Below are 72,089 nucleotides of genomic sequence, written 5' to 3' on the forward strand. Positions count from 1 at the left end.
TATTTATTTAAACAGGAATCATTACTACTTTTTAAATTAGAATTCAGTTAATTTGATGCATTCCACTTGATACATTATACACAGCATTGCTCTTTGTTGCTTTTTATTGAAGAAACCTGTCACGGTTGATTTTTTAAAAGATGCTCCAAATGAAAGGCACACACATGTACTCTCAAAACATGTCTTTCAAAATTGTGTCCTGGCCTCACCTTGCCGTGCCTGGGTTTCAGATGTAATAGTTCAAAGTATTTCCTGTTGAAATTACTTATGAAACAAGCTTCTATAGAAAATGTGGAGCACAAGCTCGTGTTTCTCCTGAGGCCTCTACGAGACATAACTGAAGTAACTGGAATCCAGGGCAGAACAGTGTCACTTGTCTTAATACAAAAGGAGGTTGCACCTCAACAAAGACACAGAAAATGTCAAATCCCTGCACTCTTGTATACTGTATATTGAACTCTGAGCCCTGGAGCTTTCGGGAATTTGTGTTTAAGAACATCTGAGACCTGTATTTCGACTATTTTTTCTATTTTACTAGTGGTAAATAGAACAAAAACACCAACAAAAGAGTGGTGAAGAAAATAACAGAATACCAAACTGCAATAATTCTGTAGTTAGACATTTGCTACTGAGAAAACTGTGTGGAAGTCTCATTCAAAGTAATGTCTTTTTAAGTAGTAACACTGTGCAGTACTTTATCAAAGCATTTGCAATGACACATAAGATACTGTATTTAAATATATGTTATATACAGTAATATGCAGTACATTGTGTTTGAAAATTTCTGTTAAGTACAGTATAAGGGCTAATTATATTGAATAGGGAGTAATACTCTATGAATATATTCTAGGTTATGAGGAATGTACTTTAATATGTAATCCTTGATGTAAAATATTAATTTTATTTCATTCACCTTCACGTCTGAAAACTGAAAATACAAATCAGTACAAAATCTCCAAATTTCCTATTTCCATATTTTTGAATGATTTGTGCAAAAAGTACTTGTTTACGGGAATGAAAATTCTCCTGGAGTTGCTTCTCCCATGAACGTTTGAGTACTTGTATCTCATTCAGACAATTGGAGTCCTACTGTACCTGTATATGCGTCATGGTAGGTGGGTTCACAGTTTTGTGAAGTTTTCATTGCAATCATTACCAGCTGTTTGCAGACAATATGCACTAAAGTTGCTGCATCACCACACGGCCTGCAGTTATATATTGCTTTAATCAATATAGGCTTGGTAAGCGATTGTAAGATTTTTGGCAAATTAGCACCAATCCTCTCTTTAGGTCTTCATTTCCCCCACATGATTCTGTGTCTTAATGAAGAGTAAAGCAGAGCTGTGGATTTAGTTCTCCTCTCGTGTGGCTGTACAAGGTGCCACAAGACACAAAGGCCAGCCCTCACGCTCTCCCTGGTGGTATAACTGCAGCACTCTACTGCAGCCCAGCTAATTAATTAAGAGAGAATTGCCAGCACAAAATGTAATCCAGTCAATAGTGCTACACAACTCAGAGGATTTGCTGTCTACATCCTTCTTGTTCCAAGGTCTGGAAATCTGCTTAAACTGTTCACAATGATAATAAGCTCATTGATTCTCTGCCCATAAAAATCCCTACTTATTGCTCCTTCAGTGAAAAATGTTATGCTGCATTCACTGAATTTAATTAACCAGACCTTAAAGACTTTCAGAAGGTCCGTGTGATTAAAAACACAGTTTTCTACTCTTATGAATCTCAATAAGACGAGGCTACAACAAGTACTGTACAACTGAAGGATTCACCTTGGAATTCAAGATTGCTTCTCTATACACCTGCAGTACCATTCTTTCAATCAGAAGGAAATCTCCTGAGGAAAATCCTGCGCTCTCCACTACACATGCTTACATCAAAGTTAGACTTCTTGTGAGGATTTCATTGACTTTCTAACATGGCAGGTTGTCTTTGAAGTCGTACTCACAAGTTGCAGTGCAGGATGTTGAGAGGTGGCCCATTTTCCTGTCTTTAGCTTCGAGTAGAAAAAGTATCCACAATATTAAATGCAAATTTAATTTCCCTTATCTGTTGCTTGAATTACAGAAAAGAAACAGTGGTGGAAATTGATGTCCTTTTCTATTGTTGTTAAAATGAATGGGTTTTGAAAAGATTGAAATATAGTCCTCACGAAAGTGAGGTAATAAAAAGAGGCCTTCTGTTGGGCATAAAAATTCTATATTTATATTGGGTGCGTTGTCTACAGGTGAGAGAGCAGATGATATTGAGGCCTTGTGTCCCCAAGTCAGAAGCATAAAGGCCTTTTTGTTTTGTGTTATGAGAGTAAAGAGTGTCAGCATTTCCAGCACCACAGTGGGGTGGAAAAATCGCCACAACTCAACAGCTGTCCTCAACAGAATTTTGGAGGACTATTGAATCAAGAAGCTAAGAATCAAAATATCAAGGAGATAATTACCGGAAAAATTAAACATAGTGTACAAAAATGAAAGAATGGGAATGATGGCATTCTTAAGAATGTATAGCTTCAGACAGGGAGTAGAAAGTCCTTCATTAGCTCTTGGGAAAACCAGTTTAAGCATGGCAGGAGAGTGTGGTGAATCACACTGTCCAAGGCACAACACTATGAATATTTCCCTCAGGGCCTACAGTATGTGTCAGAAAAGGTTATCAACTATTATTTGATTAAGCACTGACAGTATAAACCATAGAAGCAATAACACTCATTAAAATGAATAAATTGTATAGTAGACCTAACATACTGTAACTGGACAACATTCATAATCTATGCCGTTGTGATACATTTGACCATTTTTCTCCATATTGTTGAAGCAAAAAAATAGAACTGTTGTGTGTCACACAACCTGTCCTATTTTAAGAGGCTCTGATGGGCATCTTAATTTTTTTTTCGGAACTTGCAACATCGGGACAATTTGTTTGTTTTATTGTGTAAGTGTGAGCCTAGCCTCATGGCAAATGGAAGTAGAAATGACTTAATGAGACACTGGCCCTCTAAAAATCAGCTTCCCCAGAAGTTGGTTGTCTTGGTCCTTGACAGTCACAAAAGGACGATAGATTCAAATGATTATGTATACAGCTCGTCGGCAAAATAGATCATTTCTTATACAGAACACCTGACACCTCAAACAAAATATAACACAGGAGATTCTTTACTTTCCAAAGATCCTGGTGTTTCAGGGCTCTCTGTCTTAACTGCATTCACCCGAGGGAACACACTGACATCAGGGACAAACTGGCGACAGCAAAACCAAGGATGTCTGGGACACCAGTAAACCAGGTGTGAAGTTGCTAAGATCATCAGTAACTTCTTTAGGAGACAAGATATGTGACCTTTCTTCAAAAAGGCAAGATAAATAACAACAGTCTTTAGCTGATTCACAAGCTTGTTTCTGGCATGGTTCCCTGTTTCTCAGAAAAGCAAAAGGTTTCACACTGAGCAGCACTACAGTATATTGGCTGTTATCAAACAATAGTGAAATACATTCGAAACTTGTACAGTATGTATACCTTTTTTTAATTAAAACAAATTGGTAAATGAATTTATTCGAAAGTGAAATTCCCTGCCTAGGCTTTAACATGTATCTTATCAGTATCTCTGAGATGAATAGCAGAAGCTTTATAATGTTATGGGTGTAATCCTAATTGTGCAAGAGCGGTGTCTATGTCAAGGATTTCGAGGAATGCTGTTCCAGAAATACCCATTGGTTTGTGGGGGGATACATTCTGCAGCTCTGACAGCTTTTTCAAGTATTTATATCTGACAGTCAGCAGAAAAAGAAGACCGGACTTCGTAGCATTGCACAGCCTACTGTTCTTTTTAATTGACATCCGGAGTTTCTCCTCATTATATACTTTCCTGTTGTAATAAGTTTTTTTTTTAGGAGTTGTGTCCCAAGGCAGGCAATAAGCCTTTCAGAAGGTTTTTAAAACAGCCAAATAATGATCATTTGTGCGAATAAATTAGACCAAAATCAAAGCTAGAACTGCGCCAAGTTCTAGCGCCAAGGCGCAGTATAGATTATTCCCATCTTTCTGAAAGTGGGAGGCGCTTGGGGTGTTTTTTCAGCGTAGTAGACTTCCAAAATGTGTGCAGCAGCACAGCTAGAGCAGCCAGGCAAGGGATGACAGGCAGAGTTGGGCGCTACTAAACTCACTTCTTTGGGGGTGAAGTAAAAATCCGTTGTTTCACGTTTCATCTTTTCGGATGCACCTTGTAAAATCGCACTCTCGAGATCGATGAGCGACTCTTAACTGATATGCTACGCATCGTTCCGGAATTCGTGCAAGGAGACATACAACTTGAAACGAGTTAAAATCCGATTTTTTCCCCTTGCCGTCAGTGGGTGAAGTGTTCCTTCCTCCAATTCCACATGTTGTATTGTGCGGGGAAGCTGTTTGCCAGTAGATATGTGGCACTACAAGCAAGCGACTTGGTCTGCTAGGAATTTATAAAGTGTTCTTTTTCTCAAAAGGAAAATTCATCAGTACAAAACTTAACTGCTTTACATGGATTTTGCAGTATTATGCAAAAGTAGGATTTGCTAATTACTAAAAGGTAAGTTCTCTTTTAATGACCGTTGTTTTTATAGCATTTTTTTCGGTAGTGTGTGAACTAGTATGTTTGCTTTTTAGAGGAGGATACTGTATATGGTATTTTTTTTCCAGTTAGCTTGTTTTTGACAAGTTCTAACCGTGTGCTCCCTGTTTCGGAATTCTGTATTACTTCGTACAGCAGCCCGCACTTATCTTTAGAGACCTGCATTCGGGAAATAGCTCAATTTAAATCAAGCATAAAAACCGTCAAGTTTTCACGCAGCTATGTAGTATCTTAGTTTAAATTCCATTCATTTGTAATAGAATGGGTTGGGTAAAATACAAATGTCACTGGATTGAAAGTTGACTAAATGGACCGAAAATTGATGCTTTTATATATTATTTTCTTTGAATATCGAAGTTCAAAATGCCTAAGGCGCTTTATGCATTAATGCATTTGCTGCAGAACCAGATGGATTGTTTTCCTTCTAAACATTGTAAGAAGTCATTTAGTCAATTTTATTTGATGTTTATATTTCTATATGTAAAATCATTAGTTGTCTACACTTGGACCTTGAACTAGTATAAAATAGATCATCTCGGTTTACATCATTCACTCATTATTTTAGAATAACCTACGTAGTAGATTACTGGAATAAATTATGGTATAATAACCACTTAATATGTTTGACGAAATTATAGTGTGTTTGTCATTAGTTTTTTGGCTTGAGTTTCAGGATCAAAAGCGAAGCAGGAAATTATGTAACTTTTGGATACATTTTACCTTCATCTGTAAGCTTAACGGATGTGTGATGTATTTCTTCATTGTAAATAATTCGAAGGACATTTCCAAAAGGTTGTGTCTGTGTCTTGGTGTTTGTAAGAATTTGATTGTTATTACTGAGAAAATGTGCAGAAGCTCTTCCTAGCTTGTAAAAGTTATTTTCATCTCGAGTCCAAATGTCTTTTATCACACGTTTGTTTTGAACAGTGACCCACATGGTTTGTGGTCATGTTTGTAACATCTTTTGCGTTTTTACATTGTATTTTTGAAGTATAGCAAGAACTTGAAGTCCTTACACCAGAGATCATATACAGTAGCCGCCCCCATCTAATTATTTCAGTAATGACAGCAGTCTAAGCACACCATCAGGAAATTTGTGGCTGCTTTCTGGAAACGGGTTTTTAGTTAAGAAGAACAGACCTAACAGATAGTAGTTTTTTTAGGATATAGTCAGCGATTAGTTTTTGTTCTAATTAAAACTACTAAATGTACGTAATCACTGTAGTGAGACCGTGGCTATGTATTGTCACAGTATTAACTATTTTTACATCGTTAAAATCAAAAGGCAGTATTCGTGCTCTCGCATAGCTTTCAAGTTATTGCAGGTGTCACTTCAATTACTGGTACTTCGGCACAGTTTATTATTTCTGTCATTTTTAGGTGGCCAAGAGACGTATTTGCTGGAATTCTTGTTTCTTTTCAGATTGTTGTTATAGATTTTTTCTTGCAATGGAAAAGTTTAAATTACCAATATCTAAATTCAATTCCCAGGGAAATACGCTAAAATCTCACTCTGAGGTTGTTTACTGGAAAGATTTGGAAAAGGGAAATGTTTTCAAATATTAGGAAGGTTTTGAATGAAGGTGGGTTATTTTTCGATAACGACGATGTAATTAAAGGACAGTGTGGCTGCAAACTACGGTAAGAGTCCTTAATTGGAAGCTGAAATCGTTTTATGTTCTAACTGTAATATGAATCAGCATGGGGTGTGTTCTTTGTCTTTATTGTCACCTGTTCAAGTGAGGTATTGAATAGGTCACGCATTGGTACCGTCATGCCCTGTTAATTAGTTAGAATCTAAAAGTGTCTTCATACAATTTCAAAGTAACTCAGTGGACCTTATAGGAGTCTTTAATCTGGTAAACTGTGCTTATTATCAGAATTAACGTATTGTACATCTACAATATACTATTGTGCAATCACAATTTGTGGTTCAACAGAAATCTTGTTTGTTCTGTCTACAATCGCAGTGAGAGTTTTTGTGTGCCATCATCTGGAAAGTTTTATAAATGTCTAAAACAATATTTTTTTAGTCCACTAGATGATAACTCCTTGTTATTTTAAGTGGTGAGTTCATTTCAGGTGTATTTAGTTAACGTATCTAAATAGTTTCCATACTCAATGTAGTAATCCAGAGTCTAGAATGATCAAAGCCTTATGCGGTTAAAGAGAAATGCATGTTATGGACGAATTAAAGGAAGGACAGGGTTTGTTACTGTGAATTAAGAGTAACAGTACAGCATTGATCTGTGTAAACTGGTTAAATATTGTCATTTCATATGCTGTTCATATGCTGTTATTGAAACTGAATGTGTTTCCTCTGCAAAATCAGGCCTGCAGACAAGTGAGTTTGGGATAGCTCCAGTCCAGTTAGCCTTATGTGCTGTCCTTTGTTTTGTACTTGCTGTAGTCAAGGTATATTTCACAACTGTCCATCATAGACTCAAACTTTTGGCCTGCTGCTTGGTGGTACTTCTGTCAGAAGCAAAAAAGGAAGATGACATAAAAACATAATTATTAAAGAAACTGTATTGATGTTTATGATTTGGTAAATGTGTTTTTTAATCTATCATTCTTGTTTCTATTGAAAGGTAAAAATTTAGTTATACAGTCCATGGCTTCTCTCCTTCCTTTCTGCCACGGAGTACAGTTTAGGGGATTAGTCATTGGTGTTGGAGAAACTGCAAGTGGCTTCAGTATTCAGGAATGCTAGACATTTCCTCTCTGTGGTTTCTTTTTCTTCGAATATTTTACCAACATCATGATCTTATGTTTTGCGAAGGGGGGGCAGGTTCCATCTGGGAGATGGGATGATGTTTTCATTTTCCAGTAGTTATGTTGTCTTCTACATTAAATGTTTGTCTGGAGGAAGGGAACATTCTTTTCTGAGTTTGGCTCATAAATGTTGGAGGTAGAAATGTTTATTAATCTGCTCTGGGGTTTTTGAATGTTTTAATTTAGATTTGTACCATTCTCTGGAAATATTAACATCTTACCCTTCCGCCTGGTAATTCCTGTCCATCCAATTTGATTGCTTATTCAAGTGCCTGTTATCTCATTAAAATCTATTACCACTCTTAAAACAAGGTTTTCTTCTTTCTGTCATTCGACAACTCTCCAGTTTGCATAGTCTAACATGAGTTATATTGTAGATAACCTGTATCTACATTTGCTTTTCCAAATTTCTACTATCTCATTATGACATCTCCAGTGTGTTCTTCTGAATCAGGAATTGCCTGTTTCCTGTTTTACACTGCAGTCTCTTCACTGTGACTAATGCATACCAATGTTAATACTGTATGTATGAAAACTGTGCGTTTCAGTTTTCAATATTAATAATCTGCTAGTGGATGTTGTTTCGCCTTGTCAAGTAGTCATCTGTTTCCGTAAGGTTTTGAGGTTAGATGATTGCGTTGTGTAATTTAAATCAACCCTCTCATTTTGGGGGAAATATTTCTTTTTAAGAGTTTGATCAAATAAACTTGCTTCCATTCACTCACTGATGGTTTTCTTAAAAATTGCTGAGCTGAGATATTTTCCTTAGGAGCAGGATACACAAACGCATTGTACTGTAAAAACCTTGCTGTCTTTTTTTGGTGTTTCGCATTTGTGGAATTTATTGGAAGAAGTGATTTGAGGAGAAATTACTTTCAGACTTCAGGAAATAGATGCACGTGGCAGTTGACAGCAGGTTTAGTGCAGGTCTCTTGTTCGGCTTCAGTTGTAAAAAAATGACTCCAGCCAGTTCTCTGTGCAGTATGGGATTAGGTTTTGCTGCAGTACAGGCATAAACCATGATCTATTACACATTGGAGATGGATGTGAATCATATGATTTATAAAACATACACATTTTTCACACTGATTTTTTTTCTTGGGTCACTTGTCAGAACAATTAATAACGTAAAAGCAGAACGGCATTGTGCTTTCTTATCCCTACTCTGTGAAGGTGTATTCCCTGAAGTCCCTCTGGGATTGTTAGTTCAGGTATCCTTGGAGTAATTTAAAAGAAGCAAGCACTCTTTTATTTGACCTTTTTTACAAGTCCCCCTAACTATCTGGAGGTGTGTTCTGTGATCAAGTGAGCCACGCTATCCTGTGCCACCTCTGAAACGTGCCCTCAGGACCAGATTATAAGAAATTCTTCTGTGGCTGAGAGTAAATTCCAGCCCTCTTTTCCAGACTCTTCTGACCTAGGGTCATTTCAGTTCTGCCTGTTCTTTTTTGTGTGCCTTTTTTAAAGCATTCCATCAACACAGTCAGTCTCCCATTTTCTGGAACTGGCCAGTGTGCACCTTTACTGATAGGGATCATTGTTGGCCTCAGGCTGACCTTTCATGGCAAAATTACAGCATTTGTCCGTGCTTCACAGATTTGCATATCAATCTGGGACAATTGACATTTTCTGATCAAGAGTACTGTCCCACCACCTGGCTTCACAGGATGAGCTTGTCAGTAGTTCATGTTTATGGCATTAACTGTTCTTCAAGTACAGTAGATGGCAAGTTCATCAATTAAAAACTAAAAATGAAAAACCTTTCATTGGATGGTTTCTTTAACATTTCCTTTTGTGTGAGTTAGAGTGAGATGAGGAGTTTACCACATAATGGTGACTTACATCTCCAAAGTGCACATTTAAGATGAAATTAGCTATTCTGTAGGACTCTTGACCTGTAAAATGGCAAAAAGAATCTTGCGACGTCATACATAAGCAAGTGTGCTAATCCCGTCTCTTAATGGGGAGGTATTTGTGCCTCTTGTGTTTTGTTCACACCTGAAGTTACAGTATGTACAGTAGTTAATTTCTTCTGTTCCATGTTATAGTACCTTCAGCTTGTACTGTATAGTAACTACTCAAATGAAGACCACTATTAATACTGATATATTTGAAACACTGCCCTTGAAACATTTTCTAACAATTAAAACACTGCTCTTAAATAGCAGATATGTTATTACAGTTGTTTTTGGCATACTTGTAGTGAAAAATAGCTTATCTCTTACGCCACTTTGTCACCTGTATCAGTGACTACAGATCTCCTAGTCCTATGTCGGTAGAAGGAATGACAGCTGCCAGCCATATACCGTAGTTGTCAAATTGTATTCTTAGTTTACATCGTAGTTAAATTCTTAGTAACTATTTGTGAAATACACAGTCAAGGATAAAAAGTTAGAAAGTGCTATCGCGTTCTCCGATTTTACAGTTCACACAGGCTGGTGCTCGGATTAATTAGCCAGCAGCCATATCACCCTGCAACTCACAACTGGCAACCCACTGAAGCTCAGCAGGTGTGAGCCTGGTCAGTACCTGGATGGGAGGCCTCCTGGGAAAAACTAAGGTTGCTGCTGGAAGAGGTGTTAGTGGGGCCAGCAGGGGGCGCTCACCCTGTGGTCCATGTGGGTCCTAATGCCCCAGTATAGTGACAGGGACACTATACTGTAAACAGGCGCTGTTCTTCGGATGAGACGTAAAACCGAGGTCCTGACTCTCTGTGGTCATTAAAAATCCCAGGGCGTTTCTCGAAAAGAGTAGGGGTGTAACCCCGACGTCCTGGCCAAATTTCCCATTGGCCCTTACCAATCATGGCCTCCTAATAATCCCCATCTATGAATTGGCTTCATTACTCTGCTCTCCTCCCCACTGATAGCTGATGTGTGGTGAGCGTTCTGGCGCACTATGGCTGCCGTCGCATCATCCAGGTGGATGCTACACATTGGTGGTGGTGGAGGGCAGTCCCCATTACCTGTAAAGCGCTTTGAGTGGAGTGTCCAGAAAAGCGCTATATAAGTGTAAGCAATTATTATTATTATTATTAATAATTAAATCATTTGCAGAGCTGTGGCAGTGCAATCTGAAACTGTTGTATTTCGGGCTTCAGAATCTTTGCTTCACTAATGCAGATCAACAGAGAGTCACAGCTGTTTATCCTCTGTTTACGGAGTTGTGCTTGGAACACATAAGATTTCCTTTTTATTCTTTCTGTCAGAAAAAGGTGAGCAGTGACAATAAACACTCTTCATTCTAATGCACTAGGATAGGAGCCCAGTCTCTAAAATGATTTTGTAATTTCACAAACATGAGTAACTGTCTGTGATATAATCTTACCATGTTACCAGACCTATTTTTTCCAGCCTGACACAGAGGTAGGAACACCCTCTGGTTTCAGCCAATGCCTGTCCTTGTTGTTTGCTTTTCAGTACTGATTCAGGTATGTCTAACTTATGCACCCTAAAACAGTTCAGTGGATCAGTAAAACAAACTCTGCTTTTGCCTGATGCTGGAACTGTGGAGAAAGGAAGGTAGAAATGGAGAATTACTATTAATGTCCACTCCTGTTGAACTGGTTTGGTTCTAAAACGACTGAGTTTGGAAAGTGTGCTAACTTACTCATGCATTGAGAGACAGGAATGCACCGCTGAAGTTTGCATTGCACAAGGGTGAAACTATGTGACTAACTGGTGCGTGTTATGCTGAGACATGTCTGGAAGATTTGTCAGTTTAGGTGTGTAGTATTACTTGTTTTCCTTCAGAATCTTACTTCAATTGCTAATGTTAGTAATATTATATTTGACCTTTCCAGGGAGGCCAGGAATATCAGATCATACAGATAGACTCAAATTTGTCTCAGACAGAAATCAGTGTTTAATTGTCTTTCAGGAAATATTTTGAATTGGGTAACGTTTTACAATAAAATGTTCAGTTTTGCCGCAACAGATGTCTGCAATTGGTTTGTGAGGAGAATGGTTTTTGTTTTCACAAAAGGAACCTGTCACTAATCAAACAGTTAAATATCACAGTTTATTTTTTCTTGGCTTCAGTTTATTTCAGTTTATTTCAGTGTTACAGTGTTGTAATTACAGTAAATGCCGTGGACTGCTAAAAATACAAGAAAGTATAAATGAAAGGATGTCACTCAACCCATCTTACTCTTTCAGTTTTTAGCTGAAAGTGCTAATTGATCCAAGGGTTTCATCCTGCCAATTCTCTAAAGAAACCAGGATATCTGCTTCAACGCCATGGCATGGTAGCTTGTTCCATATTCCCACCTTTTACCAAAATGCCTGCTGGTCTGAGTTTTAAATGCACCTCCCTGTAGTTTCTGTAGTTTCCACATGTGATCTCTGGATCTTGTTTCACTGTTAATTCCAAAGAAGTCCACAGGTTTGAGCTGTCAGTGCTTTTTCATGGCTTTGAATGCTCGTCAGACGTACTTGAATACTTTTGAAATTGGATGATGTTTTGATGTCAGACCATTAAAAACGATAATTGCTTTTTTTGTGTTTACACTGCAAAGTCTGCTGCAAAGACCATTTCATAGTTTAAAAATACAGACTAAGATAATTGAAAGTTTTGAAACATTCCCTTTCTCTAACCGACAACATTAACTGTCTCACTCGAGTTGATTTGTACCTCCATCAGAAATGAAAATTGCTCCCAGATTTCACTACAATACTTTGCTGACACAACCACACATATATACATTGACTACTTTTAATTTTAGTGGAATAAAACACCAATCAATTTTTCCCATTCTCAAGCCTCTACGGTTACCACCACTAGCAGTTAAAGTATGTTGTATTTTCCATGCTACTAAATCCCATATACTGTGTATTTTGGGGGGAATTACTTCGAGTGTATGTAAATGAGGGAAACAGAAGGCGGTACTATCAAAAGGCCCTGACAGATTCACAGTAATCCTGCTCAGAATGCAAAGTATCAGTTTTACTGAAAATATTACCAAATGAGGATAGTGTTTGCTTTGGCATTCTAGCCAAGATTATACAATTTCACAATGAGTATTGTATTTAATGATGCTAAGTACAGTGCAGTTCTATGCCATGCTTTACAGAAAATTAACAATAAAGTACTGTTACAAATGCTATTAAAAAACAGTTAAAATGAAACTACTGCAGGTCTCTTACAAAACGCTTGCTTAACAAAAAGACAAGCTTAATTGGTAAACTTAGTTTAATGCCTGCTATTGTTGTCAACTTACATCTCCTCCTAGTAAGTTAAATGAATTTTGTAAAGTTGTGTTGAAATTTAGGTGCTTCACATTTAGGAAACAGACTGATTTCTGGTTCCAGTTGTAACTCAAGCAGTGTATCATTTTTCTGCCTATAATTTAATTTCAGCTTTATTGAACACATTAGTATGTACAGTACCTTTAGATTAAAGTGATAGTCACATTTGTCCTTACATTACTGTGCTTACATTAAATTACTAGTTTATTGTATGAAATACAGTAAAATATTAATTTACCAAGTTTTCTTTACTAAACACAGGATTTGTTGAACTTAGTTCAGCAGCACAGTTACTGTAGTCTTCCTAGTCATTGATTTTGAGTGGTATAGCCAGGAATCTAACCTGCCATTGTCTAGCTGTAGAAGTCACCATTTAAGAATGTGTATTTTCTTTCTAAAAGTGTATTCAAAAGCATTAGTCAGAAGGTAAGAGTGTATATCAATGTTAAGCAGCTAAACATATAGCAAATGGTAGTAAGAATATGTTTTCTAATCCACAAGCTGTCTTCCAGGAGCATACAATCTGTTTGTATACATGTATTATTTTCCACTACTGCTACATAGAATGGATCCTGCTATGCTGTTTTGGAGAAGCTGAGATTTGTAGAATCATTTATACTCGGCATTTAGTACACATATTCCACAGCTGTTATAAAGCACACAATTAGATGTAGATACAGGTCTTCTGCTTTTATTAGCCTGGCTGTTCCTATGTCATATGATGCTGGGTAATACAGTACATGCAGTTCACACTGGTTTAATAGAATGTATTTTATTACAGTTTTTGTGTTAAGATCTATATTTGTTATGTCTAGGTTTGGTGCTGCTACATTAATGCTTGTTCTAGAATTCTAAACTTTGTTTAAACTTTGTATGTTTTTGGTTCCAGTAGGCAAGATAAACCTGTATTTCTGATTATTTCTATTTCTTTCCACATTTGATAAAATACTTTAGCATTAGGGATTTTAGGATCAAGGAGGAGCACTTAGCATTAAGAGAGTTCAATGTGTTAACCAGCATAATCAAGGTTCCATTTTTTGTGATTAAACCCAATTTTACAACAGCCTTTCCATCACCAATTTTAAGCTAAGCACCTATTACAGTATTTGATCATCTAAAATCTTTTAAATTAGCTGTTATACCTGTATGACATTTACAGAACTTCATGCTGTTGAAGTTGTACTACATGCTCTTTTTGATGAAAATTTTCCCCTTTGATGTTTCCCTTATTACTATATCATCCTTTGAAAATGTGTGTACAGCACATTTATCCTTCTTAAAGTTTTCTAGTGTCCTGTACCTACCCGTACATGGCATGTTACTGTTTACTTCCTAAATGCTAATATTTATTTCTTAAATTGAAAGAAAATCTTCTCTGTCATTGAGATCTGGACAGTACTTGATATATGCTTAAAACGTATCCATGTTGCTCTGACAGAGGAAAAGTGTTCAGCCCCCGATTGCTAGTGAAAATACTTTTCAGGAAATGACGGGAGAAATATTTATTATTTCGTCTACGATCTGAATTAACAGCTGTACTGTTTATTCCCTCACAAAAAAACTGGTGACGAGAGTTATTGTCAAGTGAAGTTATCTTCTCGTTTGGCTTCCATTAAAAGAAAGAGGTGTAAGAGAACAAATCCTGCCCTTTATGGTCTGGTCTGTGGCACCGTGAAAGATGGTAGCCCATCATGGAAGATGTACAGTATGTTTGTAGCTGTGTCAGTAGCATGCAGATGAAGAATACCTGTTTTTGCTCTGCTGGTTAGCTTTGTTGTGAAGGGCAGAATGTGAGGTGTGAGTCTGGGCTGTGTCAGAGCGGCCCTACTGGAGCACAGCCCAGGCCTGGGGTCCAGATGGCCATGACAGGGTAAGGCTTCGACGACAGGCCTGAACTGGCTGTTTGGCTGGAGGTCTTTGGTAACACTGTCAGGGTTAGAGAAGAATCTTATTAAGCCACCGTGTCATTGAGAGGTAGTAGGAATCCCATCATCACCTCTAAACTACGGCTAACAGCTTGACCATCTTTTGCCTACAAGCAGAACAGTGCATTTAGCAGGTCCCTTTAAGCAGCTGAATAAAAAACAAGAAATGCAAAGCTAGCACTGCCAAAGATATGGGCAATTCATTAGGGTGCCCTTTTTATGATGCATCTTATGCTAATGTTTTAACAATATGCTGTGCCACAACAGCTGTATGGTGTTCTGCATCAATCTTGCAGTATAAAGCTCAGCTAAATATTTTTAACAGCAGTTCATTTAAGTATTGCATTTTCAGCTGGTGAAGTGTTTCACTTCCTGCGTTACTGACAAAAAGCTCATTTTCACTGGGACTTGTTTAATCTAAAGTGTCATTTAAATATTTTGTCTGTCTTTCTCTTTCAGTGGAATGATTATGTTTTCATTGGGTTGGTATTCTTTGCAGAAGTTTTATATTGGGTTTTAAACATAGTTACCACTGCAATTTGTTCATTTAATTTGAACTTCTAGGGCAATGGAATTCTCATAACATTTGTTTCCTTTTGTTTTCATGGTCTGCTGAATGCAATGTTGTTGTCTTTTCTAAAAACCTAGAGAAAATGACATGGCGTAATGCATACAGTATCTCAATTTAATTTCACACCTCTCAATAAAGGGACTGAAGCTCTGAATATTCTTGTCAGTCCAACTCTGAGAAATACTATTAAATTCCCATCCAAGGCATTCCTAGTGAAGGCACCGATTTCCTGAAGGCTTTTTACGGTCGTGTTGGTAATCTATGTGTTTGTAAAGCTCTGATAGGAACCGCTTTCCTGATTGATTCTAGCTTTTGGCCACGAGATGGACGATGGAGTTGGGAATCCCCAGCTAAATGCTTGCAATGGTTTTATCCTCCCTGCAATGTTACCCACCTGCCATTAACCAGGATGAGCAAGAGCACTTAAATCAAGCAGGAACAGTCATTGTGAAACAGGCAGTCAGTTCGTCTCTCAGCCCCCTGGGGAATTTGGCATAGGACAACAACCTTAAAGGAATGCACCTGGAACCTGAGCCTAAAACAGGCCTCTGTCACACTTAATCTCTTCTCCTTGTCCAGCGCTGTGACCTGGGACTGTTTGTCACTGTTGGAATCTAACAAAGTGTGCACAGGCTGGACAGGGTAATGGGGACTTCACTGTGCCATGAGAATCTTTCTTTTGTGCTGGGTGTGTATTTGAATATTGATCACTTCAGCCTTCTTATCTCAAATTGTACAAGCCTGGCAGGAATTATTTTTTCGTGAAGGTTTTGAGGCTTACAGGAAGCCAGAGTCTTATGCATTTGCACACTCATTAAATCTGTAATAAATTGTAAGCATTTTTAAATTAATAAATGTAACTCCCTGCCCCCTTCCTGTCCATGTTGGTGAAGCCTATTTTCTTCTTAGACTTTGAATAAAGGTCTAATTTGCATGTTGTTAAACAGTCACTGTACTTTCTGCCTAGGGTATTGCCTTGGTGCTGAACACTGTTAATATCTAACACCTGTAAAATATCCAGGGTTATTCAAATATTAGACCATGCAAACTGTTAAATTTAAACCACTTTAAAACCTCTTGTAAAATTGCTTCCAACGATTTGAATTTTCTAATTGTTTTATTCATCTTAGTGAGAGGAGTACAACAGGATTTCCACTGTACCTTACTTCTGTACTATTGAATGCAAGGTTTATTATGATCATATCTGCTCAATTTTAATAATTTTCATGTGAAGTGCTAATCAATGAGAAGCTTGTAGAATTCCAGTATGTTCCCAAAATAGAAATCTCAGGTTCACAAAAAGTGTGAATTATAAAAAGTTCTCCTAATTGTATTTTAAGCCTGAATGGAGTCAAAGTTTAATTCCAGTCTTTCATGTTTCACGTTTTAAACATTCTGATAATAAGAACATGTTAGTATTGATATACTGTATACTATATATATGAGAAGATGTTAGTATTTTAAATGTTCAGAAACATCCAACACAAAGCCAGATGCCAAGTGTTCATTAGCCTAAATTATGAATTTCTGGCAGATGTCTCAGATTTTAAAATTTTAGATTCTTTCCCTTAGGTCCTCAGTCCAGTCCTCTCAGAGGGACCTGTCTTAAGAGTGTGTTATTGATTTTTGTGTCCTGTGATTTTTTTAGAAGTTTTATTTAAACCTTAATCATTGATGTTAGCAGAACAAACAGTGGATCTTAAATGAAGAAATTTATAGAGGAGTCTGTTGTTGAATAACTTGAGCACATATTGTGGCTGTGTTACCATTACCTGCAGACAGTATGTCACTTGTGTATGAGCACTTACTCGCTCATACACAAGTGACATTTTATTGTGTAAAATATGACCTTCAAATATGAGAACGCTGCTTATTGCCAAGATGGTGCTTTTGCTGTGTTTCCAAAGTAGCCGAGGCTTCTAGCGCATGGCCCTACAACAATGAAATAACTCCCTTTTGCCATATGGTGTGCATTGATCAGCCATTTGCAATGATGAAATTACTGAAATGAGATGAAAGCTCATTTTTTGGTTTTTAGATTAAATTGTCCTAATCTTGAGACAATCTTGTGAAATGTGCAGTATTTATTCTTGGTTGATGGTTGGTTTACTTGTCAGGAAGCCCTTTAAATGATTTGCTGTGATATACTGTCTAGCACATTAATGAAATTTGGAAAATTAAACGACGGAGCAAAACTCGGACTTTCCCATTCACTAAGAAATTCCAGATTATTGGCTTTCTCACTCCTGTGATTTTTTTATTTGGTGCCAGTGTTTCTGGAGCTGATGTCTGAAGTTGCAAGATAAATGCATCGTACCACATTTGCTCTTCAGGTGCACAGGGAAACTAATGGGACTGGACCAATCTGTCACACTCTTGACAGAGGGACTTGAGCTTCACGTTATCCCTTCCTATGACCCTGCTGTCTGATTTTGGTCAATGATAAGCAGCCTGTATCTCACTGGCCATATCAGGCCCCTGTAGGACCCCTTATAAAGGAGTATAAAATAAGAATAAAATATGCACTTCAGATAATTCTAGAGATGCTTTTAAAAAGGTTCACTCATACTGTATTAAGGAGTGAATAGAATGTGAATGCTCATTGTTTTAGCAAATTCCAGTGAAATACTTTTTTGGCAAAGGGGGGGGCATTGGTTGTGTCATTGTCATTATGGCAACTTTAGGGTCAAGGTCTACAAGAGTTGCCCATCACTGACCTGTTATTAGATACTCTCCTGTGTATCTCTACTTGTCTCAGACATAAGTATTGAGCTGTTTTTTTTATTTCTATAATTATGAAATCATGAAATTGAGGATGGAGAATATGGGTAAGTGGCATGCAAAGCAAACACCTGAAATGGGTTGTACAGCGTTTTTTTTTCTTTTGATTGTTGCAGTTTCTTGCTCTTTTTTAAAATGGTTGAATTTAGTTGTTGCTTTCTAAATGCAAAACAATCTTTATAAAAAAGCAATGACCCATCACAGTTTAATGTTTTAAAGATTTAGAAGGGAGGACAAATTCCCTTCAAGGCCTGTTGTTTAAGTTGTTTAAATGTTGGATATGAGGTTATTCAGTGAAAGTATAAGCAAATAACAAATGGCTTTGAATGATGTTAAATAGTTAAATGTTAACCTCCATGAGCCTTTCGTATGTATAAGTATGTATAATGTGTACAAGCAACACACCATGTGCTTGTGAGCCCTAATATCTAATGTGCTTTTTAAAAAAAGATTTCTCTAGTATCAAACTGTGGATACAGTTGCAAAGCCTTTTCCCAAGCACTTTTGTTACATTTGAGACATTCAAGTGTCATTCAAAAACTGTGTTCTGCAGGTTGCGCAAAATCTAAAATTGTTGTTTGGTTCTGTTACAAAAATAAGGCAGATAAACATTTTTTGGTGTGGTTTCCTTTTGCTAGCCTGTTGCTGTTTTTTCACTATGGTGAAAGAGTTGTTCAACCAATCAGGTTCCAAAAACCCACAACTCTAGGCTGAACAAGTAAAAGGCTGCTTTGTGCCAGTTGCTCATTGAAATCAAGTGTGTGATTAAGAGCCTCTAACACTCTGAAAGGTGCTTGTTATCTTTGTAGTGCTCCTCCGGTGCCCATAGAAGCAAATTGATTAAACAGCTCAGTACAACGACTTTTCTGAATGTGCTTTACATCAGAAGGTATTAGAAGGTACAAGGTATTGGCATAGGGCTATACTGGAGAAATGTTTTGGATAACATTTGTTTAAAAAGCTGTATATTGTTAAAATTGATTTACATATAAATCTACATATTTACATATAAAAAGATGTAGCAGTGTCATGAAATACAGTATTTGTATGAGGTTGAAAGCAAATGTTTTACAATGAAATCTTCTGTGACACCTAAAATAACAGTAAATGAGACAAAATACATTTTTCAATGCATAAGAATAAGCAGTGTTTGGTAATATTTCAGTCCCAATGTAGAATATTAAGTAGAGAATATATGTAAGAGATATATTGGTTTTGGGGGGATCAGAAACAATCTTCTGAACACAGAAGAGCAGTATAAATACAGCAATCACTTCCTTGATTTATCTGTCAGAGGAGGATGTTGAATTAACATTTAGACTTTCAACAGGCAGTGAGTTATGAGTGTCAAATTGATATTCAAGAACCTGTGCCCAACTCTACCTGCATTTGAGCTTATACTTTATATATCTTCGAATCTGAATATATCTGTACATGGTTTAAATTATAGTGATAATGCACATGGAAGACGCGTATCTAATCTTATTTCTCCATCCACTTTTTAAAAGTGAAAAGGGTAGGTATTCGAATATGTACAGGCATAGGTACAGGAAATGCTTCGCTTTCTGGCACTGCAGCCCGCGGGTGTTGAAGGCTTTGTTTTAAAGACACCCTTGTGAACGTGAGAGTTAAAAAAAAGCCCCACCTGAGATTGATTAACGCTTTGTAAGGTATCAATGTGAAGTTTTGCATTTTAAAAAAAGCTCGGTGGTTGTTTTTTTTTGTTTTGGCCTCCCAATTTGAAATAGCCAATGATGTTTATTCTCAGCTCATCTCCGAACCCTGTGAGCGCACACGGGAGAAGAGGAAGTTTAAGCGGACTGCCAGTCCACTGCTCTTTAAGGAGTGGCTCAGTAAAAAGACCGAGTCTTGCAGTCACTCTCATAATTGAGATATTCATTTGAATTCTAAATAACTTTATTAAGATTCATTCAGTGCTGTTGCTTTCAATTAATTTGGTAGTATTTTGTATACACTAGACAACAGCAGTCAATAGCTGTTATGAACCATGTTTATCCTTAGTAATTGAATGCTAGTTTAATGATTGCTCTGCATCTGGTCCTAGCACCAACAGGAAGCAATATGAAAGTTAACCTAATATCTGTTAAAACCTCACAAAAACAATACATGTCTTAAGTTTGTTTTGGTAGATTATAGAATTGTGATCCATCAGCACTAAACTGTGTTCAGCAGAGCTTACTTGCTTTTTATCTTTATACATGACAATGCACTCTGTTGGAGTGTCCTGTCACATAAAAGAACTATTCACATATCTTTAATTTAAGCATTGTTTTCCAAATGCAATGTAAACTTGGTAAAGAAAATCAGTGATTTGTCACAGTATAATTTTTTAATGCTTTAGGAGGGATGAATTCCCCTCAAGACCTGTTGTTTAAATTGTAATACTATACATTTTGGAAATTGTTATTCTACGAAGCTGTAAGCAAAAGCTAAATGTCTTTGAATGATGTTGAATAGTCTGAATGTTAACCTCTATGAGCCTTTTTTGAGCATATTTACTGTATTGATAATACACTGTGTGCTTGTTAAAGCAAGTTAGATATCAGTGCTAATGCTTTTTATATTTTATAAATTCTTGTGATTTTCAAATACCTCATACAGTAGCAAAACCTTTTCCCACATACTGTTCACTTCCTAACGAGCTTCATGAGATTTTGTTGTAAAGTAATTCAGGTATCATTGAAACAGCATACTCTACATAATGTGCAAGATCTGAAATTATTGTTCTATTTTGTTACAGAAATAAGGCAAGTAAACAAATTGTGGTGATGTTTGTTTCTGCAAGCCTGCTAGCAAAATGCAATCTAAAACCTCATTTTGTGTAATTATTTGCTGTATATTTCAAATTTGTACACAGTATGTATAAAATGTTTTAATACTGTAACCTGTTCTGGCAACAGTGTCATGGTAATCATTAAAACATTTAATATTTCACTCAATTCTTCAAAACGATAAGTGGAATTCCTGGAATTGAAATTAAAGTTTCTGACAATCAAATGAGAGTGGCACCACTCTAACTCCTGCTGGGCACCAGCAGAAATTGTACAAACCTGGTGCTTACCTCTTCAGCTCTTCTCTATAGTGTAATGCTTTTTTCTAGGTTCCTGTTGCAGTGACAGCAGACCCAGGCAGACTGGGCTATTTATAAAACTGGCAGTCCCCACTGCCAACTAGCACTGTGCCCTGGAAATCCCTTAAATATTTCATTGTCCATTTCTGATCCTTTTTTTTTTCCTGTGAAGGGCAGAACAGAGCAGGGAAGGGCACAGCAAAATGGAGCCTCCTGAGTCAATTTAAATGGATAGTCTGTTCCTCTCAGTTTGATTTCTTGTGAGTCTGGAATAAAGTCAGCTGCCTGTAGTGGTTAATTGGCGGCATTTTGGTCTAATGGGCCAAGGAAATAAACCTGAACTAAAGGTCCCGAGGATTGAAATCAAAGGCAGTTCAATCAGTTGAGCCCATTTCTGCAATGAAAGTAACTGGCATTTCAAATAGCAAAATAACAACCATAAAATAATTGTTGTTTCAGTCTCAAAGGCTTTCCTATTATCATATTATTCATATAATTTAATTTATACAATTAAGTACATACGTACATAATAAAGTTTCTTATAACTCGGTTATATTTTACTTACCATGTATTAAAGGCAAATGGTATTTGATAAGCCAAGTAAGTAGTAATTTTACACCATATTGCTTCATTCATCTTAAAGAAAATTAAACTGCAAATGAACAATGTGAAAATGAACAGTTTAATGGGATTTTTTACATTATTACAAATGGGAGTATTTCATTTCTATGGATGATTATGAGGACTTAAACTACTTCTCTTTCTATCCACATGGACCACATGTACAGTAAATGTTTCCTGATAGCAGTGAGTTATAGCTTTCCACACATATTTTAGAAGAATAAACTGAAGAAACCATTAATCAGCATTAATTGTTTCAAGGAGTGTATGTATATATTGTACTTTTGCGCTGTGTACGCAGTCTGTTCAGCCTGCACTTGGACTTGCTTAAGCATTGCAGCTCTCTTCTCATTGTAAAGTATTGTAAATAGTCTATTATGCTGCAAGAGCTGTGTTGACTTGCTGTGTTGGCTGTACACTCAGCCACATAAGTTAACAGTTAAAGAATACACATTCTGTTCAATTCCCAGAGTCAGCTATAATGTGTTACAGCACTGATTCTGTTCAATATTCATTTTTAATATCTTGAGCCCTGGGTTCTGTTCATGACCATGTTTATTTAGGCTTGTGTGCCGCCATTGTAAACACAGAGCAACAAGTATCCCTTCTCACCCCTGGTTTTTGGCTTGTAGTTTTCTAAATCCTGTTATATTGTGCCGCTCTGGAGTTGCCAGGAGCATTTCAGCCTGGTTGGAAACAAATTCTGGTATTCTGAGCGTGTATGTTATTTTAGCTGCACTTTCAAAAGAGAAAAGCCCATCACCGTTTCTTATTGTTAACTTCCCGGGCGCGTATTCAGGGATCGGAAACCGTGGAGCGGTGTGGGAATGTTCTCCGGCACAAGCTGGGATAGCTCGGCCGCAGGGCGGGCTGGGAATTCTGGGGAGGGGGCGCGCATGGGCACGGTGGGTCTGCGCCCTCGCACAAATCAAAAGGCTGTATTGTTGGAATGAGAAGCAGATGCTGGTGTGGAATTCTCCTGACTGCAGCACTTTTTTTTTTTTCCTGGCTGTGCTTTGCGCTCTCGCTCAGTCTCAGCCATTTTCTCTCTCCCGGTTTCTCCGCCCTACAGCTTGCTTAGATCTGAAGGAATTCTGACTGGCTGCTCTCCCACTGCTGGCTCTGGGCTCTGACAGGGTTGTGGTACACTGAAGCTGGCTATGGGCTGGGAAAGCAATCTGATGAGGAGGAGGGGGCTTGCCTGGGCCTCTTCCCATCTTTCCCCCAAAGTTTTTGTTAAAAAAAACTATTGTAACTAGCAATTTCAGTTTTCATTCCTTTGTTATGAGTTGTACAGGTTTTGAGAGAATTTCGGTTGTTTCTACTGAAGATTTTGGCACGTTGATAAACCTTCCTGGCTTAAGTTCCTTCTTATGAGGAAGAGATATGAGGAAGTATGTAGGTGTTACACCAGACATACTTCCCGAGGAGGGGGAAGCAACTGTAATTTAACTCCTCTGCACTCTTCCTGATAATATACCTGGGAAGCTGCAGTATTTTTCCAGAAAGATTGAGTGTGACACTGTAGGAATTACTTCTTGTTTTATTACATGATATTAGAGTTCTCCTCTTTGGGCACCAGTATCTAAAAAAAATAGTCTTTTAAAGAGACTGGTCATTGCTGATCTCAGTTACGAATACCCCTTTATCTTCTGTCTTTAGACCAACAAACCCAAAACTGTTAGAGAAGTGTGTATGTGGAGAGCTGATCTTTAGAAGCCAAGTCTGGGCTGTACTGTTTACAAGTCAGATCACTTGAGTTAAAAGTATAACTCTAACTATGCTTATTTACAATATTACTATAACAAGCAGCAATGGTGTTAGTTTCAGTTTGCAAGAAACTGTTCTCTTTTTAATTTCGGTAGGGAGAACATGAATTACATCTTTTTCGTTAGAGGTCTAAGGAAAGTTAGTAGTGTGTACAGAAAGGAGAATTCAGGTTGCTTCCTATGCTGTAACTTACTGTAATATAAAATCTTTGATTTATAAAACTGCTTTTGCCATTTTTGACAAAAATGAAATACATTACACTTATTGTTGGGTGGGTACTTGAATGGTGTCTTGCATCATGACTAGATATGACAGTCTGCTTTTAAAATCATTAAAGGATAACACTGAATGTCATGCTCTAAAAGGTAAAAAATTACATAGAAATGAAAAAAATAAGACTTCCTTTATTAGCTGAGTTTCTGTGCCATTGACTGCATATTACTTTTGCATTCCTGCCATGGGTGTTTCACTGCTTTTAAAGCTTGTTTTTGTGACAGTTAGTGATATTAATGCTCTTCCTGTCATAGAAAAAGTAATAAGGTGAATAAGGTGAAGTAAAATATAATGGATAATTCACCTTTACTGCAATATGAAAGGGTATTGCAGTACTGCATTTAATTAAACAATAAAAAATCTGTGCTGAATCTTCAGAGTGGAAGGGAAGGCTTTGTTTTACTTAGTGAGCTAAATCAATTAGTTTCACCCCTAATTAACCCTTCCAGTAGATTTACAAGCTAATGAAGGGTATATGGCTAAGAAACAGTAGTGAAATACCTTACGCCTGTCAGTGTATGCCCCTGTTTTCATGATATTTATGAGATATATCTGCTTCTGTAAATGATTTCATCTGGTTATCAGTGTGATTATCATATGTCCTGTCTTTCAGATTAGTCCTGTCATTGAGTCTGTATGATCCTAAGTATCAATCCTTATACATACTTATCACTTGAGTACAAACCTCCTTTCTGTGGCAAATAGTGTGTTACAAATGATGTATTGTGTTAAGAGTACACCTGAGAGGTCCTTGTCTTTCTGCATGTCCCTTTTGCTTTTATCTTTGTAATTCACCTTCTGGTTGGTTGGGACCCCGGAGCCAGCTGCAGTCCCTGTTCATGACGAGTGTAACACTACTTAGCCAGTCTCTTATTTTTAAAGGCAGTACTGGTCACTGAAGGGAAATCAATTTGAATTCTTTTACTTGCTGCTGTAGCTTGCAGTGCATTGACAAATGCCTGAATGTGTTTTTAAAAATTATGGTTACACAATATGGACAGTACAGAATTGATTCCTAGGGCTCTGTCATTATTGATCTAACACAATAAAAAACATTTTGTATGATGTGCATTGTTGGTGCTGTTATTATTTCTCTGTTCATGGGCCATTAACAAAATCACTGTAATTTGAGGGAACCTTTTCACACACGGTTGTCGGTCACCATTTTGGAGTACTATGGAGGTGCCTTTTGATCAAAACTTCGTAAGCGTAATTGTTTTACAAGGCATCATTAGGAGTGGGTGTGAAACCCAAAGTAATCTCTTTTAGCATTCCATTCTTTTTAACCACCTTTTGCTTCTGTTCATTTGCGCCTCCAAGAGACCTCACTCTCGCATCTTCCCAGTCGCAGTATCTTGCCCTCCTCTTTCACACTCTTTGGAAAACCTCAGTAGAATTGTGGCCATTGAATGTCTTATCCATGAAGTGGTTTCAATTAGCAGCTCCTCAAAGCTTTGTGTTCTTAGACAGCTGTTTCCAATTTAGGGTCTGCAGAGATATAAAAAAAACATCCGCGGTGACGAGCTTCCCTTCTTCCTCATTGTTGTTTTGGATCACTGACGCTCTCCATCTCTCTTCCAGCTGTGCAGATGCCCAGGCCTAAGTGCTGCCTCTTCTTGTGTGACACGTTGGAGGCTGGCAGAGCTGTAGTGGGGTACAGCTGAGCGAGGGTGGGCACTGGGCTTGGTGCCTGCCGAAGGGATCGTCCCGTTAGGACGAAGATGAACAAACTGAACTTTCATAATAACAAAACCATGCAGGACCGTCGCTGTGTTTGTGTCTTCCTTCCTAATGATGATACGCTGAACATCATCGTCAGTGTGAGTGGGCCTTGTCATTTTTTGCTACCAATGCCACAAGAGTGTCTATAAAACATGCCCTCTAGCAGATATGACTGCTATTTTCAGAAACCTGTAAATGTGTGAGCATTTCCCATGCCATTCAGAACCTTGAATCAAAGTACTCCTGCTTTCCAAGATTAGAATCCTTGACTTTTTGAGGATGTGTATCATTGTAATAGCACTACACTAGGTTACATATAATTTCAATTTACCGTGTTACGTTTGGCTGACCTGGTGAAGCTCATTGTGAAATGAATTGTAATTTACATGTTACTCCCTGCTTTGACACAGTTTGAAGCATGCATTAGAATTCATTTTTTTTTTCAGTGGTTTTGAAATATTTATGTAGATGGTACAGAATATTCTGGAGAGCACCTCTCAAATTGTTTCACGGAGTGATACCCCTTGAAAAATGCAATACAAAAAGTTTTAAAAAAAAGTTTTTTAGGGAATTGTATTTGATGTTGAGGGAAGGTAAAGAAATGTGCCTTGAAACTTACAGTTTTGCCAGACAGACTACAGATGCTGTCCGTCAGCAAATCTTAAATGTTTGAGTTTATTAGGACTTGGAATAGCCTTGCCAGTGTTGTCATTCTCAGCTGCCGGGTTCCCTATCTGAACCGTGTGTGTCTGTGTGTCCTCTCCACAGGTGAAGACGCTGTGTCAGGAGCTGCTTGTCCAGGTCTGTGACCTCCTCCGTCTCAAGGATTGTCACCTGTTTGGGCTCAGCGTCATTCAAAGTAAGAGCCTGAGCTTCTCCATTTATGAAGATAATTCTTCAGACTCTTAACATGAAGCCAACACTTTCTGCGTGATCTCCACATTGGGGCAATGTAAAGAACCCCCTTGTTGGATCTGCTGAAAATCACACATCACATTTCCATGAGACCATATGGCCATCTGTGTCTTCTCAGCTTACAAAGCAGCAACCTTCGCACTTTCTTTTCGAAGTCTACTTCGCTGTTTTATTAAAGTACCGTTGTGAAAATGATTAAAAGGAATTTGGTTTGAATGCATATCAGTCTTTTTCTCTAATGCACTTAGCGATCACTTCTGCAGTGCAAGATTTCCCTGGGTCGTGTGGGCAAAGCAAGTTTTATTTCTTCATTCCAGTTTTATTTTTCTCCAGCCAGCATGGATGTAGATGTGATTTGTGCCTAGTTGTCTTTCTTTGCTTAATGATTTTGCCCATTCCCTGTGCTGCTGTGGAATTGCTCTGTAGAAAGGGTTCTGGACCGTGACCTGGGTGCAGTTAATGTGTCTGTGGCTGTGTTGTTAGTGGTTTGGATTCCCTGGTTTCTGATGTGTGGAGCAGGGTGATTAATTGGGACAGCTGCCTGCTGTGCAGTCTACAAGCATGTGTTCACCAGGAGTCGCTGTTCCTAATGAAACCAAATTCCAGGGCAAGTGGTCTGAACAGCATGAAATCCTAAGACAAACGAGAGCTCTGCCAAGGAGATTAACTTGTAACACACAGGAGTCTCTCAGTGAGGGGTGGAGATCTTGTCAATATCATGCTGATAATATGTTTCATTTATTTCCACTGAAATAATGCTTTAAAATGTTTTCCCAGCTGTTGTCTGTACTGCAAAAATAATTGAGTCTTCATACTAATTAATTGTAGTTTCTTTACAGCCTATATCCAATATTCACCATCTGAAATTTTGTCCTGTTAAAAACATATTCTTCTATAATGAAAGTAAACCATCTCCACTATAACACAACTTCTAGATATTGACATCTGTGGATGTTTATTAAATGTTTTGTGTGGAGTTTGAGAGATGAATATATACCACCTATTGTTTTGAAAATGCCAGTTTCACAGTCACACAGCTGTATTAAATACAGTAAGAAATCTTTCCACTAGAGGACTACTTTGTTTGCATTTGATGTGTAAAGCTACATAATTATAGAAACCTGGAATGTGTGGTTGATAAAATTAGAGTTGTATGTAGATAATCCAAAACTGCCTTTGGGGCACTTTAAAAAAAAAAAGCTCTTATGTGATTAATCTTTGAGTTTGATTCACAAATCATAAAGGTACACTTAGCCCAATGAGCTCACACACCATGCAGTTAACCTTCAATTCCTTTCTCCTCAGATAATGAGCACATTTATATGGAACTTGGCCAGAAGCTGTCTAAGTATTGTCCTAAAGAGTGGAAGAGAGAGGCCAGCAAAGTAAGTTGGAATATAAAAGTGTTTTTCAATGTAGCCGTTTTCTCAGCTGTGCTGGATAAGTGTAGTTATTCATGTGATTTAAACAGTGGGGATTTCTGAAATTTGCTGCTTTAAGGCAAAGGTGTTTTTCCTTTGGAACATACTATTCCAAATGCTAACCTGTATCCTTTGTATTGACAGGGTATTGACCAGTTTGGACCTCCGATGATTGTCCATTTCAGGGCTCAATATTACGTGGAGAATGGCAGGTTAATAAGGTAAAGTGTGATCAAATGTTCCACATTTGCTTTAAAAGTCCATTTCAGTATTTGTCACAGTATCTGAGTGACTTCCTGAAGCAGAAAGAAACTAAGGTTTGTTCGCCTCTTACTCATATCCTCAATTGCAGTGACCGGACTGCGCGGTACTATTACTACTGGCACCTGAGGAAACAGGTCCTGCTGTCTCAGTGTGTGCAGCGCGAGGAAGCCTACTTCCTGCTAGCGGCCTTCGCTCTGCAGGCAGACCTGGGGAACTTCAAACGCAACAAACACTTCGGAAAATACTTCGAGCCAGAAGCATACTTCCCCCCCTGGGTGAGTTGAGGGTCATCATTGCTCTTTGTTGAGTTGAGAGTGGAATTTCACTTGTTGCTCCCAGAAGCTAGATACTGTTCTCTCTTAATAGTGCAGTCCGTAATATGAAAAGCATGATCTGTCAAATTCTATCACCATCTATATTATTCCGAACGTTTAAAGGTTGAAATTAGCTTGCACATGATTTTACAACTTTATATGACTGTTTTCAGTGTCATTCTTAAGCAGGATTTTTAGACAGAGATGATTATGTTTAATCTAAGTAGCAGCTACATTTATTTAAACTGTAATCTGTTCAGCTAGGGGTGTGCTGTGATACATCTAAGGTTCGTAAGAGCTGAGGAAATGTATTATTTAAAATAATCTTTTGGAAACTTGCATTCCTCCAGAATTACTTTTATGGTCTTAACTTCACATTGTATAATCATAATTAAGTGAGTAACAACAAAAATTCCAGGATTCCAATCAGTCTTTTCTCTGGGGATTCTATGATCATAACTTTCTAATAATGGAAGATTCCCAGCCATCCCCTGTACTTAAATCTTCTTATAGTAATCACTTGAGTCTCTTGGAATCAACTTGGAAAGCTTCCTCAATAGGAATGTAAAAAATGGCAGGAACCATGCTGCATGCTGTTTGTTTTTCTGAAAACGGTGAACGTCACCTTTTTACTCAGGTCTATGTCCGATTGCTGGTAGCTCAGATTTACCAGCAGTCATTACAGCGCTGTCCCACCCTTCTGATCGTCATGCTTTCCTACATTTAGCTGATGCCCAGTACAGGAAATGCTTTTGGAATCGCAAATTATTTTGCATGCCACTAGCAATTTTCCATTTTTTACCCAGATATATTTAGAATAGGACTCATGCAGTGACGGTGTCATCTCTTTGGAATTGATATGGATTTATTTAGACTGAAATATACCTGCTTCACCCAGGATCCTGTGAAACCCTTTGCATTTTCTCTTTTTATACTGTGCTTGAATAAAATTGCTTATTAAAATGAAATGTAAGTTGAAAATCTTAAAACCTACAAAAAGAGCCACCCAGCAGCTTGTATTTTTCCTGACTGTTCCTCAGATTCATTAGTCTGTTTTCTTCTTAAGTCTTGACCAGGTCATCACATTGCAAAAGCTTTTCAGATTTAGCCAGTCAATGACCACAGCTGAGCAAAGCCGTAACAATCCGAGCTGTAGAAGATCTTTAAACATCCTCGTACCCTGACGTGTTCCTGCTGCTGACTTTGTAGGTGATTGCCAAGAGGGGGAAGGATTACATTCTGAGGCACATCCCCAACATGCACAAGGACCAGTTCGCACTCACTGCCTCGGAGGCCCACCTCAAGTACATCAAAGAGTCTGCCCAGCTGGACGATGTGACCGTGCATTATTACCGACTGTACAAGGTCAGAGTCCCACTGGTTCTGGAGAAAGCAGCTGCAGGTTCTTTATGTTCTGAATGGAATCCTTGCTGATCTGTTCCCATCCTCTCCCCACTGTGATTTAGCTGGCTGATGGTATAGACTGTCCCACACCATTAAATATTTGCTTCACGTATAGGTTTCTGAAAAGCAAAGGATGTGAAATTCATGTGAGAGAAACTGAGTGTATTTTTTTCTGGAAGAGGATTACAATTAAAAGTTTTAATTAAAATGTATTAAGTTTTGTATCACAGTATTTGTTGTTAAAATACTGAATTAATTTAATTTATAAATAATTATACACCCACAGCAGCCTAAGCTCAGTTTTTCCTCTATTAGGCAATTATACAGAATATTGTAGTATTTTTTACAGAACCATAGGGTTATGTCTTAGAACCACCTGAAGAGACTGTCTTGAATTGCAGAGACAAGTGCTTCCAGTCCTAACCCAGTGAAAAGCAGATTGGGACAACTAATTCCCTTGATGCTGTCATAGCAGAAAATGTAGCGTTAATGAATGTAGAAATGTAGTGTTAAGGAAAGGTTTCCATTACAGAAATTATAATCATAGCTGTACAAACTGTATGATAAACCTAAAGTTGCTTGAAGGTTTGATTCAGTTCCATTAGTGGTTATAATAACTGAATATTTTAAAGTTCTGCACATGTAAATGCCATTTCTAGCTGTAAGTGGTACAAGAACTCAGATTTGACCATGGTGTCTAAGAAGCAAAGAATGTAAAAAATGCAGTTTTGAAATATTTACCCTTAATATTATACAGAACCATCTTAAATCCAAATCAGAGGGAGTATTTCAATTTTATGCGATTCATGATGATTCTGTGCAGTTTTCAGAAAGCCTGAAAAGAAATAGCTAGGCATTGTTGTACATGAATATGTGTATGCCTTGTGATCACTGAAAGCCTGCGTAGATGGCAGGCGCCAGAATGTTGAGGTTTCATCTCATAACAGTAAAAATCCATTCTCTGAAGCAGATGTGAATCAGTACTCCGTTTAAAAAGATGAAGCTATTTTTGAACCCTCCATGATGCTTCTCTTGAAATTTGATTAACACAAAAAAAATTAAAAGGTTTTTCGATTACAGATTAGAGTTTGGTTTTAGTGTTCATCTATACATATACTGTAACTGAAGAAAATTGTCTGTTTTAGACATGTCACGGTGTGTGGTCTTGAATATCGGTATTGCTGGTTTTAAATACAGTACTCCACGTACATCTGGACATTTCAGCAATGTACAACGTGCCTTCAGTAATGGTAGTTAAAGCTTTATTTAGTTTGCAAAAGGTCATGGCTTCAGCATTGTTCAACTGAAACATCCTAAGGAGTGCCGATCCTCTCTTTCCTCAGGACAAGAAAGAAATGGAGGGCTCCCTCACACTGGGACTGACCCTGCGTGGGATTCAGATCTTTCAGGTACAGGAAGCAAGTTTGTGGGGTTGCATTCATCTGCATGAGAAAGCATGCGTGCACATAGATTTCAAAATGTTTCCCAGCGAACCAACTAAAATCTTAAGAGTTTTGATTCCGACGCTTTTCAACATGAAATTTTCCTGTTAACAATACAGTGTCATTTCCTGTTGACCAATGGTGATAGAAAGAAAAGTGGTGTTTCAGAATAGAACTTTCTTGTGCTCAGTTTAATGGATGTGCCTGTAGTAATTTTTGATTAACTTTTCAGAATGTGGGATCTGTGAGGCAACTCCTGTATGATTTTCCCTGGACAAATGTGGGGAAGCTGGTGTTTGTGGTGAGTTGAGACCATTCGTGGTAAAATAAATTTATTTGATCATTTGATATTTGATATATATTTTATTTGTTGCTTTTATAGATACTGCTATTAAATTTATGTCCTCTAAGTTGTGCTCCTCTTCTTTTTATTAGAAGGATCATCACAGTTAAACATATTTTTTTCTTTTATTACAGTACAGTATATTCTTTTTTTTTTTACTCTGAAGTGGAATTGTGGCAGAGGTGTTTTTGACTTCTTTTACCAATTGAAATCAAGGAGTATGAAAGCCAAGTACTAAATCTTTCCTGTCCACTGTACATTGCCAAATCCTCCTTTCATTTTCTAAAACAAATGACATTTCATAAGGAACTCTTAAAATGGCACTTTTACCAAACTCAGCATAGGAGGTGCCTTTTCTGTTGCAGATATAAATCTCTTTCATAAATAAATTGATTAGACCTGAAAAGCTAACATGATTTTTGTCATGAGCATGGCCAGTAGCTGTTTATTCTAATAAAAGGAACTGTTCACTGTTACTTCTGTAACAGTACACTGTTGTACTTCACATGACAAGCCTTTAAGCAATCAAAGGCACTGACATCTGTCCTTGAGCTAGTAGGCAGGGCAGCAGAGTGGGAATATGTAACACACAAAGTGAGATGAACATATCTTTATTCAAAGACTTTTTATGTGGTGTTAGCTTCTTTTAATTAATGCTTGTAAGATGGTCACACAGCAGGACTGTCCAATCCTGATCCTGGAGGGCTGATGTATCATAGGTGTTCATTTTAGCTAGTTCTTAATGAGCTAAATCCGCTTGTTACTCAGTATTTGGACTAATTTATCAGCTTCTGTCAGTTCTTCAGGTGCTGTTGCTTCAAACTGACCCAGAAATCCTGCAGACACACTAGCTTTTCAGAACTGAGATTGAACAGTCTTGTCATACAGTACATCGTTTTCCTTGCAACATTGTGCATAAAAATAAGATTGATTTGCTTTATAATACTGATTTGCTGGCTGGTGGCAGTTTAAAAGAACATACCTTTCAACCTAGTAATTTTTTGTTATCACACTACTACTAAGAAAAAAAAATTAGATCTGACTTCAGTTGTCCTTCAGGTCTGACATTTCAGACTTTTCAGGTCTGACATTTTGCAGAGATGGACTTGTTCTCTGAAGATTTTACCAATACACTATAGTTTCTTGTGGCTATTCTTAAAAATATAGTTTTGCAGTTGCCTTCAATGTGTCGGAAGCAACACTGTCAGATGCTGGCTCTTGTAGGATTTGTTAATGAATTCCTCCCTATAACACACATTAAAGTGTTTGAACACTGAATCAAATTTTCAGTTTTAAATTCTTTGATGGGTGAATTTAGTCAAAGACCATTTTAAAATGTATTTCTTACCTTGTGTCTATTGGGTGACGGGGGCCTAAGAATAGCATCCCACCCAGCACATGTGCTATGGTGCCCCACCCTTAGAGCAGTCCCAGAATCTCTGAGGAAACACCACAGGGAGCCAATGAGCACCAGGTTCTGGTTCTGATTATATAAATATAAGCCTGTTTAATATGCTTGGCTGATTGAGTTGAATCCCTTGAATGTGTCCAGCTGTCTTAGGAGCATTGTGTTGTATGTCAGTCCCCCTCTGTGTTGTGATGTGTTGTGTTGTGTAGTACAGACTAGTTGTGGAATCTGTGAGAAGACAGGGTGGAGTGAACAATCCAATCCTTCCAGTTTCTCTCCATGATGAACCACATTCCTGATATTTCTGAGGTTCTACACTAATTAGTGAACCCCTAATTATATAACTGTATTTGACCTCAGGGAAGCAAATATTGGGCAAAAAAATCTTATAAACTGGTTTCTATTTAACCTGTAGTTATGTACAGTGTTTTTACACAGTGACCATTTCTAATGAATTGGTCTCTGTAGCATCCATTTTAATGAGAAATGCAAAACCAAAAGGCCTAAAAAACCAAAGACTTGATTTCTCATTCACACTTTTAACCACTCCAAATGCAATTATTATCCATCCCTTTAAAGAAAATCTGGAAGAATCTAAACAGAATAGACGCTGAAAAGATAAGGTGATGATTTCTTTACTTATTGATGACAAAGTAAGGAGGATGGAGGTTTCCCGATGCACATTGCATAGCTCTCACTCCATTTTAGCCCCTTGTCATAAAACAAGCCAGCTTCAGAGTGCTGCTGTTAGTTTATTCTGCATTAGTAGATTACTGGGCTTACTGAAAACCTTCGTCTTTATTCCTGGGTTTCCTACTCCAGACTGCAGAGTCCCTTATGTTTTTGCCAGATTTCAGCATTACAGTAAATTCTCACATATGTTTGGCTGGATTTAGCATCTTTGAATTTTAAAAGGCTGGATTATCTATTTTACATTTCCATGTATTTGTTGTGTCTGTCATTTTCATGTGTGACACTAAAGCTGACTGGCAGGCCTCAGAATGTTAGGCTTTCCTTTCAGCATATGGACTCTGACTCTATTAGACAGATGTTAAATTAGGATGTTATTAAATCTGCCTTCCCCAGTGGACTCTCTGAGACAAGAACCCTCTCTGTGGGAAGAAGTCCTCTGACAGGAGTCACATCTGTCCACCTAAGAAAAATAAAATTATACTATAACCAGCACATTGTTAGATGCTTGATGATACAAACATGCTGTGCATTGGTCTATATTTCTTGGTTCTTTTACTGGCCACCAGGTGGTAGCAAATATTAAGATTTTTTTTCCTTGTGGTCTGGAGTTTGTTTGATTTGGTCTGTGCCTGTTACATTCTTTTAATCCAAAAAGACTGTAATGAACTACAGTGAAGGTTTTAGAGCCTTTGCTCCTCTAATTCATTTAATGAATTCCCATTGACCATCCCATTGCTCAGTAAAATGAAGACTCTGATATTTTGTTACACCATTGAACCCTCTGTTTGTTCTTAACCTAAAGGGTAAGAAGTTTGAGATTCTCCCAGACGGCCTTCCTTCGGCTCGGAAGTTGATTTACTATACTGGCTGCCCCATGAGATCCAGGCATCTGCTGCAGCTGCTCAGCAACAGCCACCGGCTCTACATGAACCTGCAGCCTGTGGTCAGACAGGTCCGCCGGCTGGAGGAGAATGAAGGTACCCGCCTGTCTGCGTGTGATGGCGAGACTGAGATTTAAATTAGCAAAACATAGCTGCACCAACGTACGTGTACATTTGAGATCTACCAACTTCACCTCTTTTTCATTTTTGTAGCAGGAGAGATCGTTTTAGTGTGTGGCCTTTAAATAATTTAAACAGGCCTTTTTAAATAGCTGGCCTGTTTTTTTAGCCACATTATTAAGGTCAAGTTGTTTTTGAGCACCTTGTTCCCTATAGCGACGGATTCCATTGTGAATGAATGGGAGGATGGACTCACAAAGCCAAAATCATGATGACTGATTCTGTGGGAACTTTAAACATCCAGTTTAAATGTAAGGATGAGAGCTTCTTTGCAGCCAGTTGGAAGAGTGCAGTGTCTAAGCCTGTTGTGGCGCCTTCTCCTGGCAGAGAAGAAGCAGTACCGCGAGTCCTACATCAGCGATGCCCTGGAACTGGACATCGAGCAGCTGGACAAGCGCTCCCGTGCGAGTGGCAGCAGTGCGGGCAGCAGCTCTCGCCACAAGCGCCTCTCCCGCCACTCCACCGCCAGCCACGGCAGCTCGCACACCTCGGGCATCGAGACGGACAGCTTCCGCACCACTTGTCAGGCCCCCCACCGCCCGCTGCGCACCTGCAGCAGCTCCACCGCCAGCCACGGGAGCTCGCACACCTCCGGAGTGGAGAGCGGGGGCAAGGAACGCCTTCTCGACGACGACGGTAACTGCTCCCTTCTCGTACTCCTGGAAAGTCAGCTGCGCGCTCTGCCACAGCACACTTTGCCCCCCCCTCCTTTAATTCTTGTTCCTTATTAAATAGACATCCCATCATGCCTCCAATTTGTAAATGTCAAGTCAGGAGTTGTGCCAGACTGCTGTCTTAGAGAAGGGGAAGCGATCATGGTACCCAGTCTGCGTGTGTGATTCAGTGTGTATCCCTTGGGTCATATAGATACTGTATAACCTGTCTCTGATCTTCTCAGAGATTGAGATGCTGGTTGATGATCCAAAGGATTATGAAGAGCTTCATGAACTAGCCTTAGATGTCAACCAAGACTTGTGTATCCACATCACTGAGGACATGCTCAGTTCTGGACAGACCAATGGCTACTCAGGTAATTGAATCAAGACTTTCTGACTTGCCAGAACTGGAACGTTGTATCTCATGCTTTTTTTCCATGTATGGAAATTAAGTTCATTTGAAAAGGGGGTGACAGATGGAACCCAAAGATGGGGTTACCTTTCCTTGTGAATGGAGGGAATTTCCAGTCTGGATTTCCTAACTCTTAAATAGATAGATAGATAGATAAGACTTTATTGATCCTGAAGGGAAATTGAGGTGTTACAGCAGTAACACCTTAACAGCCAGTTCTTCCAGCTGCCTTTTGTCTCTAACTCTTTACTTCACTTTTGCAGGGCTAATTGTAAAGGACATCAGCTCATCCACATCCAGCTCATCAGAGACTGTTGTGAAGCTGCGTGGACAGAGCATAGAGTCTCTGCCACAGGTATGTCACACATTGCGCAGCACACTTAAAAGATATTTTAATACACTGCTTCTGCCTTCACTTTAAAAGGCACTGATCTGTTAACCTTTCTAGAAACCAAAAAAATAGGGATAAAAATAAAAGAGTGATTACTGCAAAGCAGCATTCAGAAGATATTTTTTTTTGTCCAAGTACTTACACTCAGACTCTCTCTCCTATATTTCATTGGGCTGAAATAACATTGCGTCTGCTGAGAGTGACATCAAACACCGCCATTGCGTTGCAAGAAGTTATTTTTATCATCTTTCTTGAGTACATTTAGATCACTTTAAGAAAAGTATAGCTACAGTAGTTATTGCCCAGGTAAGTATATGAATAAATCAATATAGTTATGTATACTAAACAGCAGTGTGAGCAGAATGATCTCGTTTATAGAAAATCTTTAGATACTTCTTAGAACCATGAAATCCAGCTCCAAGATCACTTGGGATTACTTGGAATGTGTTCCTGTTTTCTTGCAGACAGTGTGCAGGAAGCCCCGGACATCCACAGATCGCCACAGCCAGTCTCTGGATGACATCCGTCTCTACCACAAGGGCTGCTTGCAGTGGGCAGAGCTGTGCCAAGACACTGCCCAGAGCTACACTTTTGGCTGTGCCCAAGAGCTGAGCGATGCGGGCTATCATGGCCTGGTAGATCAGTGCGCTGGCATCAAAGACAACCCTGCTTTCCCCATCAAGAGAACCAGCAAGTACTTCTCTCTGGACCTGACAAGCGATGAGATACCAGAGTTTGTCGTCTGACTGCGGAGAGATCACACCCTGAGCCCTGAGTGTGTGGAGGAGAGGAGCTGAGAAATAAAATGACCTTAACATCAGGAAGCGCAGAGAACCAGGACAGGTGTTGCACAGAAGAACAAAAATTCCATACAGGCATTTTTTCAAGGACTGACCTCCCATGTGAGGGAGATACTAATAAAATGGATCAAAACTTATTCATTAAGAGGTGTTTACCAAAAGCATGGATTAAAAAGGACGTGAAGTGCTGGATGAACTTGTGCATAAGCATAAACTCTCCATGATATATTTTTGCTATTTTTTAAAGAGACACACTCCTGTGCTTTGCTGGGTGGTGTGGCGCTTTGAAATGACTTTTTGTGGGAGTAAATTTATGGATGGCTTAACCTATATAGAGCCTACATTGCAGATAAGAGTAAAACACAAGGAAAAGGGAATGACTAGTGCTTTGTTGCTTGGTTTTTATATAAGACAATTGTGAAGAATCCAGGAGGAAATGTTTCTCATCTGGACTCAAGCACAAACTCTTTCTTATGAAACCATGGAACAGCATAATAACTTTGGGATGTTGTACTTTTCTATATAGGAAAATGGTACTGCATTTAGGCCAACAGGTGAACTTTTGAACCATAATTTTTTTGGTGAACAAAAGTCAAACCTTGAAGCTGCCTTCCTTGTCCCACTGTTCTCAGCTTGTATGGTGGGGCTACGATATCTAAATAAATTCTACTGACTGCAGTTCAGAATTGTCTGCATTAGTGAATTGACGTTTGTGCTTTGGAAATTGAAGGGAAATGCAATGACAGATGTCTGTGTTGGATGTAATCTGAGCTCCCTGGTGGAATGTCACAAGCCAAGACACCTGCTCTGCTACTCCAAAAAAAATGTTGTGCATTCTTGTGCATTGTTCAAGCTATGCAGATCTGCACCTCGAGAACACCAATGTGGAAGAAAACCATGGCAACTGGCATCATAATCCCTCCTCTCACATCTGAACTGTGGAATCCAACTGAAAACATGTGAGGGCAGCCTCGGCATCACTTTTGACAGATTTTCCAACTGTAACTTTTTAAACTGCAGAGCTTTCCTCACACTCAGTGAACTAGCTGCTCTGCCTGCTAGGAACCAAAGAAAGGCTTCACTCAAGCCAAAGAACTGTTAAACGTCAACGTAAAAGAAGTACAGATAAGAGTTAGCCATTTGGTGTGCCGTGCTCCGCTGGTTGTTAAACTTATCAATGCATGGTATAGTTTCTGCAGCATTATATGATCAACTATGAAGCATAAAGCATAAAGTGACTGTGGTGTCTGTGTTCTAGTGCTAGCTGTATTTCTTTAAGTCTTGGAGAGTACTCTGGTGTAATTGATACACATATGACTGCTGACTGGACTGCTCTGCATGGTGATAGAATGGAATGCTGAAGAAGTGATATTCCTAACCCAGCATCCCCAGTCCACTCACCTTGCTACTGCTCTGGTACTCTTCTTGAAGTTTGGCTTGCCCAAGTAAATCTTACTTAACCCAGCAAGTGCAATGTGCCAATATTCACCACAAACAGCAAATCCCATCTGTACTTGCCAGTAACTGCCAGAAATGCCTAATCCGTGCCTTTTTATGCTATGCAGGTCCTAAAACCTTAAGTTTGCCTCGACAATCACTTCCTAAGACAGGGAAATCTCATCAAGGAGCAAAACCACTCTATGGGGTGAGCTCTATGAGGTTGCGGAAACCTACATGTTTTTTTACCTTGGAAGAACTTGCTGTGTTTTCATTTCCCCCTTTTTAAATCAAAGAATAACCTTAGTTATTATATAGGTAAATATGAATTATGATTTGGAGATCACATAAAGTTACACAGCCTGCATCTTGAGGTAATATCTAGGTCTCAGTGCAGTAAGGATGATGATGTGCTTAACAACTTTCCAGGACACAAGTTAAACAAGCCTAGACTATCTGCACCAAACCTAGTTAACAATAGTGCCTAAAGGAAGAGGTATAGAAAATACCATCTCTCTCTAACAATACAGTAGTGTAAGACAAGTTTTACTTTCTACACTTTATTCAGTGCACAGCCCTGTACACTATCTTGAGTTAGACAGCCGTCAGCTTGTCTCTTCTTTAAGTATGTATTATGATTTGAATGCACTTCATTGTACACAGGTTTGCAGGTTAATACTGGCAAATCTTGGAAACTATAAGCAAAATGGAATGGGTGTTTAGTTAAAGACAGACCAGTTTAGTTTGGATCATTAAAGCAGTTACCTACACTTTATCTGAAGCCATGTTCAGGAAATCTTGCTGCATTTTTACAGAACTCATAAAAGCTTTTTTTGTTTATTCCAAATTGATTTTTCTTTAAATAAATGTAACTATAAACTTTAGTATTTTTGTATGAAACATATAGAAAAAAACAATTATATATATATTTGAAAGTGCATCTTTTTTCTTTATTATGTGCTGTATGAGTTGTCAGTATTATTATGTAGGTGACAGTATTAAGACTTTTGTAAACTTAACCTTGATCTAAGGTGCCACCCTCATTTATATGGTGGGTGTCAGGAAAATTGAATTTTACAGCTTAAAGGGGCCCCTCCAAAATATGTTACTCAGAGGAAAAACTCTTGAGTTTTACTGGACTCAGATTTTAGGGGCATCTGTCCTTGACCACTTGTCCTTTCACCTTTCACATCACCAGTAGGCCTGTTCCTGATGCACAACAGTTCACACATGGCAAACTTTCCTACTGGTGACGTGAAACGTGAAAAAGATTTTATAATGTCAGCATATTAAATGACCAAAGGGCCACAACAACAGAAAAAACAGCTCCAAAAATTGCATCTTCTCATGATTGCATTTGATTTGGAAAAGATGAAAGCCCAGAACACACAGATGAAGTTCGTCAGATCTAAGGGATTCCACGTGCATTACATCCATCTGGAACAAATGATTTGGGAGCGTCTCTTTTGTTTCGTCTTGTTTCCCGTTTTCCGAACGGATTGCCTTTTTGAAGGATGATCAATCAACAAAGCTAACTCTTATTTATTCATTTTCATATACAGTACATCTAGCAAGTTAAATGTTCCACTTGTAAAGTAGAGTTGTTTTCTTTCATTGCGTTCCAAATTGGAATGCAGTGCTTGCATTTTGCATTAGGGAAGGATTCGAATTCACAGCATACCTGTGGAGTTCATAGATCTCGATTAACTGGCAGGCATCACTGACCTACCATACCTGATTACAGTGTTGCTAGTTTACATGTGGCCAAGAGTATATAATGAATTTAAACAGTTTTAGTAAAATACCTTAGTGGAACTTTTCTAAAAGAATCTTTTTTTTTTACCTATCAACTTATTGAGGAAGAGAACTGTTTCAAACTGTGGGTCACATCAGGTGTGGTTGCTGGCATAAGCAGTGGAGGAGACCTGACAGAGTGTGGTAACCTCTGTGCTTGACTGCAACAACCCTGATAGATCTTCAGCAATACACACCATATTACAATACAGATTTGTAAAATGCTGTTTTCGACACTTAGACTCTTACATTTTCTAGTGTAGAAAATGTCAAAATTTGTTTGAGAGATGTATATTCCAGTAAAACATTTTTCCCTTTATAATTTTCCTTATTGTCTTTCTTAAATGTGAAGGTATCAGATAAACTTTGAAACATCCTTTTCTTGTCCCGGCATTGACTTAAACCTCTCTTTCACAGTCAGTTATTTGTTTTCATTCTAAAAAAGTGAAAGCTACCAGTAATTTATTAAAGCCACAGATTGCAACAACCAGCGTAATTCTGAAAATAGATATTTTGCCTGAATTTCCTATTGCTAGTCTGTATACCTGCACAAAGTGTAAATAGTCCTTTCTGTGAAAGGATCTCCCGTCAGGAACTTTGAAAGTGAATTCCTGTTGTGAAACCCAGTCGTGAAACTCTTTTTGTAAAAACAATGAAGTCCAATGTGTGCCTTTTAGGTACAGATGTTCTGAACAATTGACAATAAAGGGTACATTTATTTGCCTGAGCCAACTATTTGTCTTTGGAGTTATTCCACACAGGTGTCTCGTGTCATTTTTAGAATTAATGTTGCCTGTTCCATTATAAAAGAACCTTGAGAGGAATTTTTATAAGGAAAGTCCTATCAAAATACTGTATGACTTAACCTTACTTTTTTACAATACAATTTTCATAGTTTGCTGCTTGCTTGCAGATGTCTAGTATATCCCTGTGTTTTATTTTTAACTTTTGGAATAGCTGCTTTGCAGTTATCTGTCCTTTTGTTCCTTTGCCATTATTGCACTAAAATGTTTGGCTTACCTGTTTTCCATAATTTTTTTTCAGTTCCTGAGGAACTTAAAAAGTGCTCTGAAACTCGTGAAGTTTGAAAAGTGAAAGTATTTTAGCTCAGGATCAGTTTCGCTGTTCAGAGAGTTACTATAGGTGTCTTATGCTCTCACTATGGACATCTAGTGACAGAAAAGGTACAATTGAAAGTGAGGATGGGAAGGAATGTAGTGCCACCTGCTGTGCATTAGTCTAATAATCGGAAATGCCTTAAATGAGAGAAATCCATGCAGCTCATAACATTTGTTTGCTATCATTTGCTTTTTAGCCATGAAGCCCACATACCTTTTATTTCTCACTAGCTGTCGTCTTGTCTCCCTTGAAAAACTGACTTTTAAAAGAGCCTCTTCTCATCATTGCGCTCTTAATTTAGCAATTAAAAAGGATTGCTGGGTTATAAAAACACCTGCATCCACACAACCTCTTAGTACTTGGCACTCCACATAGAAATGACATGCCCATATTTGCTGAAATAAAAATAACTTTTTCTCCAATATGTGCATTACGATCTCTTTCAAGTACCCTGTGGTTTTTTTTTCCTTAATGGAAAAGCATATCAGCACAGGGCCAGCCAAAGGCCTGTTCTTAATTGTGGAAAACAGCCGAGGAAGGGTGGGGTCTTCTCCAGCTGTTACAGATGTGCTGTACAGGGAACAGGGAGGCCTGCCAACACCCTAATACACTCAGGGCGGCAGAAGATTACAAATAAGAAGCATGAATATCCAGTTTAACCCACTGCAGAGGAAAAGGAGAGAGTTATATTCTTGTCTGTGAAAGGTGGCAGACAAAAAAATATTTATTGTTATTCAAGTAATATGAGATCTATTCTACTGTAATCTGATACCTATTCTGCTGAAAATAAGCATGTTCTAGTTATATTTAGTGTATATGCGGTATATCAAACCAGGGTGGCACGGTGGCCCAATAGTTAACATTGCTGGGGCCCTGGTTTCAATTTCGGACCTGCATGGAGTTGGTAGAGGGAGTTCTCCTCATATTCATGTGGTGCTCCAGTTCCTCCCACAGTCCAAAGACAGGCTGGTAGGTTAGTTGGCTCTGGGGAAATCTATTGCTGGTGTGAGTGAGTGTGGGTCTTTGTGTCCTATGTGATAGATACACTGGCGTCCTGTTCAGGGTGTACCTCTCCTTACACCATAGGCTCCGGCTCCCCGGAACACTGAATAGGTTGAAGCAGTTAAGTGGAAACTTAAATGCAAAATGACTTACCCATTATAAACATCTAAATTAGCTTTACATACAGGGCGCTTATAGAAGGCAAAGAAGGCCCTCAGGGGTAGGTCCTAGCCTTATGGGAATTTCTTGCGCAGACTAAGGCTGAATAATCTCTTAATACTGGAACAGAGGAAACTTCATAGAAGTTTTGAAAGGGAGCAGCAGTTACCACCTTGTAGCCAGATCCCACTAGAGAAACTAAGCCAGGTTGGGCCTAGTCTACTGGGATGAGCACTTCCAGAAATCAAGATCACTGCTGCAAGTCATGTAGATTGACCACTAGGCGGCACTGTTCCCTCTGGCCTAAAATGCACATAGTTCTGCAATATGAATATGAACTTTCTGTGTAGAAGGAAATGCCTTTCTTTAGCTGAGATATTAATCTGGGGTTTTGACTTAAAACTCCCACATCGGTTTTCAAAATTATAGGGTTATTAACACCAATGTCCTGGCTAAATTTCACTCGGGTTTGTACAATCCAGTTGCTGAAGAATTTTTTATAGAGGAAAATTAACGCACACGTATCGATTAGCAATAAATAGGTGGCTGAATGATTTGCCCACTGAAAAAAGTCTTGTTTTGCTTTATAAAACAATGCTTTTGTGTGCAGTTGTTTCGTCATGACAATGTGAAGAGCATAACTGCTCATCCCTCTCACTATGCCCCTGCCTGTCTGTTGAAGAGGCTTACACAGGAAACACAGTAATGTAGAGTCATAAAGCACAGGTACAGAAAACCTGTACCCTCTAGTTTCCTGTGTGTGGGAGGACAAACGCGCTTGTAGCTGTTGCTTTATTTAAAAAGCACCACTATGTACTGTATATTTCAAATGAATCTGACAGACTGATAGTTTCCTAAATCAGGGTTATAACTATAAATATAAATAATTTGACAAATTTGTTTCAGTCTGTCTTTGTATAATCTGCTCTAAGTTATCAAGCTCTCCTCCATCCCCACCAACTCTAATTTTGAGTTGAGCTCCTGAGGGTTCTCTTACGTCTGTCAGACCACTAAGGAAGGGATGCTACTGGAAGTCAAACTGCTGGAACAGTAGGTGGCACATTCCTCTATGGAGCTGAAACCCAAACCAGTACAATGAGATAATTGTTTACTGGTGGGAATGTTATGAGAAAACCCTGTTGTGTGCTGCAATATTTTTTTTTTGTGAGACTTCATCTTCAGTGATATGGCCAGATTCAGTGTAATTCTGCAACACCAGCCAGTCTATATTCCATCTGTCTTGTGGCTGTTTCTTATCCAGTTTTCCATTATTTCTGTTGTCTGGCTGTTATAGGTGCACAATGATTCTTTCTTTACACCCCAGAATTCACTGCTGCTTAGAGAAGAACTGCTGCTGTAGCATTTTTGAGAAGCACTGTAAGCCCCTACTACTTTTGTTTTATCAATTGTGTTGTAGTTGTGACACTACAGTCTGCTGCACTCCTCTACTGCCTACTCTCTCCTCTCATCATCACAATTATAGAGGGACTGTGAAAAAACCCAAGTACAGTATGGAGAGGTAAAGTATGAGTAAAAAATTATTCTTTATTAAGGTCTGGGAATAAATCACCTAAATTGGTGTGTACTCGACTGTTATACTGTAAGCAACATTCTGATTTAATATTTGTTAACTTGATGTGAAATTTAGTTTCAGTTTTTTGGGTAAGAGCAAAAATTGGACAGTACTGTTACACTCTGAACTACCGTGCAACTGCTCTTCTCAACATCATATTACAATCCAATATCATCCTCCTTTGTGAATTCCCTTGAAGAGATTAATGAGAAAAATGCTCAAAACCAAAAATTCAATTGGATATGTTGCAGGCACCAGAATTTGAACAAGATTTGCATGGTTAGGCCCAGTTCTTAGTAATTGAGGTGTACAGCCATCCAATTGAATAAAACAGTAATAATGTTTTAATTATCTTTCAATACTGCAACTGAGATGAGATATAAATGCAGTTATATAAACAGTTATACCAGTGATATAGTCTGAGCATGTTTTTGCAGGCATCTTCTTACACGGTGTTTGGCAAAGTGCACAGGGAGTGGTATAAAGACAGTAGCATTTAGGTTGGACATAAGTAAGCCAATCACAGGCTAGCTGTTGTGCATGTGGTGTTCCATCAGGAAAGCAGACATTTAATTGGACCGTCAGTAAGCTTACCATGGGCCAGTTTTACAATCTGTCGGAGGTAAGGAGGAATAAAGATTTTGCAAACGTTTTCATCTTCTCTCTTCGCCTTTCTCAAGTCACCCATGCACAAACACCCTTCACAATCTCATTGCAGAAAAGAACATTAAGCTTTACTGTGATTCACTTTGTCTCTCTCTGTCACTCTCCAAGGAATATTTTTGCCATTCACTTTGCTCATGTTTTTTTCAAAACAAATTGTGACAATTTGTGTAAGTGGAAAATGTGTGCTGTAATGAGCATTTAAAGACATTGTTAGCCTGCAGCATGAAGGCCAAAATTAACCAGGTCTTTAGCAAATTCAAAGGTTTGGAAGACACTGTTACAATTACAATATTGCATAGCTTGTACTTATTGCATATTATGCAAGACAAAACAAAATACATTCAAAGCAACTGGATTGTGGATGAAATTATATAAAGAAGGAAGGTGAGCTTAGAATTTCCTGTGAGTCTCCACCTCTCTCTATACAGTAGCTTGTTCCTGCACTGCTCTCTCATAATCACCCAGTCTCCCCATTATACACACACAGACCTGTACACACGCACCCACAGACTCACCCTCTCTTTTCCTCCTTTCCTTCCAGCTATGCTTCTGCACAGGAAATCAGTCATTTACTATCACGGTCACCATGGCAACAACGAAAGGGAAATCCATTTTATCACAATCCACTCTCTCTCTTCCTGGAAATAAAACAGAAGATCTTAAGGTCTATAACTTGACCTAATTTTTACATATTACCTGTATCCAGCAAAAATGGGCATATTTGCTTAAAACGTGTAAACATTTATATGCTAACACACTCAGTTGTTCATTCATAGCTTCTGTTTGTCTTCCTGTGTTCTTCGTGTTCTTCTATGACCATTTATTAAGTAGACATGCCAGTTACAAAGGCACCAGAAGAAAAAAATATATTCTCAGCTTGCCTTTTCACCTGATGTGAATCCATCTTACAGTAAATTACATCTGCCAACCACAGATATACAAAGGAATAGATTATTTCACTGACCTTAAAAACTGACAAAACACAATAAAAGAAATGCAAGATTCTTTAGTAAAACACATTTAATCACATGAGTGTGGGTTGATGGGTGTAGTCTCTTAATTTAGATTCCTAAGTACAGAATCTAAAGTATTGTTACAGCCCAAGGACTGAATTTGAGCTATTCTCGCCATCTGCCATCGAACTTTTTGCCAAGTCCACCGTCAGGGCCTGTCTGCTTCTGAGCTTTGGATTCGATGTGTCTCAATCCCACTGTGCTCTCGAAGGGGAGGGGTACACAGTCCAGGTCCGTGCACCTGCTGGTTTTCATTCCAGCCGGGCTTAATTACATAATTGATTCAACTGAACTAAAGCTGCCTGAAAGGAATATCAGCCTGTTTTTATTTCCTGCTCAGGAAGTCTGGGCTTTAACTTGACTTATGAACTGCAAAGGGCAATGTGCAATTTATTTTAGAGCTGAAAACAGACAAATAGTTTGAATTAATCAAGTCATTAAAACATTGAAGGGTTGTATAACAGAGCTTGACTGGAACAAAACCAGAAAGTGTGTACTGTACTGGGAACCTGTACTGGGAACCCTTGTCCTAGGGGACACATTTATATTGCCCTTCCAACTCCTCCCAAGGCGACAAGGTGTGAGGAATGAACTCCATGTCTGGCACAAAGAAAGCAATGGTTCGCATGGAGACTGACACTTGCCACATTAAGAGACATGCACACAAAATGGTCTGAGGAGAACAGGAGGTATGCTCTGCTTCCTTGATTAGGAAACTGCTTTACATTTGCCAAAACGTCCGAATCGGCTCCTGCAATGCAAACCTAACAATCAGTTTGCCAAGTCCCTTTTTTTATCTTCAAAACCCGAAAATACTATTTTACATTTTATTATTATTAAGAGTGAGGAAGGGACCTTTTAAAATTTTGGAAAAATTCTCTCCGTTCCATATGTCTTTATTAAAAACATTTTCCTTTCCGTGAGCAGCTTGCAAGCTGATTAAGTCTATAAAGCAGGTAATGTATTGTTCTGTTTGTTCCTGAAATGCCTCCATTTTTCCTTAATTCTTGTTTTAAAATATAATACATGTATAGTGACTTTCTTGATCATAGATTTTGTCAAACACTGTTACCAACTTTTATCTAAAGTGCATTTTTGTGGCTTCTTTGCAGTTTTTTCCAGTCCTTGTGAATGAATTCCAGGGGGCGTACCTAATATTTTATGCTTCACACTGCATAAAACAGCTGTGTTAAACTACATTGCTGTTTAAATATATTTTGTAGTTTAGGAGACCAAGTGTTTTTTTTTAATCAAATCTGACCCGTTGGTCTGGTTTAAGTTTCAATTTCTGGTCTTTACATGACATCACACAACTTTGCCACCATTTCTGCACTTACTGTACCTATCCATTTTAGGAATAAATGCACAGTCTTTGTATTTTTAACAGTCTCAGAAAGCTTGCCCGTGCTGGTCTCCTGCACCTCAGGTTTTAATGGATCACTTCACTGTTGGGTAATTGTATGGAACAGATGTCAAACGTGTAGATGGATTATATCCAAGACTGGAAACATATTCTGCTGTTCAGGGGCCACATCTTCTAAGTGATTGGTCACAAGCATTCTAGTGTTAATATTTACATGTTCTTTAAAATGCATCTTATTCTTTCACATTATTGCAAGAATAAGGAGGATTACACAAATGTTAACTTAGACATGAGGTGTCTAGAATGCCAAACCTTTCCCCTTCCAACCAAACCATTGTCCCACTTTGTCCCCTAGAGGGTGCGAGGGTATATGCTAGTAATTTTTTTGCTATCATTGCTTGTCTGTTACAGCTTCCCTGTAGGTGGAGCAAAGACAGTGCCTCAGTGACTCAGAGCTCTCTACCAACTTCCTTTAAAGTACTCAGGAAGAAATGAAGCAGCAGAGTAAAACAAATAAGACTGATGCAAAATAATGATGAAAAAAAACATCACCGACATAACAGGGATTTTGTTTCAGTTGTTCTTCAAGGTTAATGCAAATTCTGGTCATTACAAACAACAACGCCGAATTTTCAGAAAAAAAGGAGACCTGAGGATGTCAAATACTCAAACATGAAAACACTTTTTTTTAACAGTGGCATGATATATGGAAGAACATAACGTATCAACACGCCTCTACTCTTTCAGCTTCAATTATTGCATCTGTGATAGATATTGCAACCCATGTGCTTTATAAACTGTAAATCTAAAAATGCATAAATAAATTCACATTTATCTTTGCTTTTTACCTCTAGTTTTGAAAACGCAATGGGTGCAAATGAATGATGGAAATTTTGTTTGAGGTCCTTGATCCCTCAAAACATCTTCATCCTGTACATTTGTCTTTACTAGTCTGTGTTATTGTGTTAACTATGTTTCCCTATAAAAAACAGTTTAAAATGGTCAGTTCTTGCATCTTAAATCCCACACAATCCACCCTGCGCCTCCTCCTTCATTCCCATCAACATTCCTTTTCCCTGTCGCTGAAACTCCAGGAATATCTGCATTTTCTGTTTTGCAGCTTCAAAATTTGCAACACATGCACATCTCACATAGTACCTTACCCTGTGAGATCAACTGCACAAGAAAATCGCACAAATAAAAATAGAATTTAGAATTTGAATTACAAGTATTGTGCAGTTTGAAGCTTGGAAATGTAACTACTGTCTTTTGGCAGGAAAATTGTAGTGATTCTGCAGTTGTGCAATAATTTGTTCACTTATAGTTGACTTGTGTGGTGTGCCTTGAACAGAGCGACAGATAACCATAGTGATGGTATTCCTGCTGGAACTTCTTGTCTTATTTAATCTTCTGCGGCTTTAATATAGTGGCCTAAAGATTAAAGCTTTTGATTACTGCAGCTCAGCTCAGAGAGTGCGCTGAGTGAGAGACAGAAGACAGCTGAGATCTCTACAGCCAGGGGCAGTCGGAGAGGAGTTGGAATTACTATGGGCTGGTACCCCAGACTTATTCAGTACCCATGGTATTTCAGGAAATAGCGAGTTTAGAGGTTTGGTAGTCCTTTAACGTGTAACATGGGCTGCACTGAAAGTGGAGGGTGAGGGGAAAAGATTGATGATACGAAAAAAATTATATTTTTCCAGAGATGATCATTCCCATCTTACCAGTTGCGAGCAGCAAGGAGAATGTTTCAGGGAGCACGCTAATCTGAGATTTAATATCTGACAGATGCCGGGATTCGTGGTAGGGCTGAAAGGAAAAATTAAAGAGAGCAAGAAAATTTCTCTCTGGCTCTAAATACTGTAACTGTTCAAGCTCCTCGCATGGGCTGTCAGTGAAGGAAAAACAAAAAGCTGGTTGGCAGACTCTGTGTGAAGCTAGCCTCTGCTTCTGCAGACAGAGTAGAAGCAGGGTGTGGAGTGAGGCAGAGCTGAGTACAGCAGAAGTGAACTGAAAACGAGGGGAGGGGAGAAGAGGGAGGAAGTGGGCTTCGAGCAGCTTCCTGTAGCCTGAACGTTGCTAGCTGAATCAAGAAGCAGGCTGGGTGGAGACTGTGTGCTGGAGCTGCTGTCAGCTGGAGCAGTGGCGAGGAGTAAGTGCCTTGTGTGTGTGCGCGCGCGTGCGTGTGTGTGTGTGTCAGGGAGTGTGTGGCTTACTCCAGGAGACAGTATCTGAGAAAACCAGCCCAGGCAAATCCACATAAGCACAGGAGAAAGAAGGTAAGTGAGAAACCTTATTTTTTACAGCCGTCCACCAACCCTTCTCTCTCATTTTTGTAGAAAAAAAAAATTGGTTTTAAGAAGAGCGCTTCATTAAAACAGAGGGTTTTAGCACTACTAGTCTCTTTCTGTACAGTCATCAGTTTGCCTGGTATCAAATTCAGAGTGCAATGGCTGAAGTGATGCTGCTGCCTGTGTATGTAATATTAAACGGAATCCCCCATTAGTTGTAGTGTAAGCTATCTAAAAATCACTTTCCTTGTATATGAAAGTGTATATTTTCTCTGTCCCTTTTGGGTTTCAGATATTATTTCCTTACTGTGCTTTATGTTATTGTTGCTTTTCTCTCAGCAGTATTTTGTTCTGTACTACCTCTACTGCCGTGTAAAGAGAAGGCTGTGTTATAGATGGGGCTTCTATATCATTGTACATTAGTGTATATGGGAGGATAGCCTATAGGACACAAATGAAATCTTGGATGAACACATACACTAGGCTCTTTCCAACACCTTTACCATTCTTACCGGAACAAAATGAGCTCTGGTGGGAACTGTAGTAAGCTACTAACCCACAGTATAAAACAGAACAAGGAAAATGAATTGCCCAGCTGGAGCCTGGTGGGTTTTAGCATGTAATTTGGAGCGTAAGGAATTAGCAGCATCTGTTCCTGTAGAATTTGCATGAATGAAAGATGGGAGAGGCTTTGAGAAAGACAGAAAGATGCCCGAGAAAGAACAGGAACATCCAAGAGGATTCCCCTGGAATCCCTGGAGTCTCTTTTCTTCCCAGGGAAATTTGAAATGATCATATTGTTTGACGATGTCCCCAGTTAGACAATTGGCAACAATGAATGTGTGATTTATTCTTTTTAATGTGCAGTTTTTAGCATACAGTTTTGTTGTACAGCATATGTTTACACTGTTTACACATGTACACTATCAATGAGAAGGAATATACTGTAATTTTGTGTCTTGCACTTTTTCAAACGTACAAATGCTCTTTTCATTTAGACTTCCTTCTTGGCTTGAAAAGCTTCAGTATTGTACATGGAAAAAGACTGTAATGTACACAGTGTTTATTAATTCTGACAGGATTTCTTCACTGTCACAAATATCCGATGATGTACAGTAGCTGTCCAAAATTAACATGGGATTTCAGATTCAGTGCTCTACAAAATGTCAACACCGCCAGGGATCTGTCTACTTCAGCGTGCTTTACTCAGCAGATAACATACAAGGGATATGGGTGTGTGCCACCGTTTCAGAACGATGATCTGGAGCAGGCTGGTTGTATATTTATTTGGGTTTTTTTTCCAAGTTCATTTCTTTTCACATATTTGGTGACCTCGCCTTGAACAGAAAGGCTTCCTATTTGCTCTGGAACAGAATTCACCCAAATGTATGAGGAAACAGAGCTGAAGAATATTTGTGTTGTTGTGTGCAGCTGCAAGAACAACATTATATCACTGATGATACATTGTTTCAGACACAAGCTAGTTCAGACTGTCATCCTGAAGGAAAACATTTGTTTATCTATTTTAATGACTGAAGGCAAATAATTGAAGGAAAGAAGATCAAAGAGGCAGGAGCATGGGCAAACTGGTAGAAAGATTTATATCTGTCATGTATGTCCCCTTTCGAAGTATGATACACAATAAGTTGGTGATAGATTCTCACTACTCAGTATTCAGAATTGATTAACATACTGTATTTACTCATATTGGTTTAATTGAATGAAACATATTCTGTTCTACTTGTATGACATATTGCATTTAGTAAGTGAGAATGATCCAGGAGCACTGCAGCTTCTCTATGGCCTCACCCAGTGCTGTGCTCTGAAGCTAGCATGCTGTAGCTGCTGTTAGTAGTGGAACATGGCTAAAGCCCCATATGAGTGAGGCAGGCTTCAGTGAGGTGGTCCTTTGGATGACTGAGATACTGTAGATGTCAGTGTTGTGTAGGATGAGGGGTTTTTAGATCTCTTTAAAAACACCAGGTATTACAATTCTCGTAATAGAGAAAGTAACTACACAAATATAAACACAATATTAGCCTATTTTTTATATTGAGGGGTACTGCTTTTCTTGTAACATTTGGGAGACAGAGGTTGTTTCATCACACATAAAGTCCTGAAATGACATAGCCCGTTTTCTAGAAGCTATTGTTTAGTTTTCAATTTTAGAACTGCAATAAAAGATGTTAATTTCCTTAGCATTCAGAGGGAAAGGACATCAGTGCGCATGCCCTGATGGTATCTGTAAATAACTGTGCCTGTACAGCCCATCTGTGCATGTTTGTAGTTGGTTGAGAAACCAAATTAACTCCTTAGTCATATTTGAGTCAGTGCTCTGGATTAGTAAAAAAGCACCCACAAAACATGTGAAAAGATAAAATGGCAATTATAGCAGGAGGATTATACATGAGAAATATTCTTCAAAAAAGTCAATATTGGATTTATTTTCAGATCAAGAAAAGATTATTGGGCGTGATCACAGGAAAATAAACATAGAACATTTGTGAAATATACTGGTACGTAGGATGGAAATGAAACTGAATATTGTATATTTTTGTGGCTGCCCATCTCCCATTCGCAAAATAGAACTGCATTTATCTACCTAGAAGGTTGCTTCTTGATACAGATCTTTTATTAAAACTTTCATTTAAGAAGCAGAGGAGTTGAAAATGCACTTTCCAAACAAAATCACAAGGTTAAGACAGAAAGCTTTACAAGACTATGGATGTTCAGCCCTGTTGCACTTTGTAGTTTTACACTTACTTCTTTGCTGGTTCTAACATCTGTTTGAGGGATATGCTAACATGTGGTTTGAGTGTACAGTATATCATAGATAGTGAGTGGGTTAACATTTGCAGGCCTTTCAATATAATCCATTGCAGAATTGTGTAATAACCAGCTCAATGTGACAATTAGTGTGCTGGTTAAATATAATGAAGATCTATAGGACAGAGCATTGTAAGGGCTTTAAGTGAAGTAGTCCTGGTTTAAGGTGTGTAATTCAATTTATTCTGCACCAAATATAAAAAGAAACTCACATGTCTGCTTCACTTCTTCAGATATCAAAATATTTTCCAGTGATTCGAGCTGTCTATTTTTCTGCTTTTTGTTTAAATCACAAAAGTGAAATGAATCTCACTCTGTCCACATGAGGATCCAAGTCAGAGAAACATGGATTGCCAGTGAAGGACACCTTTAAACGCTGGCACAAATGGCCAGAAAAGAATGAGATAATGGTATCTAAGTGTATTAGATATGTAGTGTGGCATCTCTATTTTTAGGCCTGAGGAGTGAATACTTCCGTTTACAGAAAGATACTTTTGCCTGAACGTCACACAGAACTTGGTAGTTGAAAGCTGGCCAACACAAAGGTAAAATCAAAAGGCAAAAAAGGCGTTTCTCAAGAGGCAAAGTCTTCAGCCTCTGCTGAACAACCTCAACTTAATCCTGCCCTCTCACCCCCAGGATATCCTGTGTGATATTCTAAAATCTAGTGTGGAATCAAGCAGAATTGATAAGCAGCTATAAGAGGACTTCCTGATAGTGCCACCCACAGATAGGGCTGTATGCCAGGCTGTGAACCCATGGAGACTAGCCCTCATCCTGCTGGGACCATGGCAACCTGCCCTGTGTGAAGAGGTATGATTTCCTGGCTCCAGGAGTCACAAAACTGTTTTCCTTTGTTGAGGTGCCACAAGAGCACAGTTTAAGCCCAGTGTGGCCCGGATACTTGTGATTGGGTTGTATGGGGGACCATACTAAGAAACCTTTCCTTCCTGGAGTAGTGGGCTGTTTCATACTTATTAAATATGTATGGTCATAACTTTTTTAAATCACTTTGCATGCAAATTAGAGACAATTCCTTGGATGTCTCTAAAATCTCTAAAAAATATTAAAATAGAAGCAAGTTGGCAAATCCAGCAACACTTATCTGTTTTTTTAGAAGAAATTAGATAACTGTGGCATTGTACACTTGTACCATGGTAATTATAGTTTTGGGTAGTTTTTGTTTAGAGGGTTGCAAGATACCTTCTTTCTGGAAGTTAAAGGCCTGAAGAGTAGAGATCAACTCAGGGACTTATATTGCAGCTAGTTTGCAAAGGTGTTGATCACCTTTGATTTATTAATTTTTTCACTGTTATTTTAGTTGTCCCAATACATTATCATTCATATTGATCAATCTTGAGGGCAAAATGTAAATTCTAAAAAGACTTTTCTAGGCCTAATGCTTAGGAAATGTAAGAAGACCCTCCCACTGTCTCTCAAAATGGTGTGAAACTGGATTAGTGATGTGCACAGTACGGCAAATGTTAGTTTCTGCAGAAATGCTAACAAAAACAGATATGATTTGGATGACCAAATTGGGCATTTGTACAAATACAGATGGCATTTCCCATTTAAGTGTTATCAGACTCAACAGAAACGAAAAATTACTTTCTGCAGAATGGAATGCTACATGAACTCCCTGGATATGGACTTTGTTGATGTTTTAAGCACACAGCTGAGTGAACAATTAATAATAATAGGAGAAATTAAAACCATGACTGTTAATGTAAACCCTTGCAGATTGTGCTACAAGAAATACATTATTTGTCTAAATAGCATGTTAATATAAAGCTTCATTATGCACAAATAATGAATATTTTACAAATTCCAATGGGTATTTCTAACATTCACCAGAGCCCATAGACATTGGTATTTTTACATTGCTATTAACAGATGTTTATCTTGTAAACTAATACAGTTTTTACGGAGCCATGTTAGATACACATTTTATTTACATTTAATAAAATGCCCTGACAAGTCATTCAGTGATTCATATTGTTATTTTCAGGATTATCATTTTGCAGTATTGTTACATACCTTGACAATGAATTATACTGCAGAAAATCAGATTTGTAATTTACAGAAGCAAAACAAAGATATAAATAAGAACAACGCAAAGCAAAAGAACACCTTACACTCTGGGGTACATTAATGAATGAAGTTGTTTAATGAATCCCTTTTTCCCACAGCAGAGTGAACTACAGGCACAGACCTTTTTAATGAATTCCACAGAAGGCTGGTCTTGGTCACAGAAACTGTTAAGTCTCCAGATACATCAGAAAATTTAAGAGCTCTATATAGTTAGTCTATAGCTATTTGAGTATACTGCATATGCATAAATATATAACAAAAACGCAAATGGAATTAAGATTGGCTAGGCTAAATTATGATAGTAAGAAGCCAATGTCTTGTGATTTGACCCTGGGCAGTAACTGTAAGATTTTGTGCACCAAGGCTTCAAGCTGACATCTAGACAAAAGAAGTGAGAAATAAATGCAGCTCACTTCACCCCCTTATTAATGGTTAGCTCATCACCTGCTAGTTCATGTTGACTTCTCATCATCTCGTCTTTCTTGGTTTACAACAGAAGGTACTTCCGAAATATCAGACCCTCACTGTTCATGATAGAAATGCTTTCTAGGAATCAGAATAACGTCAGTTTCAGGAACTTCATAATACAGTTCAGCTACATCAGATTAGATAGATGTGTCCTGACAGATCTGCAATGAATATGGAAATTTAATTTTCCAGAAAAATAAATCCCAAAAGGGGCAGTGACTTCATCACATACCTAAAGTCCTATATACACACATGTAGGATAAACCATCAGCTTATTGATCAGCCACCCTGTTATTCAACTTCTTAGTTTTAGTAGTAGTCATTCCTAAATTTCATAACTAACAAAAGGAGATCCATTGACCCACACTTTTGTGATTTTCTAGTTGTATTCCTCCTGTGGAAAATGTCCTCAGTAAATCCCCAGATCTTGCTTGGCAGATTCTAAGGTATAGAATCAGACTCCGGTAATTAAAGAAAGTCTGCAATGATCAATCCCTTGCCCTTCCATATGGACCACAGAGAATTAATTATTCATGTATTGTTTTCTGTGGTGAGCTGACAGGCTGGGGCTGACCCCCACAGTGCACTGAAGCAGCTGGGCTCTAGTGTATCACCCGTGACCCCAGACACTCTGGGAACCTAACACATGCTGGTCGGGCAATCAGGATTTTCCAATCTGCAATCAATCCATGGGATTATCAACTGATATCATATATCAGGTTGATATTCCTACTGCATTGATAGCATTCAAATATGATTTCTGTGTCTGTAAGTATAAACTGCATAGAAACCAAATTAGATATGTCAACATCTGCACAATTACACTATAAGATGAATGATAGCGCTTCAACAGCATTTGAGCTCACAGAATTCTCTTGGTTCAAAAGTGTAGTGCTCCACATAGTTGGTGGGCACTGCTTTGAACATGGAGAGTGGTGGAATTTAACTTCTAAAGAGAGTCCATTTTTAATACTGAACCAAGTATTGTTTTTAATTTGTAATGCAAAGAAAGGTTGCATTGTATCTCAAGAGATATTAGTGGTTTAGAATGAGTCTGGTGTCCAGGCACTTTAGATATGTCCTGCTGCAAACCACATTACCACTCCATAAGCACAAAGCTAGGAAATCAAGACAACTTGCATAAGCCTCACTTTCACAGGAAGAACACTGGCACTGCAAGTTAGAAACAGCATTTTAGAGCTGACATTTGAAACTACTGGCATTTCCATCAAAGGCTGATCAATCGTGGTGGGCTCTCAACAATAATATTGTTTTAGGGAAGTGGCTGATGCCAAATGTTTTGACTGTGACATCAGCACGGTTTCGTTAGTCAGGCTAGTGCAGAGAACAAATGAAACAGAGGCCAGGTTTCAGTTTGTTTTCTAATCTGGACTGTGACAGTGTTGTGGCTCGTGCTTGGAGTAAGACAGTGAGCAGTGGCAGTGTTCTCAGCAGGCAGTGATAGGAGATTGGGGGATGTGGTTCTTCAATGTGTCCATTGAGCTCTGAGCTCTGAGGGGCTGTTATGTGCTAACAAAGAGGGCCGTCGATAACCTCTCTGGTTGTCTCCATTGTCCAGTTCCCTGTAGAGAACTGTGTCATTTCCCATCTCTGCTTCAATAACAAAGGATCACAGGGACTCAGAATTCACTAGGACAGTTAAGCTGTGTGAAAATACCATGTACGCAGATTTGAAACATACATTGCATATACAGTTGAAGGATGGTACTTAAGGATAGGCATTTCTTCTAAAATGTTTCACCATGCCACAAGCCAGGGGCTGTTATCTCTCAAGTAACTTAAACTCATGATGTAAGTGCACTTTTGAAGCCCAGTGTTTTTTATCTACTGTCGGTTTTATACTGACCCATTCAAATACAGAAAATCATACCCATCTAAAATTTTTCACTCAGCCCTATAAATGTATATTAGGAGACAAGTTAATGATAGCAACCAACAATGACAGCTGATTTTATTCTTTTAAATTTTAGTCCTTAACCAGGTTTAATTGCTGAATTGTAAGGAGGAGAAATCATCAAAGAGGCAGGCAAAGATCTAACATACAACAAAAATGGTTGGAAATGAATAAAAGAGAGGGTGCTGTTTACTCCAAATGGTGCTTAACTGTCTGCTCTGTGTCTGATTACTCATATATACTCCCTGCTGTCCACGGTAGCCCATCAATCAAACAAACACCATGACTACTGAGCCCTGGGTCTGATTGCTGGAACGAATTCTACCAGTAATTGCCAATAAAAAATAAAACGGAACGAATGATTTTGTCAAACCACCCTCCAATATTAACATTTTTTCTAGTGTTGATCACATTCAGCTGATCGCAGGCTGTGAGAACAGTTTGAACCCTGAACTGATGAGAGAGTCCCCAGGAGGATGGAGCCAGATGGCAGTTCGAAGCACAGATCATGTCCCCCCCTCTCTAGTCGGGGCTATTTGATATTCTCAAGCACCGCCTGAGTCATGACTGACAAATCAGCACAGACAGCACTGCCATGGACATCAAATTACCCTTGCACTTTTGGGCACAGCCAGTCTTAGACATGTGCTTTATCAGATGTTTGCAACTGTTTAAACATGATTTGTGTAGGAGTTGAGGTGGTGACAATGTTTCGGAATGGGCGGGGTGAGGAAAACAGGAAGCAATTCCAGATTACATTTTTTGGAGATCAAGTATTTGGCACAGCCCATATTAAATATGGAATTCTCAGGATTATGGTATTTCGTGCCTTTGTTGTTAATTCTGCTGTTTTATGTGCAAGTTGATTAAGAAGACTTAGATTTTGATTTTGGGGAATTTCCTTTTATGCCACACTCTCTCTTGCAGAGAAATTGGCCCATTTATCACACTCAGAAAAAAATCACAAATGCAAAAAAACATGTATTAAAGAGAGGGCCCAGCTAAAATGTATGGCAATCCAGAAGCATTTGCTTGGAAAAATGCTGTTACTGCATTGTTGTAATAATAAATGAAACATTGTGGCACATACCTTTTTACATTTACAATTGATTTACTGAAGCTGTTCACTTCTATTTGAATTTCAAATGGAAGAGATGCCAGAGGGTTGGGCTTTAATTTTAGAGAAATGCTGTATGTCATTGCCATGAAAAGGTTTAGACAGCCATTGACATTTCAAAAAACATGATTTTCTTTTCATTCCAGCTTAGTCCAATGAAGCAGAACACCAATTCTTTTTACTATATAATTACCATTGCTAACAATAACTACAGTACATGTTGATAATACAAACACACCCCTTTAGATTTTAAAGAAAATCTGAATATTTAAGTATCTTTAGTGAGAAAGATAAACACTTTTGACTAAACCTTTTAAGTCAATGATTATAATGATTGTGTTCCAGTTACTATGATATAGTCTGGGGTAAACCCTAGATACACTAACCACAACCTAACTGAAATGGATCTTCTACAGGAAAGCCTAACAACCTACTCCAAATTAAATGGTATGGATCCAAACTTCTGGTCAAGCTATAAAGACCATGCTTTCTATTTAAATACAAGATGTAAAGCAACAAACACCGACTGATCTGCAGCCCGATGCTGTCTGTTTTGTCAGCAGACATGGTGAATAGCCAGATCAGTGAATTGCATTGTGTGAGTGTGTGCATGCATGTGTGATAGAGAATTCATTGTAAAGCTGGGGCTCTGTCATATAGATTGAAGATGAATGAAATATGCACCATTATAACATACTATAGGTGGTCAGACACAGTTCTTTGCGGACAAAATCTCAAAAGTGACAGCATTCTGTATGGCTGATAATTAGCGGCAGACAGTGTCTGTATCAGCTTGCCTCTTGTTGAAAATATCTGTACTTTTAATAACCAATCAAATATAAGGGCAACAAAATTGTAAATTGCTGTCTTCACAGCTTACAGAAAGGGAAAGGGCAGACCTACAGTAATTAATGCTGATGATAAACTGGAGGCATGCACTTCATATATTTTAGATGCTACAAGTCTCACTGGCTTTCAAATTACATTTGTATGCAAGAGCTACAGTAGTGCATGTAGTGTATTTAAGTCTTTTAAAATAGAGTTCTAAGTCAACAAGAACACCTGAAGTTTTTAGACTGGTTTCAAATATTTGCTTCATAGATTATACTTCAAAAAACACTGAAGTGAGTTTACTTTAAAATGATTTAAATGTGGCTTTTCATAGGTCCCAGATGACTACAAAAAGGCAGCACTTATTTTTCAAACTGTATGTTGTATGTTTTTCATTGCTTCCAACACTTTGAAATTAGTCGTGAGTTTTTGTAGTCACTTTTTGTGTTTCTTCTTGCAAAAACCTTTCCATATCAGCTAGATTCCAAGGTACGGTTGTAAAAACACCAAAAACACTTTCTAGTCATGGAGTTGCACTATTCCATCTGCAGATTGAAGTACCAATTTCACCATCTTGTTGGAGTGCACTAGTGGACATTAATGGCTCTTTAAACGCATATCGGAGAAACAGCCCTAACTAACCTGTGGTTGGAGCTCATGCTGATTGCTATTGAGAATAGCTCATGCCGATTGCTAATGCTATTGAGAGGTCTATCAGAGTGATCTTAAATGTTAGATCTCACAGCTTTTAGATATTTCTCAGTGCTAAAGCCCAGAGATCCCTATGGTCCGGTAGATGGCTGTGCATTGGTTTTTAAAAATAAAGTTCCATGCCTTAATGACTGAACTGATGAAGGTGGATGAAAGAACCTGCCAGAGTTAACACACACACAGTTAATACTCTCACAACAGATAAAGCAATGCTGCCTTCAGTTATAATGCACAGCTCCCTCAAATATGAGAGATTATCTTGACATTTACACCGAGCTTATTAATCATACCTAACAAAGTTACATAGTGACTTGGAGTCCTGGACACAAAGACAAACAAGGCAGGATTTAATGAACTACAGGTCTAACAATGGACCTACATGGGGTTCGTTTTATATCTGAAAGTTCCAAAACTTGACCTTTTATCTTAGGAAAGTCTTGCAAAATGACCTTTTGTGTTCTAAGAGAACACTTTCAGCATTATACGGCCTTCCATTCTCTTTTTGTTACACTCAGCATTACGCAGAAATTGTCTAACCACTAGCGTGACACAAAGTTATGTAGTGTCACAATTGCTTAATGGGCAACACTCATCATATTAACCAGTTATCATGTATACAAACATTAATAATATACAGGAGTTGGAATGACTACATGTATAAGAAACTCAGATTGGTGTAGTTATTTATTAACAAATGTAATTCTTTTATGTTATTCTTTTAGGCTTGTATATACAGTAGGGCAAAATAAGACTTACAACTCACAGTGGATAATCATAGTAAAATAGCACTATAAAGGTGACCTGTGCTTGGGGAATATTTTTTTCCAAAAACAAAAACAGGTCTTTCTGTCAATTAGCCATCAGGTAATTGTTGGTAATTGTAGGTAAGTGCTGTTCAACAGGTGGCTGTTTTACCGTTTGAGAAAACAATTATCTCTTGATGTTTTAAATGGCTTAAATAAGCCCCAAAGGGAGATGATGCTATTAATACTTCTCTAGTAACTAAAAGACTCAAGTCAAAGAAGAACCTGTTTCTTTATGTAACCTTATGAAGATGAGAGAGCTGCCGCCTGGTCAACGGATGATTTAATGTCACCCTTCTTTAAACTGTTTATAATATTTAGTAGCATTCGTTTGGAAATAGCCATTTTTTAAACAGTTATGAAACTGTGCTTGCACAGATGGTTGAAAATATGTCTGGAAGATTCCAACACCAAATGGAAAAGACATGCGTTCCTAGTTTTTCAATAAAATGTCTCATTTTCACATTGAGGCAAACCTTGTAACTAGTTATTTACACATGCATGGAATTGACATGATGCATTACAAGGCCTTTTACTTTAAAGCCATATGGCACCAGCTCTCAATATTTAACTGCTTCTTTACAAAACCTTAAAACAAACACTACACAGTATATACTTTATTGAGCAAAGACAATTATTAAAATAATAGGGAGCTGTTATTTATAAAATTGTTCATAATAAATAAATTGCCCAGTTGCAGTTGGTTACGTCTGGCAAGCTGTTGATCACCATACAACCCAGAGATCTCCAGACCTATTAATGTCTACAAAGCTTTTAGAGTCAGAGGAGTGACACTGGGATCCTTCATGTACACAAGACTGCTAATAAACCCCAAAACACAGTCCTCAAAACAGAAAGACTGCAGATCATAACCATTAAGAAATTGTGCACCATGCCTAACTAACACTTAACATGCCTAAAGGGAATACTACATTAGCCTTTAAAGGCTTTATTTGACACTTTAGAATTTCATTGAATTTCATTCTTTCTCATTAGGGAAAACAGGTGTAAACTTTGTAATAAATGTTTTATCTATACGTTCAAAGTAAGAAAATCATACAATGGTGCTTTTTTCAAATCGTGATAATTGTCAGTTACTGAAAAGGCAAAAGTTGGGCAGAGCTTCAAAATATCCTTCATAACCATTTTTTTGCATTCTTATATGAAATATTCTAGACTTTTTCGATGTCTAAAACAGCTTCAATCAAACTGAGTCCACACATTGGTGTGTTTGTGTTTGAGTATTCCATTTAATTAACGTAATGGCAGAATAAAGGTCTCCCTTATAACTCAAGAACAAATATTTTCTTGTTCTTTTTCCACCAGAAAATGAAATACATACTGTAGTGGTGTTCCAAAGCCTTGCTGTTGGCAATCTGAATTCAGAACAAAATCCTTTAAACATGAAAGTTGAATGAATGCCCAAAGTTGACTTCTTGTTTTAACCTACTACACAATCACAAATTCGCAGTGTCAATTTTCCAGATTACCCAAGAACGGAATAGCCCTTCTATTTCAATTCTTCCTCAAACCCTATTCTTCTCTGCTTGGTTCAATTGTTTCATTAACGTTTTCAAGTCTTTCTGAAACAATTTTTGACAGTTAGTAAGAAACTGATCCATACAGATTCTCACCTGTCCAGAGTAGTACTTTGGCATCCAATAGGTAGAATGATCAAATATTTTTTTTATATGTTTATGTCTTCCTGCTGCCCTAACCTGGTTTGCTTTCCATGCATCTTTGTAGAAATTGGAAGTCTCAACTGGACAGATTCCAGCAAATTGCACAGGCATAGTTCAGAAAGGAGAAATGAAAGTCAATGTCTTACTTAGGAATTCATTTTTACCAAGTTAGCAAAATCCAAAAGGCCTAGTAAAGTAGGAAATAAAAGAAATAACATGATTTTAATAGTAAGTACCAAGCAGTTACAATTCAGTGTCTGTTCCTGAGTAATTTATCTGAAATACAGTATGCTTCAAGGTAAATACCATAGAACACAGTGGGGAAACAGAAATACTGTGGAGAGATTCTATAGAAGAAGTGGGAGAAAAGGCACTTTTAATAGTCCATTTTCAGCAATTTGTAGAAAACTAATTCCAAGGGTCCAACAGTAATCAAAAATGCAGGGTCCCAAAAGGAAATCTAAGGTATTGTCCCATGAGGCTATGTATGACACACACTCTGTCTCCTGTTTATGTGTAGGACTCATTAGATTAGAAGTGGAACTTCACACTCCTAGCCACTGGGGAATGTGACGTTCCAGAATGTGTTGTTGGCGGAGTGGAAATTCCCTTCTCACCACCGTCCTACTGGATTAATTGAAGGCTAAAATTAATACTAAAACAAAGTCATCCCTTGTTGACGCAAGAGTGAAAGAGAAGGAATGGCAAAAAGAACCGAGCAACTTCTTTGGCTCCTTTGTGATTTTGCCTATCCCCGAGCTTCTCCAAAGCTGGGGCTCTAACATTTTTTAATTGCCTGATGTATCCAAGGAGAGGAAACGAATGCTTATGAGAAATCAGCAAAGGTGAAAAATCTGTCAGGGGCTGAAATTCCCCATGCTCCATCCTGAAATGCAGTAGGGCTTAATAAATTCAGTTTGGCACCCTGCCTGGGCACTGTCATAACTGGGCTATGAAGGGTCTGTTTTCTGTGCTCACCCATTCCTAATTGAGCAGAGGAGCTGCTGGCCCAGTACTCTCTTGTGCTGTCTGACATGCCTGTCATCCATGTAATATATATTGTGCAGCACAGCTTCCCTATATGACCAGGAATTGCAGACTCTGAGGAAACCCTCAAAGTAATCAGTCTTGCAATTATACTCACTGTATACAGTTCATAGCTTCTTTGGTCAGGGAAAGGAGAAGTGATTGCATTCATTTTAACCTGTTTAAAGTTTGAGTTCAGGGAGCAGGGATTATAACACTACATACTGTACTTCAAAACATTAAGTACAACTACCACAAAAACTTTAGCTAATGTATTAATTTAGGTGGATTTATTGGGCATTCAGGAAAATGTAAGCACTCTCCCAAATGTAATGCCATTCAGGTTTTTTGGAGAAATAATAGTTCTTAGGTTTTCTTTCACAGAGATATTCCTTTTGCTTAAAAGCAGTATTCTGTTTAAAATTAATGTTTTTTATTAGATTGTGGTCAGTTTTTGGCTTTTGTAAGGTGGTAATCTGTGAACATGTTTTAATTCACAGATGCTTTTTTTCTGCATTTTGCAGGATTCTCCCCACGCTGTGTTGCTAGCCCTTGTCCAGTGGTTCTGTCACTCTCTGAAAACACTGTCACGGTTTGAGAACACGTGAATTTCACCAGACATGTTGAGACCGTTCCTTGTGCTGTGGGCCATTATAAATTTATACCCTGTTTGGAAGAGGCTAAAAATACACCAGGCTGATGCTCTGCAGAATGTTGTCCTTAAGGTGGTAAGAGACATCCCAGATTTTCCTTGGGCTGCCTCCCCTAAGCATCTTACTCCAGACTGTATCCCAGAAGCCAGGCTGTCAATTTGTCACTGTCAGATTTTGTAGCCTAATCGTCTCCCAATAAATGCAACGTAGAAAAGAATGGTAATGAGACATGTCAGTCTGACATTAGTCCTTGACTTTTACTTCTTGTGATGGGTTCGGCTATCCAATGTTACCAAATGCTCAGACATTCATGAGTTTGCCTTATGAGGTTATACTGTATAGAGTTTCTCACTGCCCATTCTCTTTCCCCAGAATTATTATTTTTTTTTTGCAATTCAAGAGTGCAGTCCTTTTTAACTACCATTAAAGGGTTCAAATCCTAACCGTGCACCATGAAGCACTCATTTCAGGATGAATTAGGAAAACAACATTGGTAAAAGAACATATTCTTGTTGAAAAGTGGTAAGATTGCCCACGTTTTCCAGACTATCTAGGATGTGATTACTAGATAGCTAGAAACTAGATAGATAGGGTTCTGTTTATAGGAAGAAAAGAAAAAAAAGCATAATTCAAAGCAAGGGTGAGAGTGGATACGGTAAAGCTGTTAATGTTTTGTAGTTGTAACTCCAAAAACTCCATCATTACATTTGTGAACATACTGTATAAATACTAGATGGAAACAAAACTTCTTTACCACGGTGCAACAGTATTAAAGAGGACTGTAATTGTAATTGTTACTATTTTTTTCTAGTTTCCTGGGTTCCGCTAGGAAGAATGGAGAAGGGAGTTTTCACATCTGTTTAATTCTTCCCTCCCATATTAAAGGGTTCCATATGTTCAGAGCAATTTATTTTCTCATTTAGTTTTGTAGCCTAATGAAGATGTATAACAAAGCCCAGAAAAAAAGTCCTGCTGGCATATTTAATACTAGCATATACAGTATTTGGTTCATATCTGTACTTTTCATAGTGGAGTTTGAAGTTTTATTTGTATATACAGGTATGTACAGTATATTTGAGTTGTACTGAGTATACAGCGTTATTTACGATGCAGTGATTTTTAGAGAGGGAAATTAGGTTGCTGTTCAGCATAACATTATGTCTTCATAAAATAACTGATTTTAATAGCTGTAAATGGGGCTGTGAGTCATTAATTGTGTTAATGCTCGACAAATGCATGTTTTAACATTGGACAGAAGAGTTAAAATTGTAAAAAATACATTTAGCTCAATAGTTTATTACTTTCTGTTCATAACACTTATTTCCTTAAGCGATTTGTTAATCTAGCTGGCTACTAGGCTAAACGGTTTAATTTAGTTTAGTTTCAGAAAATGTTAAAGTAAAGAATACAGAAGGGTGTTATTTGCTGTAGATATGGGAATGGTTAAGGTCAGTAGCAGATTTTATCTCTGCTTTTCACATCTCACCTGATGAGAAATACAGTACAGTAAGAACATGAGTGACCATGCAGTTTGTCCCTGTGAAGTAAGACTCTAATAGTTATTTGTGGGGAATGCCGATTGTTCAGAATCAGGTATAGGCAGCAGCACTGCAGGACAAACCTGATCAATAACTGAAACACAGCTCAAGAAAGAGCTGCAGGCGTGAGAGATGTAAGTTTTGCAGCTGCTAAAAAAGGTACCCATGTTTCTCAGAGCTTTACATAGGCACTGGGAAATGGAGGATTCACAGAAAGGTATTTCCTTATTTTACAAGGTATTGGCATAATATACATGCGGTGAGCATTTACTTGTCATAATTTTCAAAAAGACACCAGAATTTGATCTTTGGGCTAAAAGAAAATTTATTAGGGAAGAGAATGCTTTGTTGGACTGTTTGTGGCATTAAGATATACTGTATTTGGTTCTTTTTAAGTGCATTATGGTTATATGGCATATTAGTGCTTCTCTTCACAAACCTAGAATATCTTCATATGCCCTGTTATGTTTTTATTCTTATATAGCTCCTTTCAGTCAAGAAGCACTTTATATAAATTATATATTCAGGATATGACCGATATGACCTTCACTGCATGCACATTCCATTAGCATCCTGCAAAATAAAGCAATTTTAAAAAATTAAGCATGGTTGCAATGATTTAAGAAAAAGACAAATACTGTAGCTATTCCATTATGGCAGTCTGTAATGCAGCCCAGTTCTTATGTTAGATATATACAGTATAACTTTATATATACAGTATTCAAATATTATATATTTATAGTTTGGTTCTGATGACTTGGTAGTCACGTAGTCTGTATGATTGATTAGCACTGTACTTGTCAGCACAAAAGGAGGTGCACAGTGGGTGAATCTGTCGAAGAGAAGAGAATCAAAATTAGATTCTAGCATTCTTGGCTGAGGGTTTCCTGGGGCCTAGTGAGTGGCTCAATCGGTAAACAAGTGTACACCTCAATGTAGGCTGAGATCTGTGATCACAAGTTCAAGACTTGGTCGTGTCGCCACTCAGATGTGAGATGGATTTCCCAAACAATGGCACACAACTGGCTGAATGCCACCAATGGTAAGGCATCTATTGTCCAGGGCTCCGGGCTCACAGTGACTCCTGTGGCCTCCTGGGCAGTTGCAGGTATGCAGTGCTGTTGGTGAGGGGTGCTCCTTTCCTCAGTACTGAACCACTGGTAAGGAGCTGTGTTGCATGTCATGCATTAAGAGATGATGGGTAGGTCAGAGGAATGAGTGTACTGTACATGGACACAGGGCTCATAGGCACTGAGATGTGGTGAAAAACACACAACTGGCTAGTTGGAATTGGGGTAGTATAATCAAATAATTATTGGCAATTGTGAATGTGAAAAGTAACCCCTGCTTTCAATTGGTAGAAGCTGTCCATTTTACAGGAAAATGCATTTTGGAAAAAAAATTAAAAGTTGGAAGTCAAAGATATATACAAGCCACTTTCATTTTATTTCAGACAGCAGTGGCGGCTTTCTTTTGTTTGACCTGGAGGTCATTAGAGAAAGAACAGCCACACTGGAAAACTCTGTGGGTGTAAAATCATCCGAAGAACAGACAAATTGTTCAGTGTCAGGAAGCGAGGTCCCTCTAAGCAATACTGACAGACTTTCTGAGTCCCTCTCACGAACAGACATGTCAGCCCCGGCCGTAAGCTGACGAACCCCTGTGAAAACCGACATGAGCAAGTAAAAGAGACAGGCAGTGTAGGGAAAACCCTGGAGAGGGAATTTCTAGAGTCTGCCCCCAGCTGGGACACCGTGACAGTGCAAACAAGTCCGGCTGAGTTCTCTGTGATCTTCCCTTGCAGTCAATAATAGCAGGAGTGTCAGAGGATACATCAATATTAATATTCTAACACCCTGCTGGCTGTCATCTTTCTAAAGTGTATTACAATAACGGAAGTGACCCCAGGATATACAGAAGACTGACATTTATGATTGTACACACTCAGGACAAATCTGTTAATCTACCATTCATATATAATAATGGGAGTTTGCAGAGTACTGTGATTTTCTTGTATGCATTTTTCTTTCATGTTTGTTCCAACTCCTACAAACGGATAAGAAGATATTAGGCTAAGAAGCTTTGATGAGACTGTTGAGATCCTCAAAACTCATGTGGTTCATAAGCCTTTTTAATTTTCCTACGTGACACTAAATTGATCTGGAAGGTTTTTGTTTGTATTTTACGTCCGTTTACTGTATCTGTTAAAATATAAAACATTGCATTCAAACTTTAACAGCTGTCATTTTCCTGTGCAGTTGCGATTTCACCCTAAAGTAATTCTACAAATGTAGCTTGTGATCCTCTAAAGACTGGTGCTTGCTCTCTGGCTTAAGGAATATACATGTAACTCTTTTGCCTCTTTAATCACACACATGTGATTAATTTTGCTTAGCCAGCACTCACATTTACTAATTATCTTTGATGCTTATATTTCTGATTAATTTGTGCTCTGCATTACCTACCACTAAGCTTGCAGATTCTAAGTCCAATCAGGCATAGGCAACTTAAATGGGACAGAGATGCACCTCCTATATACTGTAATAAAAAGAACCTTTTAAACCTTTGAAATTATTTTCACTGCCACCTGGTGTTCAAAAAGAGAAGTTGCTGCTTTTATGTAAAGCTTGCAAAGCAATGGGTGTTGCCTGTAGAGTCAGCAAAGAAATCTTACTGTTTCAAATAATTTAAAATCTGTATTTTACAGTGTTCATTTACATATCATGATATGCTAAACAATCCGGGGCCATTCTGGACTGTGCAAATTTCAGCTGTTTTGTCTGAACTATTTAACATTAACCTGAGATTTTTGTGGTAGGATCCTCCGGCTCTGACTCTTTTGAAAAAGGAAATAACAGAGTTCTGGCCAACCGCAGAGAAACACCTCAGCAACAGCCTGGAAGATAACTCACATTCAGTCCCTGGTAAGCTTGCATAAGCCGTATTCAATGTCCTGATGCTTTGTTTGGTACATAAGTATCTTCAGCACAACCTCATAGCTCTTAAGACGGGAGATCTGCCACGGACGAGGACTTGTCCATCATCAGAAGTTTCATCAGAACGTACTGGTTGTAGTTACTCATAGCCATCAGGATAGACCCACACTGCCTACAGCCTACACAGCTTCTTTCCCCCTTATTTTGTTCTGTATTATTTTAACATGCTGAATGAACAAACATAAAGAGAGGACTCAACAGTGCAAAAAAAAAACAATTACAAAAAACACTATTTCACAAAGTAACAGTTTTTATAAATTATCATTGGTGGCCTCAAGTAAAATTATGCACTCTTCCATTTCTAATAATATGAAATAAAATGTATTTTGCTGTTATAATCTGTGAAATCATCATTTCTATTTTTACAGTGTAGTGCAAAATAGTCTTTTAATATTTTTCGAAATAGAAGAAGTTAAAGTTATTATCTATCTGAAAAGTTGTGGAGTGTACACAGTTCCAGAATAAATGTAATATTGTTTCCATGGAACGATTACAGAACGTAGTTAAAATCAAAATCAATATATGTTTTTTTCAGTTGCTTTTAACACTTATGCATGTTTTTATATTTAACCTCTATAATGTTTTTCATTTTTACACATAGGATCGATATATTCTCCATTGGATGTTTATCTTCACTTAAATGCCAAATTCACTTGCTAAGTCAATTTATTCCAGAAAGTTTCTCATGTTTCTTCTTAGCACAGTAAAGACATAGTGCTTCAATTCAGAGTTCTATTGTTTTCTCTATAGTTCAGTCTTTGATAAAAATTAGGGCTCTGATTGGGGAAATTAGGTTTAGAAACTACCAAGCTCACTGGGCCTCCTGAGTGGCTCAGCTTGTAATGGTACTCAAACTAGCAGAAGCTGAGCCATGTGATCACTGGTTCAGGTCCAACTGATGTCAGTAACCTAGTCTATCCCAGACTGTTGGGAGTCCTGCCAAGGATAGGCTTAGATAGTCAGGCAGGGCTTTCTCACCTGCCCTCGACACAGTGACCTCGCAGTGCTGTCTGTAAGGGCCTGAACACACGCAGCAGCCGGACGATTCTGCATACAGTACATTGTCATCCTTCACCCCTCTCTGTGTCTGTATTTCGTATCTGTAAATTGAGACATGAGAAAAAAACTGTTAGCTACTCCAATTCATGCGATTATATCACATACACAGTAACTGGCATTTCTTAATTAGAAATAAAATAATTATTGCAGGTGTTTTGTGTGCACCGTCCATGGTGACCACTGGCTTTCTCCATGTGGTGCAAATGTACCAGGATCACTATTAGTAATCTACCATTTGTAATGGTACACACTAAGGCAACGATGACATTAATAACAGTTATAATGGAAGAAGGGGACAGTGTAACAGAAAACAATACTGATTATTTCTGAAACTGTCTACCTGTCTGAGATATTTTACTGGTTACTATACATTTCATGAAGTCAATATTTTTAATATTCCGTTGTAAATGGTCTAAAAATGTAATTAAATGAATTGTTCAATTGGCTACTCAGGTTGGAAAACAACAGAAGACACTAGGCCATCCAGAAGCATAGTTTGAGACTGCTCTAGAACGACATATGTTACATAAGTACGCCTAACATCTGTGTGTGCAGGGGCAGAAAATCACACTGTTTCAATCTTGTCCTGCTGTTCTCTCTCAGACTTGAGGAGCCTCTTAAACGAGCGAAATGGCCAGCAACAATACAGCAAGCATCGCCCAAGCCAGAAAACTGGTGGAGCAGCTCAAAATGGAGGCCAACATTGACAGGATAAAGGTGAACAAGAAAAGAAATCAATCCCTTACTGTAAATACCAGACAAAACCCCAAAAGTACCATTTTGAAATAATGAAGGTGCTGCATCCATGTAGGATGATAAGAATGATAAGAATGTCTGGAATGGATTCAACGGTTTTAGGCAAACAAGATCATAGTGGGAAAACAGCTTAAGACAAGGGAATGTTCAACAATTTACTCCAGCTCTTGTAATGGCAACTTAACTCAGCTTCTTGATTGCAGTATTAACGTTTTCCAGCAGGTTTAGTCTACCACAACTTTCTACAACTTCTTATATACATTACATGCTCTACTCAAATTTCTACTAAAGCTACAGTATATTTCTTAAGGTAGATAATGGAAATAAGCCCATATATGGGGGGTCTTCCAGATTGTCTGACATGATCTCTAACCTTGTCTGACTTACAGTGTGACACCCAGTAACACTTGCTTCTGCTATGTGTTTTGGTCGTGGTACTCCTGCATTCTTTCTCTGTAAAGTCCTAAATTTGTACCTCATAATTCAATTTAAACCTTTAACCTTGAGCTACACACCCACATGAGTGTTCTTCTTACTTATGGGAGCTTGCAAATTAAGTCCGACAGGGTGCACAGACATCCTGGTGCAGGTCAAAATATCCTGTTCATGTCAATTGTCATGCCGTGACCAGTTCTTTAACCTTTAATCTCTTCGATTTTCAGGTGTCCAAAGCGGCAGCAGATTTGATGTCTTACTGCGAAGCACATGCCAAAGAAGACCCCCTGCTGTCGCCTGTCCCAGCGTCTGAAAACCCCTTTAGGGAGAAGAAATTCTTCTGTGCCATCCTGTAAATTGCAGGGGCCTATAGTCGGTGCTCATCAGACATTGGACACTGAACAAGTAGAGTTTTCTAGCTGAGGTGCAGAGGACACCTTTCCAAGTCCTCACAAGCAGTGTGACTAAAAAAAGTAATACACATAATTTTTAAAAATGTCTGGGCGCTACAGGGGTGTGCATGTCTCAGAGGAACCATGTGGTTTGCAAGAGAAATAAAGATCCAGAAACACAAATTTCACATTAAAAGTGGGTCTTCAAAGTGTGCAGGCTAGCAGCCCATGATGACAGATGTAGAGTTGTAAAAAAATAACATTTTGTGACACTTTTGAATAAATAAAGGTTAGCTTTGGTAGTTTAATGGCAAACAAGAAAGCTCCGCTAAGCAAGCTTCATGCTGGTGACAACATTTTTATTGGAATGTTTTTTTTATGATAAGTTTATTTTTAAGTTAATTGGTTGGGAATATCAATGAGATTTCTGTTTTTCTGTTATGTGGTTACTTATTTGGCTATGTACACTTTTTTACTATACATTCATAGATTAGCTAAATCTTTTTTTAAGATAAGGAGTACAGTTCTTTGCAATTATATATTTAAAAAAAACTAAAAAAAAGCTGGCTATGTGCTTTTTTTCTTCTAAAGGTAACTAGCTCTCTTTTTAACATTTGTATACAACTGCTAGCAAATGAACTGTGTTGTGCTCATTGTGCTGAATGTTTGTGTTGGTTGTCATTAATAGTGCATGAAAATGGGCAAACCCATGACTATGTTATGATTGTCAGTGATAAGGTGGTGATGGTTGATGATCACACTATTTACTTTAAACTGCTTAGATAATTTGCTGGTGCCAAGATGGGTATTCTATACGGGCCATAACACAACACATCCTGCAAGACTTCCCTGTTAGTGTAATAGCTGATGTATTTAAACTGCATTCACTGTTTTAATAGGAACGACTGTCTCAGTCTTTCTTGTCTTTATACAAGACAGAAAGGAACTACATTTGTGACATTCTTCCTCCACTGGAAAAAAAAACAATTTTTAGCAAGAAGAAAATTCCAAAAACCTATTTCTTGGGATTAAACAACTTAACAGTTTTTGTTGTTAACAAAATGGAAAACTTGCTGTATATAACTTAAATTTACATAAGGTAGCTTATTGTCCCCTAATAAGGTAGCAAAACTATTATTAGGCTCTAAACTGTTTTCTGAATGCAGCTCAATGGGTTATACTGCATGCATTCTTAGGCCTTTCCACTTACTGAACCAACATGGTCTAATTGTATAAAAATGTCCAATGGAAGTCACTCACAGTATCTTTTTGTGAGTGGTGTGATTAAGGCTAATTATCCAAGCACAACTGCCATTGCTTTTATACAAGATTTTTTTTAATACCATTGATTGTTAATATCATTAGTATCATTGATAGTTCATTGAAAAATGTTATGAAAACCCAAGGCAAAACCTCGTTCAAATCACAAAAGCTTCAGTTAAGCCAGTGCTTCTAAATTGTGTTT

The 72,089-nt window shown here is 38.2% G+C and overlaps 2 protein-coding genes across 2 annotated transcripts in view; both read left to right on the plus strand.

The window, feature by feature from the left end:
- Nucleotides 1–4,488: 4,488 nt before the first annotated feature.
- Nucleotides 4,489–38,128, plus strand: frmd6 (FERM domain containing 6). Its single transcript, XM_088926060.1, has 14 exons — nt 4,489–4,567; nt 25,244–25,482; nt 26,153–26,243; nt 27,605–27,684; nt 27,865–27,941; nt 28,073–28,259; nt 29,508–29,663; nt 31,046–31,111; nt 31,377–31,445; nt 34,391–34,565; nt 34,977–35,285; nt 35,548–35,679; nt 35,981–36,072; nt 36,573–38,128. Exons 2-14 carry the CDS (start codon nt 25,384–25,386, stop codon nt 36,852–36,854), a joined length of 1,815 nt encoding a protein of 604 aa, XP_088782186.1. The 5' UTR covers nt 4,489–4,567; nt 25,244–25,383; the 3' UTR covers nt 36,855–38,128.
- A 10,972-nt stretch (nt 38,129–49,100) lies between these two features.
- gng2 (guanine nucleotide binding protein (G protein), gamma 2) overlaps nt 49,101–72,089 on the plus strand; it is a 23,663-nt gene continuing 674 nt past the window's right edge. Inside the window, exons 1-4 of the mRNA XM_088924707.1 lie at nt 49,101–49,313; nt 67,805–67,910; nt 69,645–69,758; nt 70,460–72,089. The exon at nt 70,460–72,089 is cut by the window's right edge and continues 674 nt beyond it. Of these exons, the coding sequence (XP_088780833.1) occupies nt 69,672–69,758; nt 70,460–70,588 (216 nt within the window). The 5' untranslated portion in view covers nt 49,101–49,313; nt 67,805–67,910; nt 69,645–69,671 and the 3' untranslated portion in view covers nt 70,589–72,089. The remainder of the gene's footprint in view (nt 49,314–67,804; nt 67,911–69,644; nt 69,759–70,459) is intronic.

Source organism: Atractosteus spatula, chromosome 9 (assembly GCF_055471065.1).
Source record: "Atractosteus spatula isolate fAtrSpa1 chromosome 9, fAtrSpa1.hap1, whole genome shotgun sequence".
NCBI lineage: Eukaryota > Metazoa > Chordata > Actinopteri > Semionotiformes > Lepisosteidae > Atractosteus > Atractosteus spatula.

Excerpts from the sequence above, each read along its gene's own strand:
- frmd6 (XM_088926060.1), top strand. The coding sequence starts at position 25,384 with ATGAACAAACTGAACTTTCATAATAACAAAACCATGCAGGACCGTCGC. Across the intron at positions 31,446-34,390 it reads TGGGGAAGCTGGTGTTTGTG|GGTAAGAAGTTTGAGATTCT; the intron begins GTGAGTTGAGAC and ends CTTAACCTAAAG. Across the intron at positions 35,286-35,547 it reads ACGCCTTCTCGACGACGACG|AGATTGAGATGCTGGTTGAT; the intron begins GTAACTGCTCCC and ends TGATCTTCTCAG.